General features: G+C 40.0%; 2 protein-coding genes across 2 annotated transcripts; both read right to left on the bottom strand.

The window, feature by feature from the left end:
• Nucleotides 1-6731: 6731 nt before the first annotated feature.
• LOC139456037 (NACHT and WD repeat domain-containing protein 2-like) lies at nt 6732-32472 on the bottom strand. The gene is made up of 27 exons (XM_071237549.1): nt 32118-32472; nt 28445-28779; nt 27753-27955; nt 27373-27488; nt 26565-26776; nt 26308-26436; nt 25850-25978; nt 25539-25750; nt 25170-25312; nt 23690-23798; nt 22566-22778; nt 22138-22468; nt 21150-21452; nt 20582-20798; nt 19841-20166; nt 19067-19429; nt 18421-18675; nt 17713-17847; nt 17074-17305; nt 16501-16618; nt 15346-15514; nt 12768-12880; nt 11886-12135; nt 9915-10076; nt 9307-9470; nt 8641-8803; nt 6732-7957 (listed from the first exon to the last, which is right to left on the bottom strand). Exons 1-27 carry the CDS (start codon nt 32198-32200, stop codon nt 7698-7700), a joined length of 5445 nt encoding a protein of 1814 aa, XP_071093650.1. The 5' UTR covers nt 32201-32472; the 3' UTR covers nt 6732-7697.
• A 4251-nt stretch (nt 32473-36723) lies between these two features.
• LOC139456036 (NACHT domain- and WD repeat-containing protein 1-like) lies at nt 36724-60673 on the bottom strand. The gene is made up of 26 exons (XM_071237547.1): nt 60307-60673; nt 59501-59703; nt 59122-59237; nt 58295-58506; nt 58038-58166; nt 57571-57699; nt 57254-57465; nt 56901-57043; nt 56317-56425; nt 54199-54411; nt 53768-54092; nt 53081-53383; nt 52517-52733; nt 51143-51468; nt 49719-50081; nt 48900-49154; nt 48252-48386; nt 47241-47472; nt 46772-46889; nt 46405-46573; nt 44211-44323; nt 42941-43190; nt 38506-38667; nt 37821-37984; nt 37359-37521; nt 36724-36884 (listed from the first exon to the last, which is right to left on the bottom strand). The coding sequence occupies exons 1-26, from the start codon at nt 60671-60673 to the stop codon at nt 36724-36726; spliced, it is 5289 nt and encodes a 1762-aa protein (XP_071093648.1).
• Nucleotides 60674-60986: the final 313 nt, after the last annotated feature.

Here is a 60986-nt window from a genome sequence, read left to right as displayed (position 1 = left end):
CGTATCGGTGACAAGCTAGCTATGTGTGATAACCGCTTGGCATCTACCTATTTAGTTTGTTTGGGGTGTACGACAATATGAATATTTGGTGATTGGCGCCCCATCTTTGAATATAATATGTAATAATTTTTCTTTCACAATGTATATCTCCTATAACAAAACATCTACAGTTTGTTTTTGCACCAATTTAACAATTTAACAAATATTTTAACACATATCAACAAATTAGCCATTCCCCCGCGAAATACCTTAGTTGTGCGCCCGACAACTGGTTTGAATCAATCAATCAATCAATCAATCAATCAATCAATCAATCAATCAATCAATCAATCAATCAATCAATCAATCAATCAATCAATCAATCAATCAATCAATCAATCAATCAATCAATCAATCAATCAAGCAACCAACCAAGCAAGCAAGCAACCAACTCCGTTCTCTAAGAACCACCCACGCTGGACGAAGAGCATATTTTACATAGCTGTGTCACACAAAACGCATGACAAGATGGTATGACGGTAAACATGTAGAACTATTTCGTGTTTACAGTATCAAATATGAATTGTATAAATTTACTGTTTAATTCAATTTAAATTTAAATTTTTCCAGTACGCTTAATTTCTGTGAACATAAAAGTTGTTTATATTTACAAAAAAGGTGTTAGCGTTAAAGCCCAGGGTGTTGTGGAAAACTTCATTTTATCAACAGAGATGAAGTATATTATCAACCTTATTAAGCGAGCCATATTAGAATATTCTATTAATTTAACATATTAGTTTGTGTTATCTTCACATCTTTTTCAGGTATGTTTTTAAAGAGAGTAATCCAATTTAAAGAACGATAACGAAACTTGAATATTTCTGCAATGGAAAAAGCAGATTCCGTTGCCAACTTTGCTGGGCGTGTGGGAATAACCTCTGTATGAACACGATCTTCTGAAGATGTTGTTATCATGAAATTCAAGCGAATCACTTGTCTTGAATAAAACAGTGCTGACAGGTCTGTCACATTTCTCCTTACACCAAACAAGTAATGTGCAGTGCATTTTAGTATTTTGCTCTTCATAAGTTCATGTTTATTTGCATTTCCATGGAAAAATCCATTAAAAACATTCCGAAGCATTTCCTTAAAATAACTGAAAATATTCAAAACGACTATGTATTGTTGATCTGGTTTGTTTTGGTACTTTTGCTGACACTAGATTATTAGTGATCCATCCATTATCTCATTCTGTATCTTCGAATCGGTTTATCGGTAACCATGTTATAGTGAATGTTTTAGACACTGTACAGTAACATAGTGTGTGGATGATTACATCAACAGAGAAAAATAGCGTTACATCAGACTGGGTCCCGGTTACCATGTTACGGTGTGTGTATTATACATTAAATTTAATAATATGTGAAAAGTAACCCTTGCTGTACCCTTAACCAATTTGTAATAATGTTACGTACACCCGAGTTAGTTTATGTATAAGTAGGGTCGTTATTGAAATCAGGTGGCTGCGCTGTGGTGACACGCGCTGTGGTGACATGCACGGTTGAAAACGCTCTCAGTTTTCCCCTGATTTCTTTACCCTTCCTTGTCGTCATTGTGATAATGTCCAATGTTCTTCATGTTTACCTGTGGTTTTATAAGTAAGTGCCTTATTTTCTTATGGACATAATTTAATGTCATATATTCTCGTTTTTCATATTTTTAGTGCTAATCAACTGTGTAATATGAATTTCCATTGGGACAATATAGTCTTATCTATCTTATATTATGTTACCAATAATAAGTTTTCAACAGGGAGAGACCGCCTCTGTGGCCTAGTGGTAGAGCGTCCGCCCGGAGAGCGGTAGGTCCGGGGTTCGAGCCCCGGCCGCGTCATAACAAAAGACGTTAAAACATGGTACTTGTTGTTACCCTGTCTGGCGCTCGGCATTAAGAGGCTAAAACAAGGACTGGTCGGCTCGGAGTCAGTATACTGTGTCTGAGTGGGGTATTCATGTTAAACTGAGGCATGGTATCTCAGTGAGCTGGCACTATAAATCGGCATCAGTTCGACTTGTACAAGTGCAATAATCTTGGACACGACGTTAACCCCATTTCATTTCACCTCAACAGGGAGATGAGGAAAGTCAATTTTTAAAGACAACGGGTGACTTTTCAGCGAAGATCTGAGCACACACCCATAGAAGATCGCGTCAGTTGAGCCCAGCGTAAATGACGTTTGCGTGGGTTCTTGCGCCAATCGGATGTCATCTTTCTGAGACGATTCGGCTTCATTTTTATACCACCGATTCAGCAAGAGAAAGTCACCACAGAACACACATATACCCCAGTATGAGACCCTTTTGGGTGTAGATGCAATGGCGCTCAGAAACGACAGGGTGTATTTGTAAGATATCTACAACACTATGAAACATTTTCAGCACAACAACCATGTAACATATCGAGGTAGATAAAATTTAGCAAGTGAGTATGGTTTTACGCCGCTTTTAGCAATATTCCAGCAATATCCCGGCGGGGGACACCAGAAATGGGCTTCACACATTGTACCCTTGTCGGGATTCGAACCCGGGTCTTCGGCGTGACGAGCGAACGCTTTAAGCAGTAGGCTACCCAACGGCCGCAGATTTTGCACAGATATGTTTTAAACGATGATCCAAAATGCCGATGTGGTAGCCCACGTGAAAATTCATATTATTTTTACATTGAAAGTCCTTTATTTAAATCAGCTAGAAACGAATTGATGCACTCACTATTGTTTATCGTGAAAGATACTTGTGATGTAAATATTGACCTCATGTGAACGAAAGCATTTTTAGGAATGCACTTACATATCTAAAGAAACCAAAAAGATTTGAGTGAGCAATGCGAATGTGTATACATGTACGTTTCTCCACTCTTCTTTCCTTTCTGTCATTTGATTTATTAACTGTATATAAGCATACATGCAAATCTATAGGAGAGGACGTTCTAAGTTGTGATGACTTGTGCCCAGTCCTTTTTATGAGAAAAAATATGTTTAAACTAAACTCGATTCTAACACCTGACGTCATGTCCTTTCCACTTTTGTTCTTAATTCCAAATGGGGCGGTCGGGTAGCCTAGTGGTTAAAGCGTTCGCTCGTCACGCCGAAGACCCGGGTTCGAATCCCGACATGGGTACAATGTGTGAAGCCCATTTCTGGTGTCCCCCGCCGTGATATTGCTGGAATATTGCTAAAAGCGGCGTAAAACCAAACTCACTCACCCACTCTTAATTCCAAAGCACAAGGGCAGATATATTGCTTGGTCCAGCAAACCACTAAATCACTGTCACAAAGATTAATAACAATTCTCAATAAAATCAAGGAAGATTAATGACGATTGATGTCAGAGAGCATCGCTTAATCAGAAGATAACATACACAGTAAACTACGGTTATAACGAACTCAAAGGGACCACTACTTGTAATTCATTATAGCCGTAGTTCGTTATAAGCAAATGTACGGATTATATACAGCAAACAGACAGAACCAAAACAATAGTTCGTTATATCCGTCAGTTAGTTATAAGCGTGTTCGTTATAACCGTAGTTTACTGCATTTGGGTATTATATGTTCGGGTGCAAAAATAAAGTTTGTTTTCTTTGTTGTTTAACGTCGCGCTCTACAAATATTCCAGCTATAAAACGGTGGTTTGGACCAGACCAGACCATCCAGTGATTGACATCATGAGCATCGATCTACACATTTCGCATACGATGACATGCATCAACTAAATCAGCGAGCCTGACCAATCGATCCCGTTATTCGCCCCTCATGACAAGCATGTGTTTCTGAAGACCAATTCTAACCCGGATCTTCATAGGGATCTAAAATATAAAACGAAAAATCCAAAAGGAGAATCTAAAATAAGTCAATACAAGTGTCAACCAGGTCTTTGAAAGGCGTTTAGAAGTGATAGACATAAGGAAGAGAATTTATTGGTGTCAACTTCTTTATCATGAGGAACACAACGTTTCGGAGTACATGCTTACTCCTTCAACAGGCAAATGATGGAGTAAGCAAGTACTCCGAAACGTTGTGCCAACCAGTCAACCAGTCATACTTGTTTACAATAAGCATTCGTAACCCAAATGTCAAATTCTTTATAATGTATAACGTTTCTGAAAGTCGGTGCATGATGTCGTGCGTGTTATCGATGCCTTCATAGTGGGCTGATACTGATCTCAAAGGCGCCCAACTCCTGTAACGTCAAGAAACATCCATTGTCCACCCACACCGACTGTCTACCCCGCCACACACAGCCCTTGCCCTCATCTGGCCTACGGCTCATATGGCCTTTACTAAATACAAATGGTTACTTCCGCACTCCTGTTGTGTAGAATGGTACTGTCCATTAACCCATTAATGATTTCATTCATTAATATGAATTAAGTACATGGGCCTTTGGAGTAATCCGATGTTTCTGATCTGGTATCAGATCCTTGAGTTTGTTTTGACTGTTTATACAGGATTACTGTTATAATCCACTTTGATGCCGCTTCTACCCCTAGCTGAAGTCCAAGATGCCTGGATTGAAGTGATGGAGCAAGGACCAGATGGGCAGCAGATCACCAGGTTCAACGACTACGTCACCAGCACATGGGTGGACTTCAATGGCACGTTCAACACGAGAACACCGGTCCACGCTCCAACAACCATCTTGAAGGTTTCCGCAACGGCCTGAAGAAGAGAATGCCGAGAGCCCATCCCAACATCTTCCAGTTTGTCAAAGAACTCAAGAAGATCGAGACAGCAGATAGACGGTCAAGAAGGCAGATTGGACTGGGTGGTGCCATGAGACCTCGTGCTCGTTTTGACAGAGACCGAGATGCAAGGATCGAGAGACTGAAGATCAGTGATCCAGTTCCTGGATGCAGTTGGACATTTCATCAAATTACATTAATTTTGCTAGTAATGATGTTTGCTAATGTTATAAAACATGAAGATGATGGATATAAATGTACAATGCTATGGTAATACATGTGTGTTTATGATATTTGATGTGAAAACATTTGAGTTGTGAAGATAAATGTACAGCGCTATGATAATACATGTGTATTTATGATATTTCATGTTGTGAAAACATTTGAGTTGTGAAGATGATCTCATATACAAAATGAAATTACAGTATCAAAAGTCATTTACATTCTTTGTTATCATTTTGGAAGAGTTCATTTTACTTAAGGGATAAGGGTACAAGTGTGATGTGCACTCATCCATAAATTTGTTTTGATAGTAGTGTAGGCGATATGAGGTGTAGGCCAGACGAGGACAGGCCCATACGGTACCCTACAGTCCGCTATACAAACACTACACTGTCTGCCTCACATGTACTGGTGCCTGGTGCGGGTTAGGCAATGAAGCCATAAATCCCACGCAATGGATTGTGATACAACGCTCAGCGAAAATGTCTGAATGAAGAGGACACGCTACTTCGTTTATCGGTATGAGAAACGTGTAATTAAGGACATTTGAACACAGGTGAGGCGTTCATGGTTATTGCACTTATATAAATGACGTACATGCACGTGTGTGTGTGTGTGTGTGTGTGTGTGTGTGTGTGTGTGTGTGTGTGTGCCCACTTGTACTAGTCCCGACTAATGTCGATTTTATAGTGATAGCCCACTGAGATATCACGCCGCAGTTCTAGCCCTTAATGCCGAGCGCCAGGCAGGGTAGCAACACGTACCATCTTTTAAGGCCTTTTGGTATGACGCGGCCGGATCGAACCTACGACCTTCCGATCTTCGGGCACACGGTCTATCCACTGGACAGGTATCCAGTGGTCTAACGTGTGTCATGTATACTGCGTTATTTCGAAGACGGCCGGGACAACCTGCCTCTACATTGCAATGGCAAAACAATCGATGCCAGGTAAAGATATAACGTCAACACAAGAGGCCGAAACAGGCAAAAGACCGAAATTATATCTGGATCACTGAAAGTCAGTGACGACACCTGTTGTTCAAGAAAAACGTAGAAAAACGAAAAAAAAAGGTAAACACCTATTTTAAATCACTATCATTGCCAAAAAAGTACCAACACGTGATATAGAGATCATGGTCACTGGTTCAGACACGATTGTGAAGTGACCGCTGTGACATAACTGGACTATTGATGACTATGGTGTAAAGCAACACTCATTCACTGAAGCACCAACAAGGGCTCAAGCAAGGAGTGAGTGAGTGAGTGAGTGAGTTTGGTTTAACGCCGCTTTTAACAGTATTCCAGTTATATCAAGGCGTGTCAGCTTAATGTGGGAGGAAAGCCCGAAGTGATGCAGGTCCTAGACGTTTACCACTTCGGTGAAACCCACGAGTATGGGTATGGTGCTGACAAACCTAGAAACATAATCGGGGCGAACCGGGATTCGAACCCACAATCATAGGTTTCTGGCGTGCCCAAGGGACGCAACTCTGCACAGCGAATCGCGGCGCCTTAGACGACTGGGCCACCCGTGCCCCCCTCAAGCAAGGAGGTTCACTGAAGCACCAACACGGGCTCAGGCAAGGAGGTTCACTGAAGCACCAACACGGGCTCAAGCAAGGAGGTTCATTGAAGCACCGACAAGGGCTCAAGCAAGGAGGTTCACTGAAGCTGCACCATTCGCCTACACCTTGCCATGGAACTGTCATCGGTTTTCTGTCTTCAGATTTATTATTCAGTAAATGCAAGACATACAAACGCTTATATATTCAATGATTTTATTCCTGACGTAAAATATAATGTAAAGAGACATGTATCACAGACTTGCTTGTTGAGGTATATAATGAATATGAAACTGAAAACAATCAATTCACGAATAATACACGTCGATAATGTAGCAAAATATAGCTTCTATTTTCAGGGAGAAGTATACATATTGGTCCTGAATTATTATCAGTTTCTACTTTAGACAAGAATACGGAAGTCTGTAGAATTGAGTAAGTGAGTGAGTATGGTTTTATGCCGCTTTTAGCAATATTCCAGCAATATCACAGCGGGGGACACCAGAAATGGGCTTCACACATTGTACCCATGTCGGGAATGGAACCCGGGTCTTCGGCGTGACGAGCGAACGCTTTAACCACAAGGCTACCCGACCGCCCCTTTGTTAAAGTGACAAAGGCATGTTTACATATAGTTATTACTGTCTTGTAATACATAAACAGTTCTAACGACAGGAGTTAAACTATAAACTAATTGAAATAAAGAAGAACAGGACTGATGGATCACAACTCTGAATGTGGCACGGGTGGCCCAGTCGTCTAAGGCGCCGCGATTCGCTATGCAGAGTTGGGTCCCTTGGACACGCCAGAAACCTATGATTGTGGGTTCGAATTCCGGTTCGCCCCGATTATGTTTCTAGGTTTGTCAGCACCATACCCGTGCTCGTGGGTTTCACCGAAGTGGTAAACGTCTAAGACCTGTACACTACAGTCGTGAGGAGTCATAATAATGGATTCTCACATTCATGTAGGTTAGACTTTATAACCTATTTGTATAATTCTTAAAGGAATTTTACAAACATCGGGAACGCGATATTGATCATTCTTCTCTCGTGTTAAGAGAACATGATATGAACCCTGACATACACCCCAACTGATATACATTCTATAACAAGTTCCGGTTTGTAATATTGCAGTATTAACATTCTAACTGTTTTTATTGTTAGAGCTTGTCAGCAGTTTGAGTCAGATATTCAGGCTGATGTCTTTTTCTCTGGCTTTTCCATTTCGTCCCATGAGTCATCAGCATCCAAGTCCAAATCTGACATATCTGATTTTAGGTCCAAATCAGACAAACCTGAGATAGACGACATTGCGTCAAGATCCTTCTTGTCTGGGGAGTCATCATTGTCATCATCGGTGTCACTATCTACCTCGTCGATGTCTTTGTCAAGGTCATCCGGATCTTCCTCCTTATCCGTGTCCTTTTGCAGTTGTAGTTGTAATTGAACCGCTGCGTATATTTAATCATGAGGTAAGAGAATAGCTATGGTAGTGACACAATGCAAGCAGTTGGCAAAATGTTGTTTTGAAGTTCAGTCAGTTACATATAAACATACATACAAATATATGATTACGAGGTAAGACCAATAGCTTATCATACAATCCAGCGTCTTGTAAATCTAGGGGAGTGGGTAAGGTTTAGGCGTTCGCGCGTCACACTGAGGGTCAAGACTTGACTTCCAAAAGGGTAACGCTGTGCAGAGTTGCGTACCTTGGGCACGCCAGAAACCTATGATTATGGGTTCGAATCCCGGTTCGCCCCGATTATGTTTCTAGGTTTGTCAGCACCATACCCGTGCTCGTGGGTTTCACCAAAGTGGTAAACGTCTGAGACCTGCATCACTTCGGGCTTTCCTCCCACATTAAGCTGACGCCGCGATATAACTGGAATACTGTTAAAAGCGGCGTTAAACCAAACTCACACACACACACACACACACACCAAAAAGGTAAAATATGTGAAACCCATTTGGTGATCCCTGCAATGATAAAGCTGGAATATTGCAAAAAAATGGCGTAATTAAAAAAAATGGTTGTGAATTAGCTTGATACGTACGCTGTGCGTGTCGATAAAACAAGGGGTTATGACAACTGCAGTGTTTGATTAAATATACCAGTGTGTGTCACACTTACTGTCAGCTCCATATATGTCAGGGTAACTGGACAAAGGCTTGTACGCCTTTCTGTGTGGGTCATCTTCAGGCCCTCCTACTAGACTCCACAGCACTGGTTTGTTGAACTCTCTGAAGTAACCAACGGCATGGTAGCCATCTTCCGTGAGAGCTAAATCTCTTATCTGTAAAGTATGACACAAGGCCATATTTATGACATGAAGTTTATACCTTACATATATCATGTTGCCTTGAGGAAACGGAAGAAATTGACACAAAATGTCACGAAGAGAGCTTTGAAGGGTGAATAGATCAGACCATTAAAACATTTTATCTGAAGTAAACGGTTTAAAAGAAAGGAAACGATAGAGGTCAGTTCAACACATACATAATTATATGTAGGTTTAGTATGTTATTTCAATACCCAGACACTGAATTACAAAAGTGAAAGAGTGAGTGTGGTTTTACGCCGCTTTTAGCAATATTCCAGCAATATCACCAGAAATGGGCTTAACACATTGTACCCATGTCGGGAATCGAACCCGGGTATTCGGCGTGACGAGCGAACGCTTTAACCATTAAGCTAACCCACCGACCTTGAATTACAAAACTATACCATTTGAGATGTCTGAGATATTTTGAACTGGATGCTTGATGTTGATAAACACATTATAGGATGATAACTAACGTCATAATCCGGGGAAAAGGTGGCTATGGTCTCAAATGTGGTCCTGTCAGTCATCTTGAACACATTGTCTTCACTATAGGTGCCATGGGACATGAAGTAAGGCCCAGCTTTGCCTATTCTGAGCTCAGCACTGAGGTGTCCGTCAATCCTCTTCTTCATTTCTCCTGGTGAAATTAGAAAGAAGCGACACACAATAACATGGATGATATTCCCTCTTTCCTGTACATTATCCAATCTATATATGTATGTGTACTAGATTTCTGTACAGATGACTGTTAATCAAGCGGATGGGTTGGTCGCCAATATTTCAGCCATTAAGTAAACAATGATTGTATATAAGAGATAAGATATTACCACAAGAGGAAGCAATGTTAATTAAATATATTATTTTTTTAATTCATCTTCGTATTACAATTATAATTTTCCAAATTATCATTAAGATATAAAAAATATCTCCTCTAAGCGAAGGCGATTGACTTATGTTAAGCTATTACCTAAACATCTCCTCTTTGTGGACAAAAACATGCTTAGTTTATTTGTTTAAAAGATCATCATGTGTAGGATTTGCAATTGCTGTGAAGACGGATGTATATTCAAGATTGACCTACCTGTATTCAGATCGAACACTCGAATATAGGCATCGTTATGGTTACAGATGATTGTCCTGTTATCAAGCAGTTGGAAAACATCTACACCGGTGTCGTCGTTGCCACCATCCTTGACGTATTTAAGGTAGTATTCATAATCAACTAATTCCTTGTGAAAACAGTCTGAAAATAGTCCACAAACAAATATATAAAATAGAGCTTTAACAAGTGAATATGGTGCCCTACACAGCCTCTTCCTGACATCACTCCAGAAGGATGCTACTATACAGAAGGATGCTACTATACAGAAGGATGCTGCTATACTGAAGGATGCAGCTGTAGCTTCAACGTTTGCTTTGATGTGCTGTACCTAACATTAACCGAATACATGACCTGAGACACACAATATTCAGATTTTGCAAGATTTACCGTTAATTTTATCTGTGATCGATCTGTTAAAGAAGCTTTGCATCCTCTTTAAATGACCGTCCCACTCCATTAAAATAGCTTATAATGTCGTGAGTCTCTATTCCTGGTGGGCATAAGCTGAAGTCAAAACCCCAAATGGCATCACCTTGTTCTGATTTTGTCCAGTACGCTCCTAAATATAGCCACTCTCAGTCCCCTTGCTGCCGACCCTTACCCAGATTGTAACCAAGTGATCAACACTAAATGATGTTTGTTATCGCCAACAAAATAGATTTTCCAAGTTTTGTCATTACTGAAAGTAATATTATAGTCAGAATGGTTTGTTTTTTAGTATGTACTTCAGTGTGAAAGTTTCTGAAGTTGAGAAAAGTGATATTTTTATTGCTGTGAACACAGCACTTGATATTTCACCGCAGTGAACATTAATTTAACTTGTCAACTGAGACCGTTCGTTTCGCAAAGCTCCATTTATGTTATTTGATCAGCGTGTATTCCTCCGCTTCCAACAGCGATCTCGTAGATTTCAAGAATATTTTGTTGATTATGCATATATATATCCACATGCATTATCCAGAATTTTAATGACCTCAAATATATTGTGTTACTTTTGTTTATATTTTCTACGCGATAGTACTTTTTAAGTCGCAATTACAAGGAGTGTAACGTACCTGCGTTATAGGTAGGGAGAATTTACGTTTAGAGGTTTTACATTTGTAATAAAATCTTTTAATTTTCCAGTAGACAACTGCACAAAAAGTATATAAGTAGGCACGATTAAAAATATCTCCTTTCCCCCGTCACTATATGAAAGAAACGTGATATTTCGCTCGACACGTGGAATATCCTCTATCAGTTTATATGTATTAGAACACATGTACCCGTCTTCGTCAATAAATAATCGCGATTTTTCGTGATTTTTGTTCAATGGCGGGGGCTATAGGGCGAACCTTCCCTCCGATATCATCAAAACGTCACACAGCCAGCCTTCTAAAAACTACAACATCAAGCAAGAAACTTCTCCAGCGATCAAGCCTTCTTTGTTCATTTAAACAACAAGGGGTAGATAACTCTCTCCAGAGTACAAAGAGCTTCTGGAATGTTCCATTCACTGCGGTTGAGGTTCAAATCCGGCCACTAGGGCACTTGACATTTTGATGCCACCAACAGTTACTACAATGAAACAGTTTCTTCTGCCACATAACAACATTATGAGCATCGATCCACGCCATGGGGATAAAATGACATGCAATCAACCTGACCACCCGAGCCACGAATATGAAGTTATTAGGGACCTATAATCTCACCTGAAATTCTCACTATGTGTTTGTTGTCTCTGTGTAAATCTGGTGATGATTTATGTCTAGAATAATTAAAATCCCACATCCTTTTCTAACATTTACCTATAGTGGTGCTCAAGTTTGTTAGATTACCTGAGCCTACGTTCTCTTTATAGTAGCATACGTTTTAATTAACTGATCATCTTTCAGCGTAAATAGGAAGTATGCCATAGATGTAAAATATATCAAAGAATTGGTTATTATTTTGTTGTGACATTGTACTTACTGTTCTGTATGTCCCAGCAAACTGGTATATACTCCGTGTTACTTTCTTCGGGTGCCTTTTGGGGAACTGTGTTTGCTTGGCACACAAAATAGGCACCATCATTGGTGACAACGGCGTCGTTGATGTAAATGTCATCGCAGTTGAGTTGTACAGGATTGATTGCATGCAAACAGGTACGTGTCAGTACGTCGAACACGTAGCAAGGCCCGTCATCTGTAGATGCTATCAGGACTGTGCCCTTCTCGCTAGCCTGAAGGAGGAACCACAGGACAGAAGTCTTAAACACCATAGCTATAATACTATATGTAGATATATTGTCCAACATTTAGAAGATACAAACAGCAAATAAGGCAATTTCTTATTTCGATTAGGACTATATGTTCTCATGTTTTTTTTAGAACAATTGACTTGCCTTTGCAAGTGTTTGTGAAGGGTGCTCACATTTTTGCGAACTCTTGGTACCATCACTACTTGATGGTTATTCAAAACCACAAGCATGAGATATTATTGGAATCACACAACCGACTTTTAGTTTAGCAGAGATTTGTTATATTATTGAAATGGTTACAGAAAATAATATACTTTCTTGGTCTAAGGATTCTTATCTTTGTCAAATCGGTGCATAATGGTCATAAAGTTCTTAATATGGCTGTCATAAAGACAACTTTGTGCATCAGTAAATTAGTGTTGTTCTTCTGTGAAGCATAATGAATGTTGAAAGGCAATCATAATGGATTTTCTATGTTCTTGTGAGAAGTTAGAGTCTTATGGCATCATTTATAATCATGCTGATTTACCGTTTTCATGATAAAGTTGTAAAAGTGCTTGATGTATCAAAGCATTCACTTACTCATTTATATAGCCTTGGCCAAATAAACTCACCCTCAGGTCATCAAATCTCTTTGTGTTTTTTGCCTCCATTACGGCCAGTGTCTTTCCAGTTGTAAGATCATACAGCTTGATTCCCTTGCGTCCTCGTGTGGGACATGCAACTTCTGGTTAGTAGAAATAGTAATAAAATATGCCAATGTCAACAGATTGGGAGGTACCAAACCTAAGGCACCGAAAACAATGGAACTTCTTTTGATGCAAGCGCGACATTTCGAAAGCGAGGTCTTATTATTATTATTATTATTATTATTATTATTATTATAGAAACCTAATCACACATGCTGATCCTTTTATCTATCAGGATGTACGTTCTTCTATCATTGCTTAATATTTTACTCAACATTAGCTGTCATCACAACATAAACTCGATAATTATTATGGTGATGTAGTTTGTGAGGTTTCACAGAATGACCAATCGTGTAACATAACACACAATTCTTCAAGGCAGATTATGGGAAAAGGATTATCTCCGTTGGGGAATGGCAGCATATCGCTTTGTCTCTCGCAGGAAATATATTGAAATGGGAACGAACCTAGGCCAGTGAAAGAACCTTGGTACAATGAAACAAGAATTACAAACATTACGATGTGACGTCACATATCTACGAAATCAAATTAGTACAAACATGGGAGAACAGATATTATTAGGCTTGAATTGGATGCTGTCTATTAAAACCTAAACGATGTTTATTGTAATTTTGACAATGTTGGTACTGGAGAACATGTAGAGAAGGGGGTCGAAGAAACAATTTAATTTTGTATGTTATTTCCAGAGGGACCGAGTGAATCCAGTGCAACCTGCAAAAATAAAACTTTGGAAGTTTTGAACAAAGGGAAGCCAATAACATAGATTTGCTTGTTCCAAGAGACATTGAGCGAGCGCACAGAATAGGCCAACCACGCCCTCTGATCGTTAAACTTGGGAAGATAAGCTGAAGTCTTTACGGTGGAGAGATCCCTTAGATCAAAGATATATGGCATTTCCAATGATTTCACTTTGAAATAGGCAAGAAGTAAAGAAATGAAGAAATGAAGATCAATCTAAACATTATTTCAACCGTACATATGTTTGACTCTTTCCTTTTCCGTTTTTTCATCAATGAACATGCTGCACAAATTAAAGATAATTGTAGCGATGGTATACAGGTGCATCAAGATATTGCACAGATATTTCTGTTGCTTTTTGCTGATATACACCGATAAAACGAAAGTGTTAGTTTTTAAAAAGCTACAACTTCAAAAGGTCTGAGTGTTATTTTCACAAGCAGATTATCGTGGAATTGTCACAAATTAGCGATGGGTATCTTACAAACTTAAATAATCTTTCATATAAAACCGTTTTTAAATATTTGATACAAAAATAACTCCTACTTTTTGTATGGAGCAAAGGTCTGGGGTGATAATGAATACAGAGCTATTGAACTGGTCCATCAATATGCTTGTAAAAGATGCCATGGTGTAAAAAAAATGTACATCGGGTTATAGTATATGGTGATTGTGGACGTGTGCCGCCTATCATATTTCAATATAATAGAATTCTTACGCATTCGTTCAAGATTCTTAAAATGCCTATAGATAAATTACCAAGAAAATGTTATTGAATGAAAACCACGGACTTCACCATTGGGTATATGATGTGAAATCGTTATTAAATGAATGCGGCTATGGGTATGTTTGGAGATATCAATGTGTACCAAACAATCCAGATTCGCTTTTCGTATCTTTACGCAAAAGAGGTATTGATATCTACTTACATAAACGGTCATCGCACGCTTTTTAGGTTCAGAAAAATGCAAAATTTAGAAACGTTTCAAGACAAATATTTCCCTACTTTCTGTTTATATCTGTTTTAAAATATTTAGAGAATAGCTTTAATACAATTTATATGCAGCTGTCATAGACCTATGATTGAAGTAGGCAGACATTGAAACATAGATAGAGAATTGAAAATGTGCACGCAATGCGATATAATGTGATTGAGGATAATTTTCACTTTCTGTCAAAAAAATACGACTAAGAAGTAAATATATAGGAAAGTCCGACTCAACATAACATTTTATCGATCATGTCAACACCTGATAATTCTCCTCCTATAAATATCAATGTTCATTTATCATGCTCGAAAACTAGAATATGAACTGTTAAACGTATCACAACCGAACATTTACTATTTACAATTTACTATGGGCCTGTGGCCTTTCAGTGTGAAATACAACTTATCCTAAGTGGACATATGACGTTTCAATGTGCCAGAAGCCTTTGATTCGGGGACCTAATTCCGATTCACCCTATTTACGTCTCTAGGTTTATCAGCACCGAACCCATAGGTTTCACGAAAGTGATAAACGGCTAAGAAACTTACTTAACTCCAATATCAAGCTGACACGTCATGATATAACTGAAATATTGTTCACATTGACGTTAAATCAAACCCACTCACTTTAAAACCGCGGTTCATATCTACTGGAGAATTACAATAACGATATATTTCATCACTAAGGGTAATGAAATGTACAAAGAATGTGTTTAGATGAACATATGTATTATTGTGTCATATTTTCCAACAAACCTTTCTTGTCTGATACTAGAGTGAAATCTGAACTGTTCTCTGACATTTTCCCTTCGAACGTTCTCAGTAGAGTTCCAGATGATAGGTCTACGACCTTCAGTCGTCTTTTAACGCGTACCAGGACTTGCATACTGTCGTCAAGGGGGATAATTTTTGAAGGCGAGAGATCCTGAAAAATAGTCAAATAATTTATTTTTCCGATACAAACTTTCAGAAAGATTATTATTGTAATGTGACATAATACCAAAGGCCATTCTAAAACATTCTTGATGAGAGGTTATTTTCTTATCCAAAACTCCAAACACGATTAAATGAAATTAATATATATTCTACTATGAATTTGGAATTTACTCGATTCTGATTGGTCAATCAGAGACTATTAAATCACAATAAACCCCCTCTGATTGAAACAGCTGGTTTGACGGCCGCATCACCGCGGAAGCTAATATTCATAGAATAGTACTTTTTTCAGTCATTGTCGATAGGCATATTTAAATAATTATATCTACAATTACAGGTTACAAAATGCACAGATGCGGTTACTACAATATTCAAAGGATGTTTGGCAATACATTTCGTGCATAAAACACGATAGCAATCTACAAAGGGAATGTATTTACGTTTTGGAGACAACAGAGAGCTTGGAATTTTGGCGCTTCCCCCCCCCCCCCCCCCATGTACGACTATGACGTCATATATTTGGCGTCACAATGAGTGATATGACGTCATAATGGTGACGCGCGATATAGAGCGAAAGCCTTGCAAAGCTTGCTTTGTTTTCTTTAGAGATTCCCACCTCACGTTAGCTTACCAAGTTGCCATGCTTATATGCTTACAATGCCTGTCATATGTTCGAGTGAAGTTTTATGGTGTAAACAAACTGCTTGAGTATATACAGCGCAATATTTTGTTCGGTGATTCCGTAATTCAGATCGACAACCCACTCAAAACACTCAACCCATGCCGCTTCACTCAGTATATTTACTAACACCAAAGAGTTCGCGTTTTATTTAGTCATGGTAGAATGGAGATAAACATTTGAAACCTCACGCTGCGCGTTCGGTTCCAAATTCAATTTAGCGGGGTTAAATCTACAGGTAACCTAGCTCTACATTGAAAACACACTATGTTTATCTCTTAATTGTTTTAACTTACCACTTTGATGTGTCTGACTACCCTCTTAAGTGGCAGGTCGTAAATTTGAAGATATTTCGTCATGCGGCGACTGGCTTTCAGCAGAACATAGCGTGGGTTTGGCAGCGTCATCAAACGCCTTTAAAAATATAACAATTGTAAAAATGTTGTGGGCTCCTACAGCGTATTGTGCAAATTGTTTTGGATCCTCGAGTTTTTCCGTTTTGAATTCGTTTACAAATTGTGTTTCAGAAGTGTGAAACAATGTGAGATATTTATCACATCTGACGCTCAGTGGAAGTATCATTGCCAGAGAGCAATGACTAGGACAATGTGTTACTATGTGTGTATTCCTGTACGTGCATTCAAGGAACTTAAAGGGTCATACCGAGAACCAAATCTAAATACAGGAAGGTTATTCTTTAATAATGGGCCAGGGCACATTTAATCGCTGGATACACACTTCCTGTTTGATATAAGGTTTAGTTTACCAAGTGAAACAATGTAAAGTCCGCTATTCAGCAACAATGCTTGTCCATAGAGGCCATTTTCTACGTGTTAGCCTGACAAGGAAGTAATGTTTCGTGACCATACTTGATTTCAATGGGCTTTGCTTTCTTTTCCTCCTCCTTTGCATCTGTGTGCTCTTTCCCAGTATCAGCTTCATCATCGCCCACAAGGGACTTTGAGTCTACAATGTCTTCCTCGCTTTCTTGCCCGTCACTGTGAGACTTTGCCTCCCTGGTTAAATCCCAGATTCGAACCACCCTGTCATCGCTGTAGGACACAGCTGTTGTCATGTCCTTCATCACCACATCGGTCATGCCTGGTGACGAATAAAATACTAATTATACTCTGGAGCCCCTTTCATAGATCATTTCACGCTATTATAGTAGACGTATCTAACACATGCAAAATGAGTGAATACAAACATTCAAATGATATCACTTCCTAAAAATTATAAGAGTAGCACTTGGAATATGAACCACTTTCACAAGTAGAACGTATGAGAAGATTAATGTGTTCAGAGAAGGGCCGTTTGATTACGGTGCATTATGTAAACTCTACTCACACCCGTTACCATTTTGTTTATTTTATACTGAAGTTATTAAAATCACTGAAAAAAATTAAAAGCATATTTATTTACGAAAGAAAATGAATTATATCAATGTAAGGCATTTGTTCTTAACATATATTGGTCACCAGTAGGTATCAACATAGATGAAACTTTACTTAGGCCTTGCTGAAGAACTGCAGATCGTTTTCCAGTGTGTAAGTCCCATAAAACGACATGGTCACTGTTGGGAAAGTACAGAGTTTTCCCATCTTTCGTAAGCTTGAACCTCTCAGAGGAGTCTCTATCATTACCTGTCAGAACACGGAGGCAATACAATCGAAATTCGAAAACGGAAGACGGAGCGCATATGTAAAGATATGTAGACGAACAAAAGTATTTTTTTCTTTTTACACTTAAAACATTTTCTTTAATTATTCACAATTGTATCCTGTATACGTCACAGTTCATTTTTTCACCTCAAACATTTAATGGTGAGTGGTAAAAATTATTGTTTTATCACCTCTGCCAATTTAAGTGTGTAGATATATTTTTTTTTACAGTCAGCAATATTCCAGCTTCATCAAGGTGTAAACACACAACGCCATTTAGAAAGTGGTCAAATATTATGTTTGGGACAACACTTTCTCAGTAAAGTACAGATTCATGTACGTTTTGGGGATGAGTCCCATCCGGGATTCGAACCCACACTGCCAGAGTGAGGCACCTAATCGCACACAAAGTCAGCGTTCTAACCGACCCAGCCACCGACGCGTCCAACGAAATGAAAGTCTGACAACTGGTAGCCTAGATCACGTTATTTGTTCACTTTGTTCATCATGGTGGCTACACTTTAGGAACAAGGCTAAGTGACCTTCAATACCTACCTGGATAGACACTTTCCTGCTCCATTGTATCTGTGATGTATACTTGAAGGTCGTTTTTATACATTTCTGAAAGGTAGAGTCGGTGTCCGCTGAGAGAAAGAACAAGAGCTTCAATTGTGTACTGTTCATCATCACCATCTTCATCTTTGAATTTCTCGAAGATCTTTTTCTTTCGAATGAATTGTGATGTCTCCAAGTCAAGAATAAATACCCAGTGTTGGTCATCATCGACAACAGCCATATAGCGTATGCTACCTAGGTACAAGCGAGAAAAAAAATAATATAAACTAAAGGTCAGTAAATTTTGTGTAAGGCAGACCCCGTAACATTTAACAGCCGCATAGTCATTTTTGAGATGCAAAGTGAATACTCTCTCCCCCACAATTTAATTACTTGAAAGTGAAATATTTTTTGCTGTTATGGTCAAATGTTTGGTCAGAGAGAATACACAAGCCCTTTTCACAGGATGGTTGCCACTAATGTGACAGCTATGTCTTTCAATATAATGAGCATCTTGTGTAATCATATGTGACAAATATTTGTATTTTTGTGTGTGCTTCCATCTTGTTCGAACTGTGCCTTTTCATGCGACAGAAACAGATAATGAAGGCTTGGATTTTGAAACCTTTAGTTCACAGATACGTACCAGCACAGACAGTATTGCTTGTGAATTCCTGTTTTTTTTCAAGCAGAGTACACACCACAGTTTCTAGGAGTGTCCCCGTGTCGGCAGCATAAAGTGACACTGACTTTTCGTAAAAGGTTCCAATGATACTGTTCCCCTTTCCTCCCACACAGAACAGAAGTCTTCCTTCTTCTGTGTGTATGTCGTACAGCAGGGCACCTGTTTTGAAGTCATAACCAAGTATATGTTCATCTGGGTGAACAATTATTACAGAGTCATCACAGCATAGTAGGACCTTCTCCGGGTCTTCCCCAACATCATCCATTGACCGAACCAGTTTTCCACTGGCAACATCCCAGACTTTCACCGACTTGTCATAGGCACCTGGGAATAGAAGTGAACGTTAGAAGAACGGTTTGTTTGTTTTGGTTTGTTTGTTGTTTAACACCGCACTTGGCGATATTCTAGCTATATGACGGCGGTTTGTAAAAAATCAAGACAACCCAATGATTGACACCTTGATTATCGATCGACGCAATTGGGAAACGATGACATGCATCAACCAAGACAGCGATTCTGAGCACCCGATCCCGTTAGTCGTCTCTTACGACAAGCATAGTCGCATTTTACGGCGAACATGGGTTGCTGAAGACCTATCCTGACCCGGATCTTTACGGAAAAATTAGCAGATTGAAGACAATAATACGATTATATGTCAGGATTAGCATAATCAGCGCTTGCACATCAATGGATGTTATGGCGTTTTGATATGACATTAATTATCATCAGACTTACATGTCACAATAAAGTCGGAGTCATTGGTCATATCAATACCATACACTTCTTTTTTGTGTCCAGCAAGACAGTTCACCAACTGTCCACCGGGTTCTGTTAGGACGGGTCTGTCAGGCTCAAGGAAGTAGTTTGGTGCATTCTTACAACCGGCCAGGAGATCCTCCAGGCCATCCCATAGTTTGATCCTGCCCAGCAGCTGAGAAGGGAGCTCGTTGGGATATGACACAAGAGCATCTTGTGATAACTGAAGACTCTCTCCCACAGTCTTTAGTTCATGGTCACTTGGATACACATTTCTGGCCGCAATAAAATCCTCTAAGATAGGCCTGGATTCATGGAGACATAATAACAGGATTAAAAATAATACTGATGTTGTTTATGTCACGCGTAGCATTTGAATATTTAAACCAATGAGTGCTTATGAATTGATTAGTTCATGTTTCCAGGGTCTTAGAGTGTAGCAACTGCCTCCGTAGTGTTGTGGAAAAAAGCTACTATCCCTTTGCCGTGTGATGCCAACATACTTGAAAGATGGGTACTTGTAAGATTTATGTGTCCAAGTGGCATATCCATGTTAAACTGTGGAAATGTGCTCGCAATATGAACTCAGCCGAAGTCCGGACTAGTGAAAACAGCCAAACATACACGTGCATGGACGTGACTTAATACGTGTAATAATATTGCACATGAAGTAAAAACGCGATTTCACCTTACCTCACCCTTGCTTGTCATATATTTTACCTTAAACCCGATGCTTGCAGTTTTGACAGGAGGAAAGCAAAGTTCAACAAACACTCTTGCTTTAGCTGACCCAGCTGCTTTGCTTCTGTCCGCTGGTAAGGCAGGTTGTTCAGTTTTCTCAAATTGTAACCAGTCTTGAATTTGTCAGGCTGTGTTGCAGCCCTACGGTCAGCAGTTTCTGTGTTACCCTTCTTGTCAAGATATGCTTTGGCCTTACCTGAATGTTAACATCACCAATATGAATATAAATAATTATAATATATCAGTCTAGATTATCTGCTGAAACAGATTCCACTTGGCGTAAACTGCAAAATAGAAGTAAAAGTAATGTGAATGAATTACAGAAAATCGGTGAGGTCACCGGGTGTTCGCAAAACAGAAAGGTAGATAGAAATTGAAATGTAGTCCAACATCTATTTATCTGAATTGATTGAACATATTCATGACCGTATGATTTAAGACCGTGTGGGTGCGGTGGGGTAGCTTAGTGGTTAAAGCACTTAAATGTTTTCATATCACGAACAAGACAAACATACGAGATGTGGATCATTTGTGTGCAATTACTCACCATTTGCCCAAGTTCCAGCAAAGAAATCAGCTAAAGCTCCATGCAATACTTGGTTCAATTGAGGATCAGAGCAATATCTGTCTGTGGCAGCCTCTATGAACTGTCTGTGATACCAGAAGAAGACTCTCACGCCATCAGCCCCTCTGTCCACCAAGTACTGACCCAGGTCTGCCTTCAGCCTGACCAGGAGAAGAGGCGGAAGTCGCCTGACAGGAGGAGTCCAGTACATGTACACGTCATTGAGTACGTCATCGTCACATGACAGGATGTCCTCCAACTCACTCTCCGTCAGGCCTGTTTTACCTGAAGAAGACATAATAACAACAAGTCATATATGAGTTCAAAATGAATCTTTTTATAAATAATGATATATATGCCATCAGCCTTACGCTTTAAGGGTTCCTAAATGTGAGTTAAGGAGTTGAGTTTAACGCCGCTTTTAACAGTATTCCAGTTATATCATGGCGTGTCAGCTTAATGTGGGAGGAAAGCCCGAAGTGATGCAGGTCTCAGATGTTTACCACTTTGGTAAAACCCACGAGCACGGGTATGGTGCTGACAAACCTAGAAACATAAACGGGGCGAACCGGGATTCGAACCCACAATCATAGGTTTCTGGCGTGCCCAAGGGACACAACTCTGCACAGCGAATCGCGGCGCCTTAAATGCGTTCCTAAATGCTGATATGTACACAATCGTCAAGTAGTACATGTTAATATATGTTTTGTTATGAAAAGACCACAGTTTCCCGTCTTGATGAGTTGAAGAAAGTCGAATGTGAGGCAGGTTGTAGAGGTGTGCTACTAGTGTGAGATGAACAAAAGGTATGGTAGTCACATACCAAGTTTCATAATCAGATCGAACCTAGTCAGATCGAATGATAACCCGCAATCGGCGTAACCTGGCACAAATGAGTGCCACAACCCTGCACAACTAATTGAAACCTGCCAGTGACACTTACATGCATGAACTAACATAAATTACTTACTCAATGTGAGATATGCTAGAGCTCTTGACACCAAGATTTTTCCATGTAGTCCCTCAACTCTGGAAAACAGGGCATTGATACTTCCTCGAATAGATGGTTGGAGAGTTGTCTCTGACTGGGATGCAAAGGACGACCAACGACATGCCTCATCAAATGACAGTTTCAGGAACAAAGGGAGTGGACACTTCTGAAAAGCCCCAAGGACGACTTGCCTCTGTTGCTCAGTCAGGTCACGATGACTTACATTTAACCATTTGGTTAGTATGCCCTCGACGTCTTTGTCTGCGAGTTTTGGTACCTTCAGGAAATTGTTCCTTTCACTATACATTTCCTGAAAAAGTATACTTAGAATGTAACATTGTAAAACAGGTGTCGGAACGTGGACACATTGAAACGCAATTTATTTCTAGCTAATGTTTTGTATTTACCTGTAATCGAGGAAAACTCTCATACTGAGGTTCTGGTAAGGTGGACAATATTATCTTCACATTGTCAGGTAGTTGTTTAGGTAGCCAGAAAAGCTGCCGAGCACCTCCAGATGGGTCGAACTGATCAAGTGAGTCAAGCAGAAGAACCAAAGGCTCATTACTGTTGGCCATATTAAGAGCCTCTTGGAATATTTTGGCAAGTTCTTTGATATCCTTGAAAATAAAAAAAATAAAAAAATAAATCCAAGGTTGAATATACATTTGTGTTACATGTCTTAATGCTTGATGCATGATCTAAATTTTAGAAATATTCTAACAATAATACTTTCGATGGCAAGACTATGCTTTTACACACTAGGTAACCCCGTGAAGAAGAGACACATCTTTACCCACTGGATTACACTTTGAAGAAGGGGCACCTATGTACCAACTACACAACCTGATGAAGAAGAGACACATCTTTACCCACTGACTAAAATGTTAAGGCAGAGACCAGTCTTCACCAACCAGACCACGCTTTGAAGAAGAGACACACTTAAACCATTAGACTACACTCTAAGGAAGAGACACATATTTATCCACTCGACTATAATTTGAAGATGAGGCACATCTTAACCACTAGACAACACTTTAAGTAAGAGATACAACTTGACCCACTTGATTTCACCTTGAGGAAGAGTCTCACCGAACACGGATAGAGCGAACAAACGGATACAACGAGCTGTTAAAAAAACCCAGATTTACCTCCTATATATTATCATATAATATTTACGTACATAACGAACTCTGGAGGATACGTGTATTAACGTGTATGTGTATTGTGTTTTGTTTGAGATAGAGGACGTTACCGAGCGAAAACGTATATAACGAACAACGTATATAACGAACTGATTTCTCCGGTCCCTTTTAGTTCGTTATATCCATGTTCTACTGTATTTACATATTTATTGAATTGTGACACGAACTTCATCAGATTGGTTTGTTGCAAAGACAACACTATTAACATCTCTACCCACATGACCACACTTTGAAGATTCAAATATGTGACAACTTGGCTGCACTTCGAAACAGTGAGACAAAACTAACAATTTAGCTGCACTATGGAGAGGAGACACGGTTCTTACAGCAGGCAGCTCCTGGTCTTCATCGTCACCATAAATCCTCCATATCTGTGACGTCACACTGGACAACAATGCACCTATGGTTGAACTGTCAGGTGTAGTTCCAATGAATCTGATGAGTTAGAACATGCACATCAGTACTGTAACATCATTGTGTTTACCCTTTGTACAGTTTAAAAAAACACAATGCCAGGTTCTTTCAAAGAACTCCCATGTCCACGCACAATGTTTAAAGCATATATACAGTGAGTAAGTGAGTGAGTTGGGTTTAACGCCGATTTTAACATTATTCCAGTTATATCGCGGCGATGCAGGTCTTAGACGTTTACCACTTCGATGAAACCCACGAGCACGGGTATGGTGCTGACAATTCTAGAAACATAATCGGGGTGAACCGGGATTCGGCATATATACAGCTAATATAGGGAACTTTATGGTGCGAGTAAACTCAACATGGCAGATTTCAATACTTTAGGGCTTATACTTAATCCTAAATGCTTTATCAAAGTTAAATTTGAAACAGGGAAATAGCGTAGACAATGACAGGCGAAATCGCCCCTGAATGAAATCCGCCACTGGGGTTTAAACGTGTCCCTGGTGTTTGACATCCTGCAAAATGTTTGATTGGCTGGTTCTGCCTGGTTCATCCTCAGATCTTTTAATCACATTACGGGGCTTTTTCTGTCTGCTCATCTGTTAGATTACCGTTTCCACACCTTATGCTTTATTAGTAACACCATTGACGATGCCTTCAGTTGTCTGCTCACGTGAGTAGTCCCTGACAGGCATTCATTGTGGAAGAGGACCGGAACAGTGTGAGTGAGTGAGTTTGGTTTTACGCCGCTTTTAGCAATATTCCAGCAATATCACAGCTAAGACACCAGAAATGGGCTTCACACAATGTAGCCATGTCGGGAATCGAGGTCCTCGGCGTGACGAGCGAACGATTTAACCTGTAGTTTACCCGACCGCCCCAGGGACAAGATATGCAATGTTATGTATTGTAGGATCAACAGAAACAGATCACAGAAATATTGGCCGCTTCCTGACGTAACCGTATAGCTGCTAAGCACCAAAAGATAGACTATATAGTAGATAAAGGCTACAACCCAGTGTGCCTATCACCCAATGAATGCATTTGTTACGAGCTGCTACACTGTGGGGCCTGTAGCTCTAGGCCACGCCCCCAAATAGTTTTGTTGAGGTATCCGAATACTTAGCGTAAGATTTAATCACTTTCATTGGACATTTCCATACTTTCTACGAATGTTATGATTGTTTCTCTTGGCAACAAGATTGCAATCCTTTTTTTCACTTTACATGCCCTTTGAAAGGTCAAAATTTAGTTTCAGGTTAATAGAGGGCAAGTTGTGATTATTTTGTCGTTCATAAAAGAAAACAATATGTTTATAAATGACAAAAGTAATATATGCCAGTACAAGGTATTTCCTCAATTATCCTGAGTTGACAGAAGTTATTATACCTTATGACCATCCCAGCCTTGCTGTTGAAGCTTTGGAGTGCTAATGTAGCTGCCATGGCAACAATGGATGTCTTCCCACAGCCTGAAGGTCCGTGCACAATGAAAGGCGTTCTAGAAGTTCCTTGAAGATATTTCGTTATGAGCTAAAATTAAAGACAGATAACGTTCTACAATAGCGATGCGTAGATGTATGAGTCGAAGGAAAGGTACGTTGTTAAGTGACAATCCCTTTATCATTGACGAATGTTGTTGTTTTGCATGTTCATATTGCAGTCATCATCGTAAAAGCATAATACTATCGCCGTCGTTATCATAGCAAAGATGTGTTACAAAAAAATACTCAAACTGAAAAATAGCAACAAAACTTACGTCTAGCGTTTCCTGTCGTCCATGAAAAGCTTTGCATTTCGCCTGACAGAAGACTGTATGTTCGACAATCTCTCCATACAAAGGGTTGGCCAAATCTGTTCTCTTCCTATCCTCAATGACTTGCATCACTTTCTTTGAAATGTCCTCCGTGAAATCATGACACAGCTGTTTGATGTAGGCCTCGTGTCTTTTACTCTTTGTAGGATCTACCCCTTTTGACAAAAAACAAAGGAACATATGTGTATGTCTTCCCACAATATTCAAATACGTTTCCTTGATTTAATATACATAATAACTGGCACAATACTCACCACTCTCGGTCCATTCGATGTTGTATTTTTTGTGATTATCAGATGACAACAAGACAGGAAGTCTTTTGTCCCGTAGATCAGCCAAGAGAACCTGAGATTCTTTGACTCTCTCCTCAGGTCCAAGGCATTCTATAATAATGACAATTGTCATATATCACATAATGTTCTTATGGTGACATAATTGTTAACAAATGTTGACCGTGTTATTACCTTGACATTGTAGTTTGACAACAAAAGAGCTACTGCTTTCGTAATAACAATTTCCTGATATCATCATTTTTGCATGATGGTATATAACTTTGTTAGATGTTGAGACTATTGAACAAGAATAGTTGTGGATTTCAATATGCTATGTTAACACTGGGGAATACTAATAATTGATTTTGTTCTTTGTAGCAAACTATTAATTGTAAAGTGACAATATTCTTATCACAGGTAACAAATTTACAAGGTCCTACCCTTATATCTGCTGAGAATGTAGCCTGGTTCCTGTTTATCTATGGCATCAATGTGTCGGTGAAACCACAAACAGCTGGACAACCTATCTTCAGACTCCGCTATCCCTCGTGTGATTTCTGCCTCTGTCACTGAAAACAATACAACGCCACTCTAAGTAAAACCTGAAGGCATAAACGCTGTCATCAATAGGAATGCTTGAATGGAACACTCATAATCAAGACACAAAACGTAAAGAGGACAAGTGAGGGTTACAAACCAGACATGACGTAGCGATGAGCTGCCTTTGTATCGAGTGTCTGGTTGGCTGCTTTCACAAGGGCTTTCTGCATGATTGCATTCTGATCATACCAGGCTGTTTTCGCAGACTTCCGCTTTTCCTCATTCTCATCTCGGAACTCGGGTAGAATGGAGCTGATTGGTTGAAGGAAATACGTCGGGGGCACAGCATTGTTATCCCTCTTGAACCAACTGATGTTAAGTAGAGATAGGAAGTTTTCGTTTATACTCAATTGTTCCTACATATATATATCTATCATAAACAAAATGAAGAAACATGAACACAGTGCATTTCGTAATTACACACATTCGTTATGCGATTTTTTTTATCATGTTACAAACATGTAAATACAATACACGACATTATACGATGCATATAAGTAAATATAGGTTTACAACGTCTGTTCTTAAATCTTTAAGTTATCCACGTTGTCGCAAGGCCGCCTCCATGCTCTTGTGCATAGAACACCTGAAAAGATGGCGAAGGGTAGGTGGTTCGTTGCCCAGTCGCGTCATACCAAAGGACGTTAAAATATGTTACAAATTGTTACCCTGCCTGCCGTTCGCCATTTAGGACATAACACAAGGACTCGGAGACTGACACTTTGTCTGAGTGTGGTATACATGTTAAGCTGTGGCATGGCATCTCAGGGGGCAAGCACGATAAAACTGGCACTAGTCAAACAGTACAAGCAGCCACACACATGAGCATGCACGTCACAACATAAGTACAATAATTTGGAACGCGATGATAAGCCCATTTCACCTTCTGATGGGCATGTACATACGTCTTAAGGAGCATTAATGCTTCTTCCTCTTCCACAGCAGCAAACAGTTTGTCAAATTCAGTTGCTTCGATTTTGTTTGGGAAGTCACGGTAACCATACTTGTGACTTAAAAATGTCTGAAAAAGGGGATAATTATATGTATTACAGAAGATGTAAAACAATTGTGAAAGACCGATCATTCTACCGTCTCACTAGAACAAAAATGCCAGGCCCTTACTGAAGATAAATTGTTCCTCTCCTTCCTGGTACACTTGTGTAGGTAATACATCAGGATGTCATCTGCATATCATTACACGGGTATGTAGTTAAACATGAATTTATTAAAGAATATGTAATCTTCAGATAATTGAAATTACTCAGTTAGAAACTTGATCACTTACAACAAAACTAGGTCCGGTAGACAATTTCTTGCAGAGATCAATTTCTCTCAGACAAAGTTCTGTCCCCATGTGGTCGTCCGTGGCCTCATCCCTGACCCCCCATCTCATGTCCACCACCTGGAACTCATACCCCTGCTGCTGACACACCTCTTTCAGGGCGGGGTACGCACTCTCCATCAGGGCGTTCCGCTCGTGCCAGGTGTCTACACAGGAAGAAGAAGATACACAGGGCCATTAATGAGAACATTACATATATAGTCAGATACCGCATGCGCAACTGGACATTCAATACAAATAATGATGCTCGCCAACTTCCCTGGCTCGGATATTCTTTATAAATAAAGTAAGAAAACCCTTTCCACAGCCAATAGAAATTTCTACATGAAGCAGAGTCGAGTGTACGATTCCGACTATATCATGAGCATGTGGTATTGAACTACTATCAAATAGTAATGATACCAGGTGTTCGCGAAACAATGCCCAGGTATCCTTAACCATGACAGGGACGGTCGGGTAGCCTAGTGGTTAAAGCGTTTGCTCGTCACACCGAAGACCCGGGTTCCATTCCCGACATGGGTACAATGTGTGAAGCTCATTTCTGGTTTCCCCCATCGTGATATTGCTGGAATATTGCTAAAAGCGGCGTAAAACCATACTCACTCACTTAACCATGACAGAGTTGAAAAGGGTACCTGTAAACGTGCTGCTTGTGAAGATCCGGACAATTTTGGCTGTGGACGGACATTCCACTGTCACATTACCACGTATTACTTCATCGGTTGCTGATGTCTTCCCATGAGGCCTTGGGTGATCTCTGTGTCGATGACTGGTTCCAGGCCTCCCTGCATGTCTGCCATCTTGTCGTCGTGACTTCAGTTCAGATGTCTTTCTGGTAATGGTGGATCTAGTTTTGACCGCATCTTCAGTCCTGGATTCCACAGCAGTCTTCTCAGAGACAATATGCGACCTGGTTCCTTTTTCGTTCGTAGAAGCTTCATTGACATTATCTTTAGGATGCTGGGGAGCCCTGGAAGGACGAAATAATCATATGTTATTAAAAGACATACGAATCATCTCATGCATGTCTTCGTTCGTTCGTTTGTGAGTGAGTGAGTGAGAGAGGGGAGTTTATCATCACTTTGAACTGTATTTCATCTATAATGAATGTTGGTAAAACCCACAAGAAACTTTGTTTTTGTGCTGACAGGTCTAGAAGCACACGAAACAACTGACAAACCATATTTGGTGTCCTATGTCGATCTATATATAGTAATTCAAATTAATGGCAGCCACATTCCAAGCTGCACGAAAAGAGGGATGATTTTGCTTTCCTCATTGCGAATTTCCCCTTTATGTCGAGCAATATAACCCAGCTTAATGGGTCTATGTTTCCCAATGTGTTAAACATATAAATATTGTTCAAATGTTACGGAAAAACACATTTTACTTTTAAATAAGCTTTTCAATCAAGGTTTAATCATCAAAGAACTGGTCATGTTATTAAAAAACTGTTATGATGGACGTGAAGAGAAACTTCTAAATACGACAGGTTGCTTGCCAACATGAAGCGCGATGATATCCCACATTGTAACTTTAACGGAGATGTTTCACAACTCCTTACTCAAAGGCACTTAATTTAATGGATTGGGTTTTCACGCTTCATGAAAGTTGACAGTGTGTTGTTCCACAACAATATGGATCATTACTGATAACTGACTGTCAGGTCAAGGCGATATTGTTTACATGCCATCGTTGTACGGCAGGAGTATTGCTTTGTGCCACGTTAGAAACAAACGATTATCTTTTATGATCATTTTGTGAGTCGGTTGCTACCAATAGAGCTGAACTTTTTTACCTTTCTCGTGAACACATGGTGTCATCACTGTTTTTCAGCGACCTATGTTTATAATGTTCATCACTGTTTTTCTTTTATGTCTGGGAGATCATCAAAAACTGATTATTCTGAACTATTTTGGATTGAAATATATCACGTTTCGCAGGCTCAACGTTCTATTTCATTGTCCATTCTATAATGACACTAAAGGATGTTTGATTCTGATTGGATTTAAAAACATGATAATGACCAATCAATAGATTCAAATCAACATGCCTTTTCACACAAAACCTATTAGAACTGACATCAAAACAACAGCTTATCAAACATAATGAAACACTCACATATAGTGAGTGAGTGAGTTGGGTTTTACGCCGCTTTTTAACAGTATTCCATTTATATCACGGCATGTCAGCTTAATGTGGGAGGAAAGCTCGAAGTGATGCAGGTCTCAGACGTTTACCACCCTCGGTGAAACCCACGAGCACGGTATGGTGCTGACAAACCTAGAAACATAATCTGGTCGAACCGGGATTCGAACCCACAATCATAGGTTTCTGGCGTGCCCAAGGGACGCAACTCTGCACTGCGAATCGCGGCGCCTTAGACGACTGGGCCACCCGTGCCCCCTCCCATATAAGTAAACCATACACTAACTAATGAGGCAGGCTCACACACTCATTAGCCACAAAAATGAAACTACGTGGTCCAGAAAATGCAAATATACAACAACTTGCGATGAAACTGAATATATATCTGTGGTTGGTTATATCAACAATTACTTTTCAAAAACTGTATAACTCAGGAATCTTGAACCTGAGTAATATTTGTTTCATGTATCACTACTAGTGACACCTTTTTGGAATGTTCTGAGAAATCTGACCAATTTATCCAACTGCCATTTCGCGTTCCCAAAGACTGCCCACCATATTTATGGTATAATCGTATAATGGTGAAAAAACTACCGTGGTTTGAAAATAAAAGGTTATCTCCCTGAAGATTTGAAAACTTTTATTGCAGTTTTGAACCTTTAATCTTTAATATTTGTATTTCTCTTTGCAAAGTATTACCTGAACAATTTTCCGTAATACAAAGGTGCAAATAATAACTCTTGATTTGACGGTTTTTTAATGTACATATAATATATTTAGCAGGTTAGTGTTCAATTTCATTTACCAATGACACCCGGCTTTGATCCATGTATTTCTCTCCGCAAATTCTTGCCTTAATTATTTACAACCAAATACAACAGATGAATAAATAGCAATAAATAGCTCAGAAACTCTTACGTTTTTAACGTCAGTTGCAAATCCCTACTATGACATCATCGTGTTTTACAGAAGGAAAGTCGAAGTACATGTACTGTGAAGCAGTTAACATGTCAAATGCCTATTCTACTTAACATTACAATGCTTTCTTTTCTAGTTATGATGCGTTTTCAATTTAGAATACATGTATATTTCCACATATGAATATTTTAGAATAAAGAATTCATTCATTTAATAATTGTATTTGAGTGAATTGTTGTTTGAAACTGCCTTCTGGCGGAGCCTGAGAAAGAAGATGAGTGCTTTCAGAGTCATTAGCAATAACATTGTCTAGGGTAGATTATATGGCACTTTCCGACCAAACAGAATGTACGATTCTAATATGTTGACTTACATACAAATGAAATATGTGCAGAGTTAAATAAATAGGAAGTGTACACAATGTTTGACGCAGACAGAAAAAACGTGTACATCCCAGATCTACCGTTCCTTGTGGAATTTGTAGCATTGATTGTACCATCATTCAACCTACCCGTTCACTGGTTGTTTCACATCCTCATCTCCGAGACTCAGTTGCCCGCGAGATGCATGTACACTGTTACCACAACCCATGGGTGACACTCGCCGTCACGCTCAATGATATCATCTGTGTGTAATACGGGCCCCTTACTGATACAAGCATATGCTCCCGTGAACGTAAAGGTAGATTTCACGCACTACATAAAGGCAGCGACACCGTCAATCACCCATAACGAATGGCGCCTATGTATTAACTGTAGAAGTGAGACCGACAGCGGGTGTCTGAATGGCATGCTTTCCGTGTATTCCCGACGTCGATAATATTGAATGAACGACATATTGTGGTAACGTGCTAGTGTATGGTCTGCTATGACAACCGAGAGCCCACTTAAACAATCACGTTCTGCTGTGACGGGAAAATAGCTCATCCTTGTATAGTTATTAAGATCGAGATTTGTTACGTTTAGTTATGTGTTAATAATTCGTTGTCGAGTACTGAAGGATATTCTACTAATACACCCACGATTCGTTTGTAGACACATGTATTTGAATTTCATGCAACTGGTTTATAGTGACAATTTATTTATTTTCAATGGATGGATTATCAACCTCCTTCTGTGGAGGCCGTTCTATAACGTTCTGCAGGGTGATTCAATGAGAACTCTTCTATCTCCAAATATATATAAATATATATAATCTATATTCATTATATATATATATATGCATATAAGAATGATGCCTTACCTTGTATTGATTGTGTGGCTGTTGGGAAGGTTAGATGCAAGGGATGACTGTCCAGGTTTCCTTCGATATAACGCGGTATACATAATGTACGCTATACCACTATGTCTTCACGCTGTGTCTCCATCAAACCTGACCATTCAGCTCCCTGCCTAGATTGATCGATATCCCAAGTTAGATCACACATGTGGTTCCACGCTTAAATAGTCGCGTGTCGCGTACATGTAGTCAATCGATTTCCTGAAACCGTTGTCTAAATCACCAAGACAAACATGTACCAGTACAGCTATCAATAACGGTCAGCTACCTAATTCAAAGTCATATCACACAAGGAAGATTTCCCAGTCTCTCGTCATTGACTCTCGGTACACACATGCGTTGATAGGGCGTGTAAACAAACCCCGATACGGTGTACGAACCTACACTTGACCTGGCGCTGTGACACACCTCTATATTATAGGTGGCTCACTGTGTTGGCTATAGGTCACGCTTTAGTGTGAGTATACGAAAGAAATGTTATTACAACATAGGGAGATCACTCCACGCTAAGTTGTCATCAGTTCAATTCTTTAAAATATATTGACCCAAGGGTTCGTGGGCGGTGCTGTGCTTTATGTATAAAACGTTCGCTCGTTATGTCGAAGATCCGGTTTCGATTCATCACATGTGAAAACTCACTCACTCACTCACTCACTCGAACCGAGTAGTGGCGGACAGGGAAACTCATTATTAATTCTAGAAATACTGTATAATACTAATAGCAGTTTCTGAAAAGTTACAGCCAGTTTACTTGGATGACAGTTCAACAACTGACATAAATACACAAGCTTCTCAAAGTGCTTCCCGGTACTATAAGCGCCCCCACCAAGACCTTCCATTCACAGCAGGCACGTGTATTGCATATATAGTGGGTTACACTAAAGGTTTCAAAATAACGTAGCTTATTATTCGTCAACATTTCATGTTGATAAAATAATTTTATTAAAAGCTACAAAACACATTCCGTATTCATAATAAAACACTGCTAAAAGTGTAGCCGATTTTCGATTCGAACTGTATCATGAGCATGTGTTTATGACTCACTATCCAATAGCGATGATACTATGTGTATCACAAAGGCAAGTCATTTGTTTACCTGAAAAAAAAATTCCATGCACTCGTATGGTGCATTTGTAACTAACGTTCCAGGGCTCATTTTCAAAAATGAAACTGTCATCTAATTTTTACTGAGAAACCAATATGTGAAATGCTGGTCTTCCTCAGAGATAGGTAAGATGAAATGGGGTTTATTGCACTTAAATAGCGACGTGTATGCACATGTGTGTGGCTGCTTGTACTAGTCCGGACTGATACCGATTGTTAGTGCTAGCCCACTGAGATACCATGCCGCAGTTTAACATGAATACCCCACTCAGACACAGTATACTGACTCCGAGCCGACCAGTCCTTGTTTTAGCTCCTTAATGCCGAGCGCAAGACAAGTACCACCTGTTAACGTCTTTTGGTATGACGTGGCCGAGAATCGTACCGCGTACCTTCCGCTCTCTGATGGAAGCTCTACCACTTGCCAAAGGTGACTATGCTTGTCGTATAACGAATAACGGGATCGGGTGGTCAGGTTCGCTGACTTGGTTGATGCATGTCATCGTATCACAATTGCGTGGATCGATGCTCATGATGTCAATCACTGGATTATCTGGACCATACTCAATTATTTACAGACCGCCGTCATATAGCTGGACTATTGCTGAGTGCGGCGTAAAACAAGAAAAAAACAAACAAAAACATGGGCAGCAGTTTTGCTCCACCTCTTGCTAATCTGTTTCTTTGTGCATATGAATTTCTGCTCGCATTAGAAAAATCCAAACAAGAGAATGTCGCCAAGCTTAAACTTCATGTATATCGATGTTCTGATATCGTTCAATAATGGTTAAATAGCCACCATAAAGAAAAGAAAAAAAAGAAATCGCCTCAATTTAAATCATGTTCAGATCTATGCATAATAAAAGGTGTGTTTGTTGCGGGTGCCACAGGTGGAGCGGGCTACGCTCACCTTCTCGCTAACATCATCGCTGTTGAATGCTGGCTCGTAGACACATGCTTATGATATCGTCGGTATCGTACAATAAAGATTTTTACAAAAAAGTCGTGAGCACAGGTGTCTCTGAATATGTCGCACTCATTTGGTTGTAATCACTTTCTTTTTTTTATGAGACACGAGTTACGACTATATGCTTTGGCATATTGTGCCGAAACACGATATGGCACTTCCACAGAATTTGTAAGCTTTAATCATTTTCGGCAGGTCGTTTCGTAAATGAATGCCACAATATATTTAGGTGAGGCATGAATTAATGGTGAAAGATGTGTTTTTATGAGAGAGCTAGGTTATCTGTAACTATAATAGCGCTAAATTGAATTTGAAACCGATCGCACAGTGTCAAATTAACTGTTTCAATGAGAGGTAGTTATTGTCATTTAAAACCTATTTTCCTTATTCATGGTAGAAGTATTATTTCGGAAGTCATATGTACGTTAGAACTTCATACAAATTAAAATAAAAGACAACATTAAGTGTTCCGATGATGACGTTCCTGTAGTTGTAAGTGATATGGCATCTGATATATGTTACGAGGTGACTTCCAAATTGAAACGCAAAGGTTTACTCAGAAACAGGTACATAGAGAAATACACGTGTAAATTGTGAAATCAGTTAATGACCAGATAAAAGTATCAGTCCCTATATTAATGTTAGTGCTTGAATCCGAAGAGTTTTGGAAGCTTGGAGGAATTCGGTGTTTCCAAAGGGGTATTAATAGGTATACTCGGTGTTGTCTGATGATTAAATCTGGCCATGACAACACTTGATATTTTTACAAGTATGTTTACTACTATTTCTAACGCCACTGAAATAACTAAGACATAACTGTTTTTTATTGAAGATAAACTGGGGTGTTTCAAATGTTGACGGGTCGTGCAAAATTGTGCTTGAAAGGAATATAACATTATAATTCCCTCCAAGATAGTCCTTGAGTCCAGTAATGCATGTTAGTACCATTATGACTGAACCTCTGACAAGGAGTGAGTGAGTTGGGTTTAAAGCCGCTTTTATCAGTATTCCAGTTATATCGCGGCGTGTCAGCTTTATGTGGGAGGAAAGCCCGAAGTGATGCAGGTCTCAGACGTTTACCACTTCGGTGAAACCCACGAGCACGGGCATGGTGCTGAAAAACCTAGAAACATAATCGGGGCGAACCGGGATTCGAACCCTAAATCATAAGTTTCTGGCGTGCCCACTCTGACACGGAAATAAGGTATATCGCTGAGTGAAGAGAATAAATATATCACTGAAGTGGTGAACAAAGCGCACCTGCTGTTCACGCCTGGCGCGTTCACACTATAGGGGCAATACTGACTATTTAGACGGCGACAACACTTTTCATGTAAACAAAATTTGTTTTGAAAGAGGTGACATATTTACATCATAGTCAAATTTGTGAAATGGTACGAAGCTTGGCTTTGAGTGTATCGCATAAGCATTATTAAGATTTATTGAGATATATATTGTGCAAAATCAATATAGTTGATTTCAATGGTTCCATTAATTCTCTTGTAAAACATCTGCTTCAAGTAACTATCATTGCTAAACTATAACAGGTGGCACACTCATCATTGCCACTGGTCCAGACACGATAGTGAAGGGACCGCTGTCTAACTGGACTATGATGACTGCTGTGTACTACAACTATCAGTCATTGAAGCACCATCAAGGGCTCAGGAAAGGAGGTTCGCTGAAGCTGCAATAATCACCCATACCTCGCCAAGGTTATGTCATCGGTTTTGCGTCTTCAAAACGTATTATTTATGAAAATGTAACACACATCAACAGGTTTTAGTCAAGGGTTTTATTCCTGAGTAAAATGTAAAATAATATGTATCACAGGCTTTCTTGTTGAGCATGATGATGAATGTATAACTGAACCCAAGCCATTCACAAATGAAATAAACCGACTAAAGGTTCTAATTTCAGGGAGCAGTATACAGATTACAGTGTACAAAATTAAATGCCTGATTAATTGTCAGTTTCTAGTTTATATAAAATACACACTTCCGTCAAATTGTCACATGTATGTAAACTCATAGTTATTACTGTCTTGTTCTAGTATATAAACAGAACCTATGATAGCAGCTGAACTATAAACTAATTGAAATAATCAATCACAGAACTAATGGATCACAAATATGAAATGAAAACTCAATGATTTCACTTGCTTCTGATGTCAAAGGATATTTCCATTTTCTCTGTGTTGTCCAAATAGTGGATTCTCACATTCACAAACAATAACCTATTGTTATTCATTTTCAAAGGAATCTTACAATAATGGGAAACGTGATATCGATAATTCTGATCTTATTAACATAATATGAACTCCCACCAACTGACACACACACAAAATGAAACATGGTTTGTAATACATGTATTGCAGTATTTGGATTGGAACTATTTTAGATTATAAAGTGCTTGTCCGAAGTTGGAAGGTAAGATATTCAGGCTGACGTTGGTTTGTCTGACTGGATTTTCCGCTTCGTCCCATATATCACCTGCACATCAGAAGTCAGAGTCAGTCCATGGAGAGGTAGAAGACATATAGCTGGAGTCATCGCCGTCATCATCGATGTCACTTTCTACCTCGTCGATGTCTTTGTCAAGGTCATCCGGATCTTCATCCTTATCTGTGTCCATTTCCAGTCGTAGTTTTAATTGAATCGCTGTGTATATTTAATCATAAATTTTAGCAATATGTATGGTATTGAAACTATAAATGTAAATATGTAATGTATGTAAATATTTGACAAATGTTGTTTACTGTGCAATTCTGTCACAATAACAAAAGTGTTTATATTCTTCCAAATATATGCATAAGGGGGTGTAAATTTTATATATTTGACTCCTTCCTCTTTAATACTACTCTTTGACACTTAGAAGACTATTATCATATAATACAATCAAACTTCTTGTAGATCTGGGTTAGTTGGGAATGGCATTGCCACGTCGAAGACCAAGGTTCGATTCCACACATTGGTCCCCGCTGTTAAATTGCTGGAATATTGCTAAAGTGGCGTCAAACCATATCCACTCTCTTGTATAACTGACTGATATGTTCGCTGTGCATTCCATAAAAAACAAAGGGTGTATGGCAACTGCAGTGTCCGAGTTAATATAACATTGTGTGCCACACTTACTGTCAGGTCCATAGATGTCAGGGAAACTGGATAAAGGTTTGAATGCTTTCCTGGCTTGGTCATCTTCAGGCCCTCCCACCAGACTCCACACGGCTGGCTTTCTAAATTCTTTGAAGTAACCTACCACATGGAAGCCATCTTCGGTGAGAACTAAATCTCGCATCTATAAGAAATTACATAAGGCCATATCATAATTTAAATTTTTCAACATTGCCTTGAAGGGTGAACAAATCAGAAGAGAAAAGACGTTTCTTCTTCAGTGAACATTTCATTTTCAATAACCATTGTAAACGATAGAGGTGAGATCATGACATACTTCATACTATAGGTGCATTCGTATATTTTGATATCCAGACATTTGGCACCTAGCACATTGCGTTACAGGAGTATACCATATTCTTCTCGTATAATGTTGAACTCGATGATTGGTGTTAATAAACATATAACAGGATGATAACTAACGTCATAATCCGGTGAAAAGGTGGCTATGGTCTCAAATGTGGTCCTGTCAATCATCTTGAACACATTGTCTTCACTATAGGTGCCATGGGACATGAAGTAAGGCCCAGCTTTGACTACTGAAAGCTCAGCACTGAGGTGTCCGTCAATTCTTTTTTTCACTTCTCCTGTTGAAGTAATAAAGAAACAACATAGGTACATACTTGTCATACTCCAGGATTGTATTCCTATTTCTAGTACAATACCCAATCTTTATTTTTAAAAACTACTCAAAAGAAGTTAAGGATCACCTGATTCTTTCATATTACTATAGTTAATCTCTCATGTCATGGCGGATTAACTTTACCATTATGAAAGAATCGGGTGATCCTTAACTTCTTTTGAGTAGTATATATGCTAGTTTTCAGTACATATTACTGTTATATCAAGCAAGTATGATATCATAATGCCAGGCCTAAAATAAACAAGTATTGTAAACGGGAGATACGATATTAACCACTGTTAAAAAGCTATGTCAATTTGGTATGTGAATCATTAAATTAACGCTCGAATTTGAACTTTTTTTTACAAATCCAGTATATTCAACTTTGTTGTAAGAGCACATGCAAGCAGAAAGCAGACTGTGTGAACCTCAGTGTGTTTTTTAAAGGACATCATGCAGACGGGTGTATATTCAAGACTAACCTACCTGTATGTAGATCGAACACTCGAATGAAGGCATCATTATGATTGGAGACGATTGTCCTGTTATCAAGCAGTTGGAAAACATCTACGCTGGTGTCGCCGTTGCCACCATCCTTCTCGTATTTAAGGTTGTATTCATAATCTACTAATTCCCTGTGGATACAGTCTGAAAATAGTCCACAAACACACATATGAAATAGTGAGTGAGTGAGTATGGTTTTACGCCGCTTTTAGCAATATTCCAGCAATATCACGGCGGGGGACCCCAGAAATGGGCTTCACACATTGTACCCATGTCGGGAATCGAACCCGGGTCTTCGGCGTGACGAGCCAACACTTTAACCACTAGGCTACCCGACCGCCCCTATGAAATAGAGCTTTAACAAGAGGAGTAGTGAAGGCTGAAGTGAAGGTACGAGGGCAGGTCAAAAAGTTCTAAGCCTGACTAACTTTCAACTATGGGCCATAACAAAGTGAACTAGTCAATAGAGTACATTGTTTGAGTAGATCATTGGAAGTGCATTTGGTCTGTTGAGACCGCATTTATATTAGTGACAGCCAGTTGGAAGTGATAGTGGTATAAATGGACACAGAAATGGAAAAGAACGAGTACCAATCAGTAATCATTTTTTTACTGTAGAGAAAAGTAGTCCCCTAGAAATTCATGACCAATTATCGCAAATGTATGTGGATAAGTGTCCTTTCCACTGTTAAACGTTGGGCAGCTATGCTTAAGGCTGGGGGGAATAAGCCTTAATGATGACCCTAGATCTCTCAACTTCAATAAATAAAGAATCAATCAAGGAGATAGAAAAAACGTATACTGTCAGATAGAAGTATTACCATGGCTGAAATGGATGAAGACTTAGGTATAAGCCATGGATCCATTGAAACTTTTAATCCTGAACATTTACAGGTGAATGAGATATCTGCTCGTTGTGTGCAAACGTTTCTAAATTGTGATCTTAAGCAAAAGAGAACTGACATTGCCAGAAAAACATAATAGAGCTAATTGAGGAGGATTTCGTCAAATTCAAAAAGGGGGATTAGTAATGGCTAATTAAACATAGGTCTACCACTATGACCCCGAGTTAAAACGTCAGCCCATGGAATGGCACCATTCCACTAATCTGGCACCAAAGAAATTCAAGTCATGACCATTGTATTCGGGGATGCAAAGGTGTGATCCATGTTGATTACTTAGAAAGTCAAAAGACAATCGCCGGTGCCTACTATGCTGATTTATCATTGCTGACTGCTGGACTGCTGCAGTTTTACTACTTTATGACAATTTCTCTACTCACAATTCTCTACTCGCAAAGGTTGCTGTGTGACAATGTGGGTTCAAAGAGCTTCCTCACCCTCCATACTCGCAAGACCTGGCACCAAGTGATCTCCCTTTGTTTCCTTAACTGAAAGAATACCTTCGTGGAAGGCGGCGCTATGACGACAACGATGACCTCAAACGACAACGATGACGTCAAAGCTGCCGTGAATTGTTGGGTGGCTTCCGAAAACCTCTTCCTTATTGGAATTGAAATGCTTCACAAGCGATATGAGAAGTATATTGAAAAGCAGGGAGATTATGTTGATAAAAACAAAACAAAACACTTTCACAATTGTCGGTTTTGTTTGTTGGGCTTCGAACGTTTTGAAAAGCCCTTGTAACGTCCTACACAGACAGACTTTATGTGTATAAAAGCCAACTGGCCCATTGTAAAAAAATATATTAAATCACATATATCATATACAGAGTTACCTACTTAATACGTACTGCTGTTGAGAACACGTGCATTGGAAATTTCACAAATGTGGAACGATTCAGTTTTGGATAATGAGTTCACCCACACACATGCACAAAAGTTAAGCTCCACCCACCATATTTGTGAGCTGTTACTTTTGGCACTTAATGATGACTATTATAACGAGATGTACAATTGTTATAAGCCGTATATGTAAACCACATGTGATGCAAAAGTTGTCCCAAAGCAGTTTATCTTGTGTTCCAAAAGAATATGAGCAGAAAGGAATTTTACCGAAGACCAGAAATTGAAGGATTAGAAAACATTGAAAAACTTTTTTTGTCATGTAACTGTCATGATATCAGCAGACCATATCAGGTGTCACATAGACACCCTAGGGAGTGCAGAGTCTATTGCAAGACAGACCACAGACATTGACCACAGCTTCAACCCTACGCCTCATACTCATTACAAGTCGTTGAATGCTTCTCTGAGGCATACGGATCCATTCTACATGAAGTGCGGCTTCAAGTCCAGCGAGATTTTGAACTGGGGGATCACGATGTCTGATTTTCCGGCCAAGAATGTCCCAGAGATGTTCAATCGGATTAAGATCCGGACTACAGGCCGGCCAAGGAAGAGTGGCAATAGCTTCTTGACGCAAATAAGCCAAAACTGCCCGAGATCTGTGTGGTCTAGCATTGTCGTCCATATAAATAGGTCTTGTCTGAAGAGGATGGTTGTCAAAATGAGGGACTACCACTGGACGAAGAACGGCATCTTGGTATTGTTGGCCATTCCGGTTTCAACGAATTGTCACCAGCGGAAGTTTGCATCCGAAGGAAACACAACCCCATATCATGACAGACCCCCCGCCAAAACGAGTGTTACGTTGCCTCCAAACACGTATTCGACCATCAATAGTTCGTAGCAGCATTTGACACTCGTCAGACCAATGGATCCTTCTCCAGTTGGCCAAGTTCCATCGACTACGGGCAAGACAGCATATCAGACGATTCCGCATGTGCCTCTCAGTCAGTTGAGGACGTTCTACTGGTCTTCTCGGGTTATAACCAGCCGCTCTGAGGCGACGCCTTACGGTCATCGTCGAGAGTCTCTGATGGGTAATCCACTGCAGTCATAAATCTGTTGAAGTGACAAATGGATTTCGCCTGACTATCCTGAAAAGACGTCTATCCTCTCTGTTAGGGGTCTTTCTTGGTCTACCAGACCTATGCCTGTCATTGACATCATTGGTTTGACAATCAAACGAGTGATACCACTGTGATGACGACCCATTTGTCTTGCAATGGCCCTGCATGACATGCCAGCATTTTTCATGCCTATCACTCGCCAATTTGGGTTCATGAAACTATGGAAGCCTAATTCAGTCATACATCATCATATTTCATATTTCTGATTCCCACACGTGAAATCAAGAGACTGTGAATATGGTGGCGCTTAACTTTTGCGCATGTGTATATTTCAGGTTGCTACACAATTAGTTGGTGTTTTCAGATTTGGGTACCAGGACACGTGTGATATATGTTTCTTACCGACAATCTATTACCTACATCTGGTCATGAATGACTAATCGCTATGACCAGGTACATCCAGAATCAAATGAACAAACTTGTGAATTAAATCTGACAACTGTGTGCTCTGCAGAAAGGTGAGCCAACTTCTCGTCAAGATTGTTGAAGATCTCTGATGTTTTACGCACAGAGCGAACCTTCTCACCCAAATCATCAAAGTTAACATTTTTCACCAGTAAATGCACAACAGGCGAGAGCCTAAAATTCATGATCGTCCCCGTGGAGAAACGAGTTGGAGAGAGTACAGGGTAAACTCACCCACACCCCCATCCCACAACCAGGAAACCAGCCATAGTGTATGAAACATAAATACTCTCATTCTTCATTGACTTCATTCTCATCTGAAATTTCCTGGGAGATCTTGTTGGCCATAGAAATAGCCACATAAACATATGTGGAATTCCTTCTTGATGTGTTTCAGTGCTCTCTGAAGTTCTAGCCCTGCATTATGGTTACCAACAAGCTTGTCAACGCTTGGAAATATGAGACTGTTCTTGAACCTTTTGAAAGCGCGCCACATGACTCTTGCTCAAAAGCTGATTGATCAAGGTTACAACTTTGAAGGCCTCAGAAAAGCTTTCAAAACTTTTTATGGAAAGTTCCAAATTTGAAACATACGTGACAAAAATGATGTCCGATGCAATTGACATTCCATTGCATGTGTTTATGATGGGTGCCATTGGTGGGGCAGGATACTCACACCTTTTCGCGAGCACGTGGTATCGCCTCTGTTTGGTAGTGATTCCTAAACACATGCTCATGATATAGTTGGAATCATAAAATCGACTCTGATTTCGGCAGAGACTTCTTATGAATATGGATAGGGGCACTTTTATCTATTATACCTAGAGCAATGAAAATCCAACATCTTGATCTAGGATTTGACTGTAGTGGTGCCAAAGTTTGAGCCCACGTTCTCTTTATAGTATGTTTAGCCTATGTCCTAATTACTGGTATTGTGACATCAGTCAAGCATAAATAGGAACAGTGCCAGACGGATGAAAATATCTTCCTCGTTGTTAGAAATGTAGGCCTCTCTCCAGTCACTCTTTGTAACATATGTTAAAAATAGGGAATTATTTTCTTCTGACATTGTACTTACTTTTCTGTATGTCCAAGCATAGTGGAATATAGTCAATTCTGCTACCTTCAGCTGCCTTTTGGGGACGTGTCTGTTTTGGGCATACGAAATAGGCATCGTCGTTGGTGACAACAGCGTCGTTGATGTAAATGTCATCGGTTTTGAGTTGTTCAGGGTTGATTTCATGCAAACATTTCCTTGTCAGAATGTCAAACACGTAACAAGGCCCGCCATTCGTAGTCGCCACTAGGACTGTGCCCTTCTCGCTAGCCTGCAAGAGAACACGGAACAAACACAATGACCACAATCCTCAATAGGGATATATTGTCCTTCATTTAGATAACTGAGACGATGCAAAAGCCCGATGGTGCGGGATGCTATAGCCAATTTTGACCAGTGCCATGTGGTCTTGTGTCATTTTGGCTACACTTTGCACGTGTTTGTGATGGGTACCATCCGTGGGACAAGACACGCTCACCTTTCGCGAGCATCTGGTATCATTACTGTTTGATAGTGATTCACAAACACATGCACATGATACAGTCGGAATCGTACAATATTTTCAACACACACACACACACACAGACACACACAGACACACAGACACACACAGACACACACACACACACACACACACACACACACACACACACACACACACACACATAAACACACATATAAACATACTAGTGGAATGATATATCTCCTTACCTTATACTAATCAAACACAAAGAGCACCGTGTATTAGCACTGAGTAAATCACTTCTGTAATAACAGTAAACGTAGTTTTCCTAAAAACAGCACACAATTTATATGTTTACTCTGTTAACTGGCATTAAGGAAGTTCAAAGGTAATAAAATAATTGAACCAACAACAGCTCACTAATTGGTATGAGGAGAAGGTGTCAACAAGCTTGACACGAATGGGTAGAACTTTTGACCATAGCAGTGATAACTCACCGGACTCCTATTGTGTAATTCCTATTCTTTGACTGACATTGTTAGATACTTGTTACAACTGCGGCTCAATAAACCGTGTTTGTGTTTATATTCAAGTTGGTATTTCCGCCATTCAAAGTGTGCAGTGAGGCCGTCTTATTGTTGGAGACATAAATGCGAAGTCAATTAATGCGAGCAAAGACCACTCGCATTTTTCGCATTTCATTCACGCTCGCGTTAATTTCAAGATTTACAGTATTCATATATACTTAAAAGCAACAAATACAGGAATGCATATATACAGGAACTCATGACGAAGCTGTGATATTGCTGACTGTAAACATTCATTCACCTTCAGGTCATCAAATTTCTTTGTGTTATTTGCCTCCATTACGGCCAGTGTCTTTCCAGTTGTAAGATCATACAGCTTGATTCCCTTGCGCCCTCGTGTGGGACATGCAACTTCTGGAAAAGGAGGGAGTAATGAAAAAGGGATTAGCATTGCACTTCGCTGAACTAACACAGTGGGAGACTAACTAAACCAAACAAGCATGCACCACCCTCCATCAGTGGTCCCTTCATGTATTTTTCCAAGCAATTTTGCCTTTTACACGAAATGGAATCTGTTTTGATGGATAATAAAGACTAGTTCTTCTCCTGCAATGACGTTTTATATCTATATACTGGACCGCAAAAGAAACATCACCCCAAGTAACATTGCATGCAAGTTGTCATTTAAATATCTGGGTACTTCTTGTCAAAGTTTCTAAAATTTAACATTACCTTGTCCGGAAAAAATGAAATTTGATGATAAAAAAACAAAGTAGATGACAGTAAAACCGATCGCCCAAACGCATCACGGCAACGGCCATGGTAACCCGATGCAGGTGAGTTCCGTGCAAATTGAAATGCACATGCGTTCTCCCACTTCTTGCCCTATAAAAATCCCTCCAGGTTGGATAACATTCATTCGTTATTGAATTGCTACCACATGCCAAGATTGACAAGAAATCAGCGACACAAGCCCTAGGACGATTGCAAGCTGGACAAACCGCCCGGCAAGTAGCCAATGCATTTCAAGTCCATATACAAGCTCCAGCAACGGTACCAGACCACCAACACTACAGGTTAGTGCAGACACCGTGGGTCGACGATTGACGAGCAGACACCTCCACTGTAACAGGTCACACCGAGGACCCATTCTGACAACACGTCATCGCCATCGTCATCTTCTCAGATGAGAGCAGTTACTGTATCTTAACAGCAGATGACAGAGAGAGAGAGAGAGAGAGAGAGAGAGAGAGAGAGAGAGAGAAAGAGTCTGGAACGTTATTCGGATGCTTGTGTTGTTGAGAGAGACTCGCGGGGTAGTCCGAGCATCATGGTGTGGGGTGGAATTGGTCTTGCACAGAGGGTCGGCCTTGTGGTCTTCCAGAACATCGGTCCTGGGAGAAGTATAGGTGTCACAGCAGCTCGGTACATTGATCAAGTCTTGAGACCACACGCCATACCTCATTTGGCACGTCGCCGCAACCACGAGTTTCAGCATGATAACGCCCGTGCCCACACTGCGAGAGCAGCAAGAGACTTTCTCCACCATGATAGCATCAGAACCATGCAGTGGCCTGCCCTCAGTCCCGATTTAAATCCCATTGAGCATCTGTGGGACGAGATCTAAAGACGGCCGAATGATGTCCGACCAAGGCCGACAACTGCATCTAAACTGCATCAGGCGTTCCTCAGAGTGTGGGCTCAAGTGCCTATGGCCTTCATCAACCGCCTCATCCATTCCATGTATCGACGTTGCAAGGCAGTCATCAATGCACATGGCGGACACACGAGATACTGACTTTGTCATTGTCTCAGAGACTAGTGTTGTGTTTCACTTTAAGAACATTTGACACTTTAATTTCAACCTTGATGATCAGTTTTGCCAAGTGTCATCTTTTTAATATGTCTCAAAGTATGTTTACAGTGCTTGGACAAATGAGGTTTTTCATATACCTACGCATGTTGACGTTTCTTTTACGGTTCAGTATTCATTATGGTGTTATCTCTTATACCATTGTACAAAGCGATATGTAATACTCAAAAGTAACTGTGATGAGAATAATTGATAACGTAACAATTATCACGCTGAGCTTGTACAGAATGTTCACTCATCTAATATAACAAACAACGTATCGAGGCAGACGATGATAGCTAGATGACATTTTATTGGCACAGGCACATTTAACATGTGGTGGCCAGTCGTGTAGGGCGTCACAATTCGATGTGCAGAAGTTGCGTCAGTTTGACGTGACAGAAACCTATGACCATGGGACAGAATCCTCATTCACACTAATTATCTATCAGCTTTATCAAGCTGACGCCAGGATATAACTGAAATGCTGTTCACATTGGCTTTGGAACAAACTCCTTCACTTTCAAACTTCTGTTCATCTCTATTGGAAAATGTAACTAACCAGATATTTCATCATTAAAGGTCATGAAATGCAAGGCGTAATGTAATATTTTCGATCATTTTATCATATTTTGAAACAAACCTTTCTTGTCTGCTACTAGAGTGAAATCTGAACTTTGTTCAGACAGTTTCCCTTCGAATGTTTTCAGGAGAGTTCCCGATGACAAGTCTACAATCTTCAATCGTCTTTTAACTTGTACTAGGACTTGCACGCTGTCTTCAAGAGGGATAATTGTTGACGGCGTGTGGTCCTGAAAACAACCAGTCAATTGGAATTTCATTTCAGTTATTAACGTGCACAAACAACCTGCTAAATGATAATTTAAAGGTGATAAAATAACAAAAGTCATTCTTATATTTTTTGGAAAAGAAGGTCCCGCGTTCCTTTATTCCCTTATCCAAAATCCCTCTCACGATAAAAATGAAATAATGGCTATTGGTGTACTCACGACTTTGATGTGTCTGACTACCTTCTTAAGTGGCAGGTCGTAAACTTGGAGGTATTTCGTCGGGGATCGACTGGCTTTCAGCAGAACATAGCGTGGGTTTGGAAGGGTCATCAAACGCCTTAAAAATACACCAATTGTGAAATTGTTGTGGGCTTTTTCAGGGAGTGCATGGATAAATTGTGCAAATCGTTTCGGATCCACAAACTTTTCCGGTTTCCGTCAGAAGGTTGCTGCTTACTCATCGTTTTGTCTATACCTTGTCGACTCGTACGCAACCGAATAATAGTTTTGGTGTGAAATGGACACATAGCATACATATGTCGTGCTTTTATACACACTATATTATCAATAATAGTTTTTTCCAAATGGTTTCAAGGAAAACAAGTTAGTTCGTCCCCAATGCTTCTCAATAGAGGGCATGGCTCGACCTGTTAGCCTGACAAGGAAGTAATGTGTTTCGTGACCATACTTGATTTCTATGGGCTTTGCTTTCTTTTCCTCCTCCTTTGCATCTGTGTGCTCTTTCCCAGTATCAGCTTCATCATCGCCCACAAGGGACTTTGAGTCCACAATGTCTTCCTCGCTTTCTTGCCCGTCACTGTGAGACTTTGCCTCCCTGGTTAAATCCCAGATTCGAACCACCTTGTCATCGCTGTAGGACGCAGCTGTTGTCATGTCCTTCATCACCACATCGGTCATGCCAGATGACGATTAAACGACTAATTATAATCTGGAGCCTGTTTCATAGATCTTTTGAAAAAAATGTTTTTATCGAAGACACTACAAAAATTAGTGGATATTTAAACTCAAATGACATTCACCACTTTCAAATGATTATAAGGGAGGCACTTTGAATATGAACCAGGTTCCTGTGTTATAAGAAGATCTAAGTCGAGAGTAGCGAAGTTAAATTAATGTGCATTATGTAAATTCTATGAAGTTTGGACTGCCTTCTTGGTCTAGATGTAGAGCGTCCGCCCGGGTCCGGAGCGGAAGGTCCGGGATCGATTCCCGGCTGCGTCATACATAAAGACGTTAAAAGATGGTACTTGTTGTTACCCTGTCTGGCGCTCGGCATTAAGTGACTAAAACAAGGACTGGTCGGCTCGGAGTCAGTATACTGTGTCTGACTGGGGTATTCATGTTAAAACTGCGTCATAGTATCTACGTGTGCTGGTACTATCAATCGGCATCAGTCCGGACTAGTTAAAGCAGCCGCACACGCGCACGCACACACACACACACACACACACACACACACACACACGTACAAGTACGTCGTTATATAAGTGCAATAATCTTGGACGCGACGTTAAACCCAATTTCACCTCACTTTACTTTTGTACGAGACAAACCCTATCAAGTTGTAAAAGGGCACACAGGAAATGGTGTGTTTGTTTTGTCGTGAGGTTCACTGGAAACAGTTCTCAACATATTTCGGTCATCAGTAAAATGTGTAGAAACATAAATGAAACCTTACTTAGTCCTTGTTGAAGAACCGTAGACCTTTGTCCAGTGCGTAAGTCCCATAAAACACTGTGGTCACCGTTGGGAAAGTAGAGCGTTTTCCCATCTTTTGTAATTTTGAACTTCTCAGACGTGTCTCTGTCGTTACCTGTCAGAAAACAGTGGCAAAACGATCGAAATTCGAATACAGGGGATAGATCACTCATGTACACGTGCAAAAGTAATTTACTTTTGCAACGGAAGTCATTTCCTTTACATAACTATTCACAATTTTATCCTGTATGTGTGACAGAAGATGTTTTGACATGGTAACGTTTGAGGACGAGTGGTTGATAATATTGTTCTTCCTCCATGGCAAACCTGTGGATTTATTTCAATTAGTGAGTTGGTAAAGGATTTGGATTGTCAGACAGACATATAGACAAGGCTGACCCAAGAAGATCAGGGGTAGAATAGGTCTTCAGCAAGCCGTGCTTGTCGTAAAAGGCGACTAATGGGATCGGGTGGTCAGGCTCGCTGACTTGGTATCCCAACTGCGTGGATAGAAGCTCATCATTTTCGTGTCTTATCCAGATTATTTATAGCTGGAATATTGCTGAGAAAACAAACAAAGCTACTTTTCTGCTCAGTAAGCAAAATAGCACAGTGAACATATACCTACCTGGATAGACACATTCCTGCTCCATTGTATCTGTGATGTATACTTGAAGGTCGTTTTTATACATTTCTGAAAGGTAGAGTCGGTGTCCGCTGAGAGAAAGAACAAGAGCTTCAATAGTGTATTGTTCATCATTACCATCTTCATCTTTGAATTTCTCGAAGATCTTTTTCTTTCGAATGAATTGTGATGTCTCTATATCAAGAACAAATATCCAGTGCTGGTGACTATCTGTTACTGCCATATACCGTGGGCTTCCTGGTGTAAAAGAAAAGCACATTCTTTAACAAGGGGATTAACTCTAAAGCACACTTCCTGTTACAATCTGACCACCACCGCACCCGATAGTTAACGAGCGTTTCAGTAATTTGCTTCCGCAGGCAATCATTACAAATAAACATACAACAATTCTTACACGCACGCACGCAGGCACGCAGGCACGCACGCACGCAGGCACGCAGGCACTCACTCACGCACGCACGCACGCACGCAGGAAGGCAGGCAGGCACTCACTCACTCACTCACTCACGCACGCACGCACGCACGCACGCTCTCACTCACTCACTCACTCACTCACGCACGCATACACACACGCACGCATACACACACACCACACACACCAATACATACAAAAATAATATATTTTATAATATAAGTTGTGGAAGTAGAAGTTGCTAAAGGCAATAGATTTCAGAATCAGTTTTCCAGACTCTATCCTTTCATATATCATCATCTTCGAGCTTTCACCCATACAACTAACACTATAATTACTTAAAAGTGAAATATTCACTCTTTTAAAATCTTTAGTTCAGAGATGCCTACCAGCGCAGAGAGAGTTGGTTGTCAGTTCCTGGTCATCTTCAAGCAGAGTACACACCACAGTTTCTAGGAGTGTCCCCGTGTCGGCAGCATAAAGTGACACTGACTTTTCGTGAAAGGTTCCAATGATACTGTTCCCCTTTCCTCCCACACAGAACAGAAGTCCTCCTTCTTCTGTGTGTATGTCGTACAGCAGGGCACCTGTTTTGAAGTCATAACCAAGTATATGTTCATCTGGGTGAACAATTATTACAGAGTCATCACAGCAGAGTAGGACCTTCTCCGGTTCTGCCCCAACATCATCCATTGACCGAACCAGTTTTCCACTGGCAACATCCCAGATTTTCACCGACCTGTCATAGGCACCTGGGAATTAGAAGATTAAGGGCACTGAAACCATTATGTCAACTAATGTCCAAAATGTCTCAGCAAGGCGCCTCCAACGCCGACATTGCCAGAAGTCTCCGCTGTTCCCGTGTTACCGTCAGGGATTTAATGTAACGTTTACGACAGACTGGTTTGACATCGGACAGGCCACGAAGCGGTCGACCACCCAGGACTACACCCGCTGAAGACCGTCACATCCGTGGTAACGCATTTAAGAAATCGGTGTATACAGACGACAGGGGGAACGTTTAGCGCCAAATTGTGTCCAACAAGTTTGAGCATATGGAGGCGGCTGGTTCTTATTCGGGGAAAACTGACTGCTCAGCCATATAGGGACGAATCTCTGCAACCAGTAGTGCAGCCATTTATTAAAAAACAACCGCGTGGTGTTCTATTTCAGCATGATAATGCTACCCCGCATACTGCAAGGCTGACAACCAACTGTCTGAACAACGTCAATATTCATGTCTTACACTAGCCCGCATGTTCCCCAGACATGAATCCGATTGAACCCATATGGGACCACCTTGACCGACAGTTGAGACCACGAACCGTTGCACCAACCACTTCCAGGAGTTGGAACAATTTCTGATTGACGAATGGCAGAGAACCACGTCTAACTTCATCCGTCGTCTAACGTAATCAATGCGTCGACGTTTTATGGCGTGTATTTAAGCCCAAGGTGGACACACACGTTATTAACTAGACATTAGACACGCCCTCACTGCTTTAAAAGCTTTTTCTCACAATTGTCGTAGTGTGAATTTTATAGTTTTTGACCCCACGTGTCTTTGCGTCTTCGTCAGACCGGACGTTTATCATTGAATGAAATGGATTTTTCTGTACCTGATGATAATTAAATACTCTAATGAATTATATACATATTGATTTTCTACATGCGTTTATATTTATTTTGTAACTCAAAAATTGTGTAAAATTTCTTTTGGACATCAGTTTATCAGGATGAATACCATCAGTCTTTGTACATCAAACGGATTTTATGGCGTTTTGATATGACATAAATTATTAAATGTACTCACATGTCACAATAAAGTTTGAGTCATTGGTCATATCAATTCCATACACTTCATTTTTGTGCCCAGCAAGACAGTTCACCAGCTGTCCACCGGGTTCTGTGAGGACGGGTCTGTCAGGCTGAAGGAAGTAGTTTGGTGCATTCTTACAACCAGCTTGGAGATCCTCCAGGCCATCCCATTGTTTGATCCTGCCCAGCAGCTGAGACGGGAGCTCGTTAGGATAGGATACTAGAGCATCTTGGGACAACTGAAGACTCTCTCCCACAGTCTTTAGTTCATGGTCACCAGGGTACACATTTCTGGCCGCAATGAAGTCCTCAAGGATGGGCCTGGATTCATGGAGATATGATGCTGGGATTTCAAAATAATACTGACATTTTTACACTACGCATTGATTTTTAATATTACAACTGATGAGTGCTTATTTTTGGATTAGTTCGTGTTTTCTATGTCTTTGAGTGTAGCAACTGTCTCCATGATGTAGTGGACAGTGTCACACCAAAATACTTTAAAGATGGGTCCTTGTGAACCCGACAGACACTTGAGATTAAAGGGATAAAACAAGGACTAACTGGCTTGGAGGAAGATTATTGTGTCTAACTGGGATATCCATATTTAACTGCTGCATTGCATCTCAATGAGCTCACAAGTCCTGACTAGAACAATGTTCATGATCCAGACGACCAGTTGTCAGTCTCCATCTTTGGTAGAAACCTGTAAGAGTGAGTGAGTGAGTGAGTTGGGTTTGACGCCGCTTTTAACATTATTGCTGTTATATCACGGGGTGTCAGCTTAATGTGGGAGGAAATCCCGAAGTGATGCAGGTCTCACACGTTTACCACTTCGGTGAAACCCACGAGCACGAGTATGGTGCTGACAACCCTAGAAATGTAATCGGGGCGAACCGGGATTCGAACCCACAAGGGACGCAACTCTGCACAGCGAATCGCGGCGCCTTAGATGAGTGGGCCACCCGTGCCCCCTTTGGTGACTAAGGGGTCGGTAGAGGGTAGTCTAGTGGTTAAAGCGTTTGCTCGTCACATTGGGTACAATATGTGAAGCCTATTTCTGGTGTTGTCTGCAATGATATTGATGGAATACTGCGAAATGCGGTGTAAAACCATACTCACTCACTCAGTGTTTTTATGTGTATTGGCGATAAGTTGCCTCACTCTCAACGAGTGGGTTCGAATCCCGGACGGTATAATAGAATTTGTACTTAACACAGAATGAGTGAGTTAGGACTCTACGTCACATCGGCAATATTGCAGCCACACAGAAAGTATAACATAGCCAAACACAGTATATAAGTGAAATAATCTTGCACACGAAGTAAAAACGCGAGTTCATCTCACTTTTGAGTGTAATTCTTCTTACCTTAAACCTGATGCTTGTAGTTTTGACAAGAGGAAAGTAAAGTTCAACAAACACTCTTGCTTCAACAGACACAGCTGCTTTGCTTCTGTCCTCTGGTAAGGCAGGTTGTTCAGTTTCCTCAAATTATAACCAGTCTTGAATTTGTCAGGCTGTGTTGCAGCCCTACGATCAGCAGTTTCTGTGTTACCCTTCTTGTCCAAGTATGCTTTTGCTCTACCTGAGGTTTAACATAACCAACATAAATATAAAGGCCACCTCCAGAGAATAATCAGTCACAGTTTGAAACAGATACCATTGGTGTAAAAGCAAAATATTAGTGGAAATTACATGTACTGATTTTTGAAAATCAGTGGAGACACCAGAAACAGACATATACAAACAGAAATAGAAAGGTATCTCGACATCTATTCATTTCAGTTGATTGAAAATATTAATTAACATATTATATATTATTTATTAACTATTATTTTGATCTGATATTATTTGATTTAGGTGTCAGAATTAAAAATCACAACGGGAAAGACAAATATATGAGGTATGTATCGCTTGTGTCCAAACACTCACCATTTGCCCAAGTTCCAGCAAAGAAATCAGCTAAAGCTCCATGCAATACTTGGTTCAATTGAGGATCAGTGCAGTATCTGTCTGTGGCAGCCTCAATGAACTGTCTGTGATACCAGAAGAAGACTCTCACGCCATCAGCCCCTCTGTCCACCAAGTACTGACCCAGGTCTGCCTTCAGCCTGACCAGGAGAAGAGGCGGAAGTCGCCTGACAGAGGGAGTCCAGTACATGTACACGTCATTGAGTACGTCATCGTCACATGACAGGATGTCCTCCAACTCACTTTCCGTCAGGCCTGTTTTACCTGAAGAAGAAATAATAACAACAAGTCATATATGAGTTCAAAATGAATCTTTCTATCTCAACCCAATAATGGATATGTGATTTACCTCATTAATCAAGCTTTTATAAATGCTGACATATATAAAATCGTAAAGTAGAACATGAAAATATCTTTTTCAAACGAGAAAAACATCGGTTATGAAAAGACCACAGTGTGCCATCTTTATGAATTTAGATCAAGAGGTAGAAGTGGTGTGGTATCAAAAAGCTTGGGTATGGTGCTCACATACAAAGATTCAAAATCAGGTCGAACATGGTTTGAGAACCGACAATCAGAGTATTTTGACACAACTAAGTGACACAACCCTGCACCAGAATGTAACACGAACTAACGCAAAGTACTTACTCAATGTGAGATAGGCTAGCGCTCTTGACACCAAGATTTTTCCATGTAGTCCTTCAACTCTGGAAAACAGGGCATTGATACTTCCTCGAATAGATGTGTGGAGAGTTGTCTCCGACAGGGATGCAAAGGACGACCAACGACATGCCTCATCAAATGACAGTTTCAGGAACAAAGGGAGTGGACACTTCTGGAAAGCCCCAAGGACGACTTGCCTCTGTTGTTCAGTCAGATCACGATGACTTACATTTAACCATTTGGTTAGTATGCCCTCAACGTCTTTGTCTGCGAGTTGCGGAACTTCCAGGAAACTTTCGGAATACATTTCCTGAAAGAGAATATGATGAATGCAAACTGTACCACATATATCATAAAGCAGGTGTTTGGTGTTGATATTTACTCTATAATTCCTCTTTGAAACACAATGTATTTACCTGTAATCGAGGAAAGGTCTCATACTGCGGTTCCGGTAATGTGGACAAGATCATCTTCACATTGTCAGGGAGTTGTTTAGGAAGCCAGAACAGTTGCCGAGCGCCCCCAGATGGGTCAAACTGATCAAGTGAGTCAAGTAGAAGAACCAAAGGCTCGTCTCTGGTGGCCATATTAAGAGCCGTGTGGAATATTTTTGCCAGTTCCTTTATATCCTTGAATAGAAAAGAACAGAAAATAAGTCGAAGGTTGAATATAATTAATTTGTGTTACGGCTTTCAACGTTTGCTGCACATATATGGATTACTGTGATATACCAACAAATTGTGTGTCTTTATAAAAGGTGTATTCGCTAGCAAAACTACTTCATATTGTACTTTTTTTCTCAATTGCAGATATTTCAACAATACTTAGGAAAAAGACAATGCTTTGAAGTAGATACATAGATGATAATTCATATGATATTTCACGAGACACATGGAGTTGTCTACCAGAAAATTAAATTATTTCATTACAAATGTAAAACCTTGAAATGTAAAATATCCCTACCTAGCACAAAAGGAATGGTTCACCACCCCATGCATTTGCGACTTAAAAGGTAGTTTCATGTTAGCAAAATGTTAAAGAATGTAAACAAAAGTACAATTATGAAGTGTTATGTTCACTGCTGTGAAATATCACTCCTTATCCACTCGACTACACTTTGAAGAAGAGACACTCACTCACCACATTACCCTATAAAGAAGAGACATATGTTTAGCAATTACACTACCCCATGAACAAGCGACACACCTTTACACAATGGGCTACCAAATGAAGAAGAGACACATCTTTACACAATAGGCTACCCAATGAAGAAGAGACAAATCTTTACCACAATACTACACTTTGAAGAAGAGACACATACTTACAAACTAGGCTACCAAATGAGGAAGAGACACCTCTTTACCACAATACTACGCTTTGAAGAAGAGACACATCTTTACTAACTACACAACCCTATGAAGAAGAGACACGTCTTTACACAATAGGCTACCCAATGAAGAAGAGACACATCTTTACCACAATACTACACTTTGAAGAAGAGACACATACTTACAAACTAGGCTACCCAATGAGGAAGAGACACCTCTTTACCACAATACTACGCTTTGAAGAAGAGACACATCTTTACTAACTACACAACCCTATGAAGAAGAGACACGTCTTTACACAATAGGCTACCCAATGAAGAAGAGACACATCTTTACCACAATACTACACTTTGAAGAAGAGACACATACTTACCAACTAGGCTAGCCAATGAGGAAGAGACAAATCTTTACCACAATACTACGCTTTGAAGAAGAGACACATCTTTACTAACTACACTACCCTATGAAGAAGAGACACGTCTTTACTAACTACACTACTCTATGAAGAAGAGACACGTCTTTACTAACTACACTACCCTATGAAGAAGAGACACATACTTACAAACTAGGCTACCCAATGAGGAAGAGACACATCTTTACCACAATACTACACTTTGAAGAAGAGACACATCTTTACTAACTACACTACCCAATGAAGAAGAGACACGTCTTTACCAACTACACTACCCTATGAAGAAGAGACACGTCTTTACTCACTACACTACCCTATGAAGAAGACACATGTATCCACTAGACTACACTTTAAAGACGTGACACACCCACACAAGAGAGGAGTAATCTTTTCCTAATACGGCATTCTTAAAAAAATCAAAGTGTAAGACATATTTTCATTCACTTAAATAACTTTTGAAACATTGTAGTAGTACGACGCTTGAGTGCCATATTATTTGAGGTAATGTTCCTTTATAAGCAAACACTCGCACATCAGGAAACGTCAAATAGACTGCAATAGATTTATATGTATGGAGCCTATAAAAGGTATTTACATAGTTATCAAATTGTGACGCAAACTTCATCAAATTGGTTTGTCGCAAGGATAACACTATCCATTCTATGATAAACATATCTACCCACTATGGCACACTTGGAAGATTCAAATATGTAACACCTTGGCTACACTATCAAGAAGAGAAACAAATCTGAAACAACTTGGCTACACTATGGAGAGGAGACATCGATTCTTACAGCAGGCAGCTCTTGGTCAATGTCTTCACCATAAATCCTCCATATCTGTGACGTCACACTCGACAACAATGCACCAATGGTTGAGCTGTCTGGAGTAGTTCCAATGAACCTGATGAGTTGGAAGATAAACATGAGTAACAATTCTGATTTTTATGTTCAAGTAAAAACAATGCCCGGTTCATTTTAAGTTTTTCCGTTTTTCAAGCATAAAAAGTCCAAGGGCACATTAAAGAGCAAGTAAACTCAACATAGCAACTATGCAGATTTTATTACTTTAGGGCTTATTTAATCACAGAAGCTTGGCCAAATTTTAAGTTGAAGAACGGAAACCTTGGTGAACAATCCGCCACTGGGTGTTAAAACGTGTTCCTGCGCAGTCTGTGAAATTTGCCTGAACTGACTTAATGTATCTAAGAAAATAGATATTTGCAACAAAATTGCATTCATTATTTTCACTTTACTTGTCCTTTAAAGGTAACAATTTCTGGTTCATAAATACAAGGAATGTTCTCAAATGACAGAAATAATATATGCCAATACAAGGTAATGCCTTAATTATCCTCAGTTGAACGAAGTTATTATACCTTATGACCACTCCAGCCTTGCTGTTGAAGCTTTGTAAGGCTAATGTCGCTGCCATGGCAACAATGGATGTCTTCCCAGAGCCTGAAGGTCCGTGCACAATGAAAGGAGTTCTAGAAGTTCCTTGAAGATATCGCGTTATAAGCTAAAATTAAAGACAGATGTGTTGAAAAAGGGATGCATAGTTGTCTGAGACTGAAGGAAAGGTGCGACGTAAAAGTGACAATCCCTTGAACATTTAATAGTTTAAAAATTGGTGTATTGCAGATTCACATTGCCATCATCATCGTTATAGCTTATCACCACAATGTTTTGTTGCGAGGAAATAAAAAACGAATAAAGCAACGCAGCTTACGTCTAGCGTTTCCTGTCGTCCATGAAAGGCTTTGCATTTAGCCTGACAAAAGACTGTGTGTTCGACAATCTCTCCATACAAAGGGTTGGCCAAGTCTGTTCTCTTCCTTTCCTCGATGGCCTGCATCACTTTCTTTGAAATCTCCTCCGTGAAATCCTGACAAAGCTGTTTGATGTAGTCCTCGTGTCTTTCACTCATTGTGGGATCCACCCCTTTTGACAATAAACAAAGAAATATATATATGTGTGTGTCTTCCCACAATATTCAAATAAGTTTCCCCCAATTCAATATACATAATAACTGAGCACGATACTCACCATTGTGTGTCCATTCGATGTTGTATGTTTTGTGATTCTCAGATGGCAACAAGATCGGAAGTCTTTTGTCCCGTAGATCAGCCAAGAGATCCTGAGATTCGTTGAGTCTCTCCTCAGAACCAAGGCATTCTATAATAATGACAATTGTCATATATCATATTATGTTCTTATGATGACCCTAGTGTACACAAATGTTGACTGTGTAATTATCTTGACATTGTAGTTTCATAACAAGGGAGAAACCACCTTCGTGGTAACAATTCCCTTATATAATTATTGTTGCATTATAGTATATAACATGTGTCAGATGTTGAGGATATTAAACAAGAATTGTTGTTGAATATTCTTTAATAACACTGGTAAGTACTGAGCTATTGATTTTGTTCTTTGTAGCAAACGATTGTTTTTGTAAATTGACAATATTTCATCACAAGTAACAAATTGACAGTTTTCAAAGAAAGTTCTACCCTTATATCTGCTGAGAATGTAGCCTGGTTCCTGTTTATCTATGGCATCAATGTGTCGGTGAAACCACAAACAGCTGGACAACCTATCTTCAGACTCCACTATCCCTCGTGTGATTTCTGCCTCTGTCACTGTAATCAACACAAGGCCAATCTAAGTAAGACCTGGATGCATCAAATGCATCATCAATAGCATTGCTTCAATGTAACAATCATTATCAAGACAAAAGCCATAAAGAGTTCAAGTCAGTGTTGCATACCAGACATGACGTAACGATGTGCTGCCTTTGGATCAAGTGTCTCATTTGCTGCTTTCACAAGGGCTTTCTGCATGATTGCATTCTGATCATACCAAGCTGTTTTCGCAGACTTCCGTTTGTCCTCATTCTCATTTCGGAAGTCTGGTAGAATGGAGCTGATTGGTTGAAGAAAATAGGTCGGGGGCACGGCATTGTCATCTCTCTTGAACCAGCTGATGTTAAGCAGAGATAGGAATGTTTATACTGCTCAATTATTCATAACAAATATCATTAAACCAGATACATTCTTGATATATATTTGAACGAGAGGCAACTAAATATAATAAAAGGTCGATGTCACGGCATTACCATATCTTATAAAACAAATGAAGAAACAGGAACATGATGCATTTCCTAATTACACAAATTAATATTGCGATTTTTGAAAATCATCACATTTCCTTTACATATTTCCTTTCCAAACGTTGAAATATAATTCGCGTAATATCCCTATGTATGAGCAAATTGAGGTGTTCAACGTGTGTTTTGAAATGTTTGTGTTAATATTTTTTCGTGAGGCCGCCTGCGTGATCTTATGGATAGGACTATCCGGAAAGAATGGTGGTTAACGGCACAGGATACAGTGTACTGTGTCTGAGTGGGGTAATTCATGTTAAACTGCAGTATTGTATCTCAGAGGGCTAGCACTATAAAACAAACATTAGCAGCCACACATGCACACACACACACCGGTGCATGCACGCCACTATATAAGTGCCATATTCTTGAACGTGACCTTAAACCCTATTTCACCTCACGAGCTATATTTCCCGTGGGTATGTACATACGTTTTAAGAAGCGTTAATGCTTCTTCCTCTTCCACAGCAGCAAACAGTTTGTCAAATTCAGTTGCTTCGATTTTGTTTGGAAAGTCTCGGTAACCATACTTGTGACTTAAAAATGTCTGGAAAAGGAAATATAAGAAATAATAATTATAATAAAGAGATTTAAACGACTGTGAAAGACCGGCATTGATATCTTGTCAATAAAAGAAACATTCCATGAACAAACTGACTGTTCGCTCTACTCCTGTTAAACTGACTAGGTAATACATAAGGATGGCATCTACATATCACTGCACAGGAAGTGAGTTGAACATGAATTAATTTGAGAAGAACGTACTCTGCAAACAGCACACACTACGCAATAAGAAGCTTGATCACTTACAACAAAACTAGGCCCGGTAGACAATTTCTTGCAGAGATCAATTTCTCTCAGACAAAGTTCTGTCCCCATGTGGTCGTCCGTGGCCTCATCCGTGATGCCCCATCTCATGTCCACCACCTGGAACTCATACCCCTGCTGCTGACACACCTCTTTCAGGGCGGGGTACGCACTCTCCATCAGGGCGTTCCGCTCGTGCCAGGTGTCTACACAGGAACAGATACACAAGGGCATTAATGAGAATATACTTTACTCATACATGTCACAACAGCTATAGTGTAAGAAACATACTACGCCAGAGAATTTAAAATATAGCCATGAAGTCACTCCTTTGTATCAACTGTCGATTATCTGTAACGAATTGAGAGTCTACTGATCTACCGTCTGCAATGCAAATTTTAAGCTCATGCATTAATTCCAAGCACGTGCATTATGAATGTATTGGCAACAACGATCAAATCGTCATAATGCACGTGAAGTGCGAATAAACGGGCAAATGCAGCACTGATAGCGAAAGAACGAAGTTCGAGATTCTCATGTAGTAAGAATGCAATGCATGAATTTTCCGTGCAGCCTACTTGTTTTGTGATTATTTCATTTCTTTATTGATTTATTTTAACTTTCAGTCTCTATTTTCATTCTGATTACGCAGTATTATTTTTACATTAATGTTGTATTTTAAGTCAAATATCACATGCGCAGCTGGACATTCAATACAAATACTGATAGTCGGTAAATTTGTTGGCTCGTTCATCATTTGTAAGGAATATCTATTTACATAGACATTGAGTTGAAAAGCTGTAAGGTACCTGTAAATGTGCTGCTTGTGAAGATCCGGACAATTTTGGCTGTGGACGGACATTCCACTGTCACATTACCACGTATTACTTCATCGGTTGCTGATGTCTTCCCATGAGGCCTTGGGTGATCTCTGTGTCGATGACTGGTTCCAGGCCTCCCTGCATGTCTGCCATCTTGTCGTCGTGACTTCAGTTCAGATGTCTTTCTGCTAATGGTGCATCTAGTTTTGACCGCATCTTCAGTCCTGGATTCCACAGCAGTCTTCTCAGAGACAATATGCAACCTGGTTCCTTTTTCGTCCGGAGAAGCTTCATTCCCATTATCTTTAGGATGCTGAGTAGCCCTGGAGTGACGAAATAATAATCTGTTGTTCATACCGTTGAAAGACGAATCATCCCATACATGTTTTTCGCGAGTAAACTCTACAGTAAGTGAGTGCGTGAGTTGGTTTTAACAACACAGCATTTCAGTTATATAACGGTGTACCAGCTTGATATCATAAGAAATGCAGGTCTTAAAAGTTCATCACGTTGGTGAAACCCACAAGCAGGTGTATGGTGCTGACAAAACTAGAAAGTTTTCAGGACTTGAACCCATGATGCTAAGGGATTCAATGTTGCACAGCGAACTGTGGTGTCTTGGACGACTGGGTCTCCCGTGTCCCGCGTGGTCTGGATAAGTGAAACTA

The sequence above is a fragment of the Haliotis cracherodii genome, unplaced genomic scaffold, assembly GCF_022045235.1.
Source record: "Haliotis cracherodii isolate W230 unplaced genomic scaffold, xgHalCrac1.p SCAF_11, whole genome shotgun sequence".
NCBI classification, from domain to species: domain Eukaryota; kingdom Metazoa; phylum Mollusca; class Gastropoda; order Lepetellida; family Haliotidae; genus Haliotis; species Haliotis cracherodii.
Note: the sequence above shows the minus strand (reverse complement) of the source record. Positions and strands in the feature narration are given on the sequence as shown.

Excerpts from the sequence above, each read along its gene's own strand:
- LOC139456037 (XM_071237549.1), bottom strand. The coding sequence starts at position 32,200 with ATGTATACCGCGTTATATCGAAGGAAACCTGGACAGTCATCCCTTGCA. Across the intron at positions 19,430-19,840 it reads CTCCGACTTTATTGTGACAT|GTGCCTATGACAAGTCGGTG; the intron begins GTAAGTCTGATG and ends TTCTATTCCCAG. Across the intron at positions 9,471-9,914 it reads AGTGTTCGATCTGAATACAG|GAGAAATGAAGAAGAGGATT; the intron begins GTAGGTCAATCT and ends TAATTTCACCAG.
- LOC139456036 (XM_071237547.1), bottom strand. The coding sequence starts at position 60,673 with ATGAACAACAGATTATTATTTCGTCACTCCAGGGCTACTCAGCATCCT. Across the intron at positions 58,507-59,121 it reads GCATTAACGCTTCTTAAAAC|CTGGTTCAAGAGAGATGACA; the intron begins GTATGTACATAC and ends GCTTAACATCAG. Across the intron at positions 57,466-57,570 it reads CATCGAATGGACACACAATG|GGGTGGATCCCACAATGAGT; the intron begins GTGAGTATCGTG and ends TATTGTCAAAAG.